At 37.7% G+C, this 52,621-nt stretch overlaps 1 protein-coding gene across 5 annotated transcripts; it reads left to right on the top strand.

Annotated features, from left to right (window-relative positions):
• Window positions 1–11,224: 11,224 nt before the first annotated feature.
• On the top strand, window positions 11,225–51,140 carry plekhg2 (pleckstrin homology domain containing, family G (with RhoGef domain) member 2). 5 transcript variants are annotated; one of them, XM_046862918.1, is made up of 22 exons: window positions 11,225–11,635; window positions 13,420–13,446; window positions 14,968–15,026; window positions 21,532–21,609; window positions 24,748–25,142; window positions 30,197–30,297; window positions 36,108–36,174; window positions 37,760–37,806; window positions 38,953–39,103; window positions 39,326–39,457; window positions 40,741–40,923; window positions 41,018–41,110; window positions 41,717–41,803; window positions 42,390–42,423; window positions 42,709–42,801; window positions 42,983–43,081; window positions 43,548–43,586; window positions 44,696–44,709; window positions 44,808–45,053; window positions 45,254–46,700; window positions 46,794–47,853; window positions 48,613–51,140. In XM_046862918.1, the coding sequence occupies exons 4-22, from the start codon at window positions 21,561–21,563 to the stop codon at window positions 50,456–50,458; spliced, it is 6,183 nt and encodes a 2,060-aa protein (XP_046718874.1). In that variant the 5' UTR covers window positions 11,225–11,635; window positions 13,420–13,446; window positions 14,968–15,026; window positions 21,532–21,560; the 3' UTR covers window positions 50,459–51,140. The 5 variants fall into 5 exon arrangements, with proteins under 5 accessions (XP_046718874.1, XP_046718875.1, XP_046718873.1 ...); XM_046862919.1 differs by lacking the exon at window positions 13,420–13,446; XM_046862917.1 differs by lacking the exons at window positions 13,420–13,446; window positions 14,968–15,026.
• The last annotated feature ends 1,481 nt before the right edge of the window (window positions 51,141–52,621 follow it).

Below are 52,621 nucleotides of genomic sequence, written 5' to 3'. Positions count from 1 at the left end.
GTCTCTGTGCCTATAAATGGGAAGTCTGGTGGCATTTTGGAAGGACAGTCTGCACTGAAAAAGGCAAAAGAAAGTAAGACTGCACAGACCACAGGGTCACTGTGTGCATGCTTATTAAAAGCAATTTCAAAGGATAGAAAAATGCCATGAAGTGGAAAAATAGTTCAGATAACAGGAGAATGTTAGGTGGCTAGACTTCTTTTTTTCCATTTTCTTTTTTTCCTTTTTTCTGATGCTGACTGCCTCACTCTCTTCATCAGTTACATATAAACAAACTACTTTGTATTTATCTTGAAGACAAATACTTTTTATGAGTCAAGATTCATATTTTTATAGAGTTTATATTTCTAGTCAGAGCACAAATCTGATTTAAAATATTTAAATATAAAGGATCAGGACTTCTGAAGTCCCTCTGAATTGAAAGCTGAGCTCTGGCCACATGTCATATTTCAGTTTCAAGTAGGTCCAATAACTTGAGTGGAGAATATTGGTTTGGAAAATAGATGAATTCACATTTACACATGGATACCTTGTAAACACATTGTCAGAGAATAATGAGAATAATTAACTTATTAAAATAAAATGAAATTAGCTATAAAATGAAGTGTATGCTAAATGCTTTCAGACCACAGGCATATTTTTTCTGGCGCATCTTGAGCCCAGGATGTCAGCCAGGTGAATTGTGGGTGGTAACCTTTAGGTAAGCCAAACACGTGTGTGGCAAACTTTACGAGCTGTATTTCAGCTGTATTTATGACACAGGAAAGATGCCATTTTTAAACGAGCAGATCTTTGTTGACAAGGAGTGGCTACAGTTTTGATGTCAGATATGAGGTCATGGAGATTTTTTTTCAGGTCATCTTCCCATTTCTTTTCTCTTTATCCTCCTTCCCTCATTCCAATCCCTCTCTCCTTTGCCTCCCTACTCACCCATAAAAAATAATGCCCCATTGTATTTTTGCAAGATAGAATCAGAAGGAAAGAATGTTTGGTGGCGATTCAAAAATGTAAATAGCATTTGGAATTGGTCGGGAAAACAAAAAAAAAACGGCAGTTGTACGTCAACTGCGCAAAAAAAAAAAAAAAAAAGAATAGAGCCATGTTCTCTAATTTTTCATTCCTAAGTGGGCTGTGAATTGATTTGTTACATAACAGCAGGCTGAGATCAGACAAGCACCATTAACAACTGTTCTGCGTTCAGCATATCGTGACTTCAGATTTGTGCAGCTCTGAGGCTAAAGGTGCTCTGTAATTTACCAGCACTGATTATAAGTTCTGGCAAGAATTCCCTGTACATACCTGTGTCTAGGTGGCCATGCCTTTTTTGTTGCTGTCTTAGCTTTAGGGTGAAATGCTATGGTGTAAAATAATAACGCACAGTGCCAAAAACAAAACACAGGACACCGGGACAATCAGGGTGCTTTTTTTTATTTCATTTGGAAGCCTTGTATAACATAGAAAACATACCACATGGCCCAAATAGACCCAGATGGAATGCTTTTGTTTGGCGTTTAATTGTTTAAACTCTTATTACCATGTTTGGTGATTGCGGTTCAACTGGGCCATATCAGTATCCGTGAGATTTGGTTACAAATCAGTAAGAAATGTTTGGTATCACAATAACATAACATATACATGTAACCTACTGTATATGTTTAATTTATTTCCATGGAGTTGGACACTCACTGTTGCCAACACTGTTGGCATAAATGTACTTTAAAGCAGACAACTTTATCACAGGCTACAAACCTGTAATGTGCAGCACACAAAATCAGATTACCCTAACATATACTCTTTTGTGGGATTTTCGAGATTGGATATATTAACTAGAAAGAAAAATGGCGAGACTTACTACTTTCCCACTTACTCATTATGCCTTCCAGGAAGTGGGGTGATAAAGATTTAGGGAATGTCAGATTTTTACACAGTCTTCGACCCCTGCTGTGTTTGATTAGTGGCTACAAAATTAAACACATGCTGTAAGTGTGTTTGTGTGTGTGAGAGAGAGCAAAAGAGAGAAAGAGAGGAAGAGTTTAGAAGAAATATGTTATTAATTATTATATTTGACCTTTTTTGCAACACAAGGTGGAAGCCAGGAAAAGTGAAAGAAAAGAGAAAGCAAGAATGTGCATGCTACAACTTTGAGAACAATCGAAGAGATAAGTAAAAATAGGATCCTTGTGCACTCTCTACACTTAACAACAGTAAATGATGAAAAAACAAAGGGTTATTCTGTGAACTCTAATATCTATAAAGTCCTGTGCATTACATTATAGATGATGTATTATAGGTTATTACAGATTATAGATTAATTATATAAGTATCATTACTCCTCTTTTCTTTAAATCTTGCACATGTCAGAGGATAGCAGATAGGAGCTTGTCAGATATGTCTCATAAAATATTTTGTTCGCTAATAACTTTTCTACTGATTAAATAAACATCTATCTCTAAAGTGGAAACACATAGAAGTAGACTGTATATAATGATGGTAATGATAATATTTATACAACTATTGGTCAGCAACTTTCCATGAATAAATCCATTTAAACACTTTTTAGTGTTAGACATTTAGTTGATTTTACTTTTCCATTTAAGAACCTTGAAAAGCAAGTGAATGAAATAAAAAGATTTTTTTTTATATATTTGATCCGCAAATGTTTTGTCATGTTATGTATTGTGACATGTGTGAATGGTCTACATAAAATTTAATAAGCAAAAAAACTATGGTTTTGAGTAATGAGTCATAAATTTCATCTAAATGTATAGTTGTTTATACCAGCAAAGTGTAATCGGCTTTCTGCCTCTGAAAGTCAGCAGTGTCTTTATTTCTGGAAAACCGTTTGGGCTAAAATTGTGCTAGTATAACACAACCACCCTTCTTCTTTGTGTAAAAGACTTTGTGTAAAAGACTTGTGTGCATTTGTCTGGCTCTTTTCTTCTCCATAACTGCTCAAATATTCCAGGCATCCATTTACAAGCACAGAAACCAAGTGGACCCAAATCAAAGCTGCTGCCACCAGCTGTGGCAACAGATTCCATCCTGAAAAACTCTGCCCTATTTCTCTGCTGCCACAGGAACAGGTGGAGGGCCTGGCACTGCATTTTACCAAGCACTAGACTCCATTAGGATCAACTGCAAAGTCACAGACAGCAAATGGTCCCACAAGCTATGTGCAAGATGGACAGAGACAGGATGCAAACTTTCTGTTTACTTCCCCAAAGGCTCGTTTCCTGCTGGCCAATTGGTCACTGAACGCAAAGTCAATGAATTACTGTATGCTTACCCATCATGTATCACAGTCCTTGACATGGCTAAAAAATAAAAGGCCCCTTCCGCTTTAGTCATAGATCAGAGTGTAAAGTCTGACCTAAATTCTACGCTGGAACACTAGTTTGTATAGAGTTTTACTTGCATGACCTATCGAGTAACTAGCATTGCATCGAAGGTGAATATATAACAACACTTTGTTGCACTGCAAGTTTTATGTAATTTGCAATCAATAGTGAATCAAGATGAATGTTTATTTACCATCTTATTGAAAGCTACAGTAATTTAGGTTTGTATTTTCCATATGCCAATTTTTTTCTTCAAACAGTGTACTCTATGTATAGGCAGGTCCATAAATCCTTGGGCATTGACAAAGTTATTGATATTCAAGCTGTTTACCACAGCAGATCAGTAAACTATGTGAAATTACAACGTTGACTAACATTACATACAGTTAATGTTGTAATACAGATAAACAACCCATCAAAACACACTTATCAGTGAGATAGTATTAAGTGTGACCAAATCAACTATTTGGTACATTCTTAAAAAAAAGAATGCTCTTGTGATCTCAGGAACACCAACAGGCCTGAAAGACCAGAGAAAACAATTATGGTGAAACGTAGAGGAATTCTTTATCTGGTAAAGACAAATCTCTTCATAACACTTGGCCAAATCAAGCACACTCTGCAGGAGGTAGGTATTTCTGTGTCAAAGTCAACAATCAAGAGAAGTCTTCACAAGAGTAAATACCACAAGATGTAAACCAGTATAAGCCTCAACAACAGGAAGACTAGATTAAAGTGAACCAAAAAAATCTGAGAGAAAGCCTGTACAGTTCTGGAACAAAATCCTATTGACAACTGAAGGATGGAACTGCTTGTGATCTTAAAAATATCACCACATCTTATGGTAAGGGCATATGTTGTAAAAAAGTAATGGTTCCTTTAATTATTGTGACTGCTGACAAAGGCAGGAGGATGTACAGAGTTTTATTATCTCCCCAGGATTAAGCAAATGCAAGCCAAACTCATTGGACAGTCCATCACACTGCAGATGGACAACGACCTGAAGCATACTTTTAAAAATGTACTTTAGGCAAAGGATTGGAATGTTCTCCAATAGCAATGACCTGAATTCAACTAAGCATATGCTGAGGACAAAACTGTAGGCAAAAAACAATAAGATAAAAAAATAAGAAGAAAATAAGATGTAAACTAAAGGCCTGGTACACCATCTCTAAGAATATTTTTCTTGATTATTCTTTCATTGTCTGATTTCTCTGTCACTTGTTTGTATTTTGTTGTTGTTGCTGATTTGCTTTCTATTATTGTTAAGGTTTAAATGAATATAGTTAAGCATTGTAACACTGAAAGAAAATAACCTAGCAATACTGTGTTCCATGGTTGCAAATCTTGATCGGTGTACCAGTGTTTAATTGCTGGAGGGTAGTAAATCATCTACCTAATTTATTTTCCTTTGTGTAATCTACCACATTCTCAAGTTAAATTCTCAAAACCAGTAAACTGCTCAACACAATTTTTCATACACACCCTGTTGGCCAGATTTTGGTAAATCTTAATTAATTAATTAAAGATTGGTATTTTTAAGAATCCGATTATTAATTGCAAGTAGACACAACATTTGTTGAAAATAACCATTGAAAGATGGTTCTCATATAAAAATGCTCTCTAATGTATTCTGATCCTTTCTGGCCCATGTGCAGCTTCGAGTAACGTGTGCTTGTACAGCTGTGTTATTGCATCATTGCTCATCCACAAAAAAATCCCTTATAGACCAAATATATAGACATGCGCAATGTCTGATAATATGTTTCTCAAGCTTCCAAAATTAATTCTTTCTTGACAACAAGGTCCTGATGCCCACAAACGTTTGTAATTGGTCTCCACATTCAGAGGCCTCACTATGGCTTCACATGTGTATTCCATCCCTCTTGTTGTAAATATGAACCACCAGTCATCTGAAAGAAACCTGGAGCTTAAATAGAGGCAGTCAAGTTATTTTTATGTCCTACTAACTTATATTTAAGTATGAATAAACCTATAAGGTTATTTTACTTTGGAGCTCTGGTATCTTTGTGCTGTCACGTGTCATGATTTGAATAGATGGGGGTAACTGCAGTTGGCAGGCGTGAGGTGGCTGGTGCCAGTCACCACTGTCTCAAGCTGTTTTAACAACTCAAGGTTAGAGCCAGTGACTTCTGTAATTAGAGTAACCCAAGTCTGTGCCTTCAGCTCATGCCTGTTGAAATGTGGGTAGTGCAAAGTGAAACCCAGGCCAACTTGTCTCAATATATCTAGGTCACTGAACACAAAGTCTAATTTATGGGCTTTCTCCAGAAGAATTTCAGCAGTCCTCAAAGCTGGCAGTAATAATTTTGCACAACTTACCCATTCCATAAGTACAACAGCTCACAAAACTATATTTTTTATTTATTTATTTAATTTTAATTCATTCACACAACCGGCTCTGGAAAAGGAGAAGCTTCATGGCTGTCCAAGAATGAAGAATACATGCCTGGCAAAATATTCAGGAACTTTTCCAGCTTTCCCTGCTGGAGACCTCTGAAATCTATCTACCAGTCATACCCCAAACTGCTTAGGCAATCATCAGTGTGGAAGAAAATACTATACAACTCCTGTTTGGCCTTCATCGTCTTACTTGTGCTGAATGCAGGTTTTTTTTTTTTTTTTGCACACTCCTGTTGCGAGTTGTCTTTTGGAACAAAAACTCTCCAGTGCACACTCTGCACATACACAGTCCAAGTTCCCATTTTAAATCTTGGTGCTTGGTGCACAACAGGGAGGTTTCCTCAGCTTTATAGTCTACTGTATGCATCATAGCCGTGAATGCCTTCAGGGACCTGTGACTACTTTTACGAGTCCTGACACAAAATGAAATTAGATGAAGTATACCTAAGCTATCAATCTGAAATTAGCTAAATAAATCAAAATTAAGCATGATTCATCCTGGTCATTCCAATAAAATAAAAACGATTCCAAACAATGAAAGCAAGGCTTTGTGCTACAGTTATAAAATAAGTCATAAAACACATTCCAAGAAACTTCATGGAGAGAGAAATTATTTGATAATAGTCACCTCTTAATATAATAGCTGCCTTTGGGGATAATCACACTAACAGAATGTGCGATGAGGAGTAAAAGTTTTTCTCTCTTTTTGTGTCAAAACTGTTGATCTACAGCTGAAAGTAAGCATTCTTCACAATTGTGCCATGACCCTGTGCAACAAAAAAAACAATGGGCCCCCTGTTTGTTTGTGTAGAATTTGACTGTGTGACTGGAATGTCCTTCACCCCCACCACCTTTTTAACTCTCCTAGATACTTCTATGAGAAAATGACCATTTATGTGTATATTTGTGCTTCTTTTTCTTAAAAAGACTATAAAATATCTTTGAGCAAAAATAATATTTCTGATTCTAAATGTTTTGATTTATTAATCTATCTAATCTATTAATCAGAGCATTTAGACTCAGAAATGTTTTCGCACACAGATATTTTATAGGCTTTAAATTTAGTATGAATGTTAATTGTATGTACGTTTACGATTCCTAAATTTTCCCTTAGTTAGTGTAAACATGAAAAGTCTTTCCTTTAATCTCTTTAGTCATCTAATGTACCTGAACATCTGTTTGGTCTAAAGACAGGATGATTTCATTATCTTACTTTTTGGTTCTGGTACTGTCTGAAATTTCCTGACTCAGAGCTGGAATTGTGTTGAAGTTAACTGCTACTGCTTACATTTAATACCAGTGAAATACAAGTTCACACAACACTGGGGATTTTCCTGAGTGAACTACAGAGCAGTTCCATACAGAGATGTGACACAATATGAAGTCATCCACTTCTGGTTATACTAGAGTCAAACCAGATGCTGCCTTACTGAGTAACATTTCAAAAATAGTATGTCACTTACTCTCACCTACATGGCATAAAGTGACATCATAGCAGTTCATCTAATATTCCATAAGATGAACAAACCCATTTTAAGCCACGCATTTGTGCACATTTCAAGCTTGAAGTAGTCTTGTTCTATTGGCAGATAACGCTTCATTTGTTAACATTTTTTTCTAGATAAAAGAATAATGGCAATAGAAAAAACTCTAGAAATAGAAAAAAAAGCTTTGATAACTACTAATAATGCCCAGAAATATTTTAAATATTAATATTTTAAAGATCTTATATTGTATTTATTGTAATAATATATCAAGTCATATTGGATCACCTTCACTAGATCCAAATTTTTCATAAAAATGTTTTGGCTTTTGAGACTGCTTAGTATGACTGCATGATGCTTTGGCTAACACACAAAACTCACTTGTAGTTAATCATTTTAACTCACTAAACTTATCGTTTTCCTGTTTTATCTTGGTCAAAAGACACAGAAATTTGTGTTTTGTATGATAACTCTTGTATGTAAATGAAGGTTATGAGCATTAAATGTTACTCTAAATGTATAAATAATCTGCATAATGTAAATATTTTCATAAATTCAAACTTTAGCCATGCTGGAAAGTGCAATTTATGTCTCCTTGGGCTGTGTTTAATACTAGTTAAATACAAAAGTGGTTTTCTTGGCTAAATGACCACTGAGCCACTTATTGCTTCATAAGCAAATGAAATAGCTGCTTGGGGCCTCACAGCTAGCAGAGGTCTGTGTTTAGGACAGGTAAAAAATATAGGCTTATAATAATTGTACAGTAACACATCTTATTTCCAACATAATTTATAGTGCTTTATGTTACATGCATGCCATAAGACCTAGAACAAGTAAGTGTTGTTGCATTTTATGAGATGTTGAATGAAGTCCCAGTTTCAAGGAAAAGGTAAGGTAAGCTCCATGCATAACCTTAATATTGCTCTATGGACAATTCCAACATTATGAATGTGACAACAAACCTCATAGTAGCTAACAGGATGACTCACAGTCGAGACAAGTTTATGATCAATTAGTCAATCTAGACCAGTGGTTCTTAACCTGGGTTCGATCGAACCCCAGGGGTTCGGTGAGTCAGTCTCAGGGGTTCGGCGGAGGTCAGGACACACACCCGACTCATATGATTTGAGAGTGGCACTTGCCAAGGTGAAGCCACGCATTTCTGAACTGGTCTCTGAAAGGCAACAGCAGAAGTCACACTGATTTGCAGTAAATATTCATTATTATGTTTTTGTTTTTGTGTGAAAATCGTTTTAATGGTTTTGTTCTTTGAGCACAATGATTTTGATGCACGGTTCATTTTGTGCACCAGTAAAATATATACCTATGTTTTGAATTTGAAAAAAATCATATTTTATTTTTTCAATTAAGAAGGGTTCGGAGGATGCGCATATAAAACTGGTGGGGGTCAGTACCTCCAACAAGGTTAAGAACCACTGATCTAGACACATTATCATTACAGCTTTTGAGAACAATGCAGACAAATATAAAAAATTGATGTACCGATTTCCATGTTTTAAACACAGCGGTTTAACAGCATTATGGATATGACCAACATTTTTTGGAAAATATAAAACATAAAACATAACAGAGACATAAAAGAGACTTGAATGATCACAGGAATTATGTGTTAAATCCTTCTACAGTTCATCCAAAGAAGTTAAATACTGTAAAATCTGACCAATTTAAATGTGGGTTTATTTCCTCTGTGCTTACAATTTTATGTCTCCATAGCAAAGTTTGACACTTACATGGACTTGAACCAATCAATTTATTCTCTGGTGTGTGAAGATAGCACAGGGACTGCCAGCACAGTGATTAAATAAAATCTTAGGTTTTAATATTCCAATATAAAGCATCAAATGAAGCACTAAGAATTCCAGATTGCATTTCTTGGCCATCAGCAATCCCATTGGCGTAATAATTTTTTGATTATCAATTGTCAAGTAAGCAGTTTAAAGAGTTATGGAGGCCTAATGATACTGGATAAGCATGATTGCCTTAGATAACTGGTGTCAGTGTGGGAAAACAAAGACATAATGAACTTGGGAATAAAGCCAATAAATAAAAACCTTGATTTTAATTTGTTTGTGTTTGTCTGTTTTGTAACTCCATTAGAAACTTCCTCTTTGGTCCACAGTGAACAGTAACGAAAAATTCTTACTTCATCACTGTACTTAAGTACAATTTTCAAGTATATTTACTTTTTCAGAGAATTTTCATTTTAGGACATTTTTGCACAAATTCTAATATCTTTCTTTTTACTTTTCACATTTCAGAAACACACGTTGCTCGTCACTACTTTCAAATGAAGAATTATCATAATCTGTTAACTAAGAACCTGTTACAGGACATAATCTCATTGTGCATTGTGTAATCTCATAACTATGATTTGCAGGAGAATGGAACACTGAATTGCATTGCACTGAACTATTTAAAATATTGCCTTTTCATAGATTATATGATCTGTATATTATGTTCATAGTACATATATATTCATCTGTATATTATTTTCATAGTACATATATATTCATCTGTATATTATGTTCATAGTACATATATATAAATCTGCAGATTTATATATATGTACTATGAACATAATATACAGATGAATATATATGTACTATGAAAATAATATACATGTATATTATGTATATAGTACATATATATTCATCTGTATATTATGTTCATAGTACATATATATTCATCTGTATATTATGTTCATAGTACGTATATAAATCTGTATATTATGTTCATAGTACATATATATTCATCTGTATATTATTTTCATAGTACATATATATTCATCTGTATATTATGTTTATAGTACATATATATAAATCTGCAGATTTATATATATGTACTATGAACATAATATACAGATGAATATATATGTACTATGAAAATAATATACATGTATATTATGTATATAGTACATATATATTCATCTGTATATTATGTTCATAGTACATATATATTCATCTGTATATTATGTTCATAGTACGTATATAAATTTGTATATTATGTTCATAGTACATATATATTCATCTGTATATTATGTTCATAGTACATATATATATTCATCTGTATGTTATGTACATAGTACGTATATAAATCTGTATATTATGTTCATAGAACATATATATAAATCTGCAGATGTATATATATGTACTATGAAAATAATATACATGTACTATCTACATATTATGTTCATAGTACATATATATTCATCTGTATTTTATACTCATAGTACATATATACTTATCTGTGTATTATGCTCATAGTACATACACATCTGTAAATTACTGTTTATAGTCCTATAATACGATTTAATTTAATTAATGTAAATCTTGTAAACACTGTATATCCTGCACTTGCTGCTATTGCACTTCTGGTTAGACCCAAACTGCATTTCGTTGCCTTGTACTTGTACATGTGTAATGACAAAAAAGTTGAATCTAATCTAATCTAATTACTACTTTTATATTTGATGCACCTCAAAAAGCAAGTGCTTTTGAGTTTTTACTCAAGTAGAAAATATTACTTATACTTTCACTGGAGTCATATTTAAACATGGTATTTGTACTTTCACACAGCATTGGCGTCCACCGATGCTTGGTTTGCATCACGTTGCGTTTCAGATGCATTACTGAAATGCTCAGTGAACCACAGACAGCTACAGTTGCAGCCCCTGGCGAAACCTCAGCAGATTATAAAAACCCATCTAATTATATGGCCTGCACATTAGTTCAACTTCCTTGATTTATGCAAGATGTGCACGCACGAGATCACAATATCATATCAGATCTGTTGATCCCTATAATGCATTCGTCCACCCCCCAAAAGAGCTGTTCCTGCCCATTATTACGTCCTTATGAATGTTTCAGCGGTTTAACCTTATTCCCACTGACTCCCAGTAATACCGTTGTTCCTGTTGGAAGCTCGAGAGTCTCCAGAGCGCTTTCTTCTTTTTAATAGAACAGAGGTGCTCTGAACTCCTCAAACCCGGCACATAGTTCACTATAAAACTGCACAGAGGGGGAAAAGGTAAATATGCGCCTATAGGTAAGACTTTACCCTCCAGCTTCTCGTGTCCTCGTCACCGACAGAATAACAGCTGGAGTGACGTGTGACCGTGTTAGTGGGCGTTCAGTGAGTGGTTCAGTAACGGGAGCTGGAACCCCGAGCAGTGTGGATCTGCCTCTCTGTCCGGACAGCGCGGCTGTTCGTCTCCTCTCCTGCGCCAATGGTACGCACAGATTCCCACTAATGCGCGCTGACTGGCAAACTGAGCAGATCGACGAAGGGTTTCCCACAAACTAAACATCCCAACTTGGACTCAAATCGACTTCGGGACTTTTGATGACTCGGATTTGCACACCTGTGAAGGTAAGACAGCACCTTCAATAGTGAGCGGCTTCGTGCTAGTTAAATACACATGCACAAGGGAAATAAACTACCTGCTATCTAACCACCATTCCTTATCAAGCAACTAGTGTGCTTACATTTATGAGCAGATATAGATCCCTTTGTTTCAGTGAAAGCTAGTGATCGTATTGTATTAGGGGTGAGTTGCTTGATCAGGTTGTTCTATAATTATAAAATGTATTCAGCTACTGAACCTATGGATGTGGCTATGAATCAACTCTCCAGTCAATTTGGTCCAACCGTTTACATTGCAGAATAATAAAACGGTTTAAGCCAGTAAAGAAAAGCAGTTCTGCTTTTCACGTTCTATCAGCTCAGGATAAAACCTTCTGTACACATCAGCAATACTGCAGTCTACTAAATAGTATGGTATGGAGGCAAGCAGCTTATTGTAACTATTTCATCATTTAAAATATTTGTTATGAACTGTACAACTGCTTCAACATATATCAGGTGAAATTAATCAGAATTTTCATCTTAGATTGATGTTCAACTGTATTATATGTACCCTAAAATCACAAACCTGTTCCTTTGACTTGAAACCAAATTAATGAACATTAATCTAAGGTTGTATGTAGACAATATGCATATGCACAAGCACTTTCCTATCCGTCTGATTTCTTAGCTTTGTCGTAGAGCTCAGTCTGATGTGAATCTTTTTTTTCTGTGGAGTCAGGGAGGTTTAGTGAAAAGCTCTCAGAAACAGATCTGCTTGTAGATGAATGCAAAGTGGACACAAGGAGCACTGGTCCTGCTCTCCAGCCCCTCTTGCTCAACTTGACTTTATTTTCTTTAGCAACTGGAATGCCAGCTATTCAGAGCTCAGAAATGAAACATGGCCTACTCTATATTCAGATCTATTCAAGCCTGGAAAAAATTGCTTTATTAGCTGCCAGGGATGACAGTCATCAGAGTCAGATTGGTTTTATTGCTCAATTGCTTTCACATGCCACGAACTGGCACAGGATTTGCGCCAGCAAAGGACATTAATCAGAATTTAAAAATCAGAAAAAATAAAAGAATCGACTTTGCACGTGTTGTTATTTACATGCATATAATATATTCTTGGAATAGCAGTACAAGTCTGTGTGGACAACTTATGTGAGAGTTTTTAAATTGTAAATGCTTAAAGTACACCAAACATGAAGCATGCCAGGCTACCACTGAGACAAAGAATTCTGATCACATATGGCTTGGTTTATCTAAATGAATTTTCATGTCAGAGAAATGCTTGCTCCTTGTGCACCTGTGCTAAAGCTTAGCAAACACACAAAGCAGATTGTCTGCCAAATGCTGTCTCTTGGAAAAGCACCCAACTTCTGGTTATTTTCTGTGTAAACACAGTGTGGACCTGTTGGATACATATATGTAGAACTTGGCAAAACATGATAGTCACGAATTCTGGCTTAGCACTTCTGCTAATATCCCTGTCATAGCAAAACAGAGAAATATTTTCCCTGAAAAAGATTCCTGCCTTTTCCCAGCTACTTGTTTATCTTAAACATTGGTGTGTATCACAGGGAAAATCTATTCAGTGGATAGCAAACTTGAGAGTCTTTAGGGAGAAAGGTGAGGTCTTAAGAATTGGAGTCACGGATAAGAAGGGAATGTGCAAACTGAACTCAAAGATGTTTATATTTAGGGCCTTGAATTGGACCTTTACACATTTACTTTGAAAGCACTCATCCCTGACACCTCTGCTGTAGAGAGACTTTTGTAAGTAGCCTGTGCCTTCCTCTTTTCAGGAAAGCAACACCCAGCCTCATGAGCATGTAAGTGGAATAACCTGAATCTTCATTTCCCTGTTTTTTTTCTAAACCACAATAAGAGGAATGATGATGATCTTCCCAGTTCTCTGCACAGCATCCCACAGCATGGCTACAGACTATATACATCTGTAGTGCATCCTGTGCTTTTTGTATCAAGAGGATGATATTTCATTAACACTCTGGCAACTTTCTAGACTGTGTCTCTTCTCTTGTGGCATTTAAAAAACTGGAACAATGTTCTTTGAAGAGCAAATGCCAAAAATGATCTGCAAAGGCTGCAATAAAACAATTGCAGCTAATTTGTTATGATTAGTATTATAGTCCTACGTTATATGAATGCTCAGACTGCCCACCTCTAGTTTTGCATTACAACATGAACTAGAGCAACAATACTGCCTAAATGCTGTAATGTACTGACATGGTAGATAGCCATGTGAGGAAGCAGTGGCGGTACAGCTGCGTTTACGATTCTAAACATGAGGTGGTTCATAAAGACTGTCCGGTGCCTGCTGACTCAGAAATAACACTGTATGCCTTTATAAACTGTTACTGTCTTCTATGAATCTTCCAGCCCACCTCCCTTTTCTGATTATCTGATTACTGGATGCTTTCTCAGGCATCTGACATCCTTTCAGCACATCATCCTGTCTATCCCTTGCATAAATCATTACCACATTTATAGTTTTGTCCTTTTTAATTATCATCCATGGCTTACAATTTTTGCAGACATGCATTTTTCAGGCGCCATGCCTAAATTCTTTTATCTTTTGAAAAATCTCTTTATATATAGACACTGATTACCATTCACCCACCCATGATTAAGTGATAACAGTTCTTACTTTTCTGTCACCATTTATTTGATATTCAGACACTTAAGACTGTATTTACTTTATTCTGGCATGGCTTACTAGCTATAATTAGTCACATGCAGAGACAAAAAGGGATTTTCCCTTGTAAGAAAGTCTCAAGCTGATAGCATTCGCTCTCCAGACATATTTTTTTACAGTCTCATTCTTTACTACAGACGATGACACTTTTATAGGGCCATGGAAATGTCTGGATGTTGCAGCTCTCCTGGTCAAACCCTTTCTCCTAACTGTACACTTTCTAGAGCAGCAAACACACTGACATGAAATTATGATGGCTTACAGACAGGTATGGATTTTCAGCCTGAGCCGCTTATCATTATGTCATTAAGAAGACTTTTCCTTGCCACACGCTGCCTGCAGGAATGCCTTATAGACTTATAGTGCAGATCCTATATCCATTTGTGTTATTTCCTCAATAGGTACTTTTCACAAGCAATAGATTACTAACCCACACAGCTGCTGTGCCTCTTCAGGGAGTTGCCAAGTCTGGTCCATTCTTGCACAACTTTAGAATGTTTGATTTAGAGCATGCCAAATGCATGAAAAATGTACACAATATTAGCTTCATGGAATTATTTTGTACACATAATTCACATAACATATGGGTTGGAGAAGATTACACAAAAAAACTAATTGAATCGGAAATCTTTGCTAGGTGGATAGATGAGGCATCTGCTAACACAAGTGTACAGTCCACATCTGCTGTAATTTAGGGTAAGTATTTACAAGACAAATCATATCAATTTAAGATATGTAGGATATTGATGTTGAAGGAAGTACAGCTATGATAGCATTTGTTACTTGTACCACAACAAACATGAGAGAATTTTTTTATGGACTGTTTGAGGACATTCAAACAAACATTCCAGTTCCTTTAACACTGGTGTTTGAGGACCATATATGAGATGGTTATGCTCTTTACTGCCGTTTGCTGTGTATATTTGGGCATCTACTTCAACCAAACACTTTTCGTTGTTGCTGTCCAGACTACAAGAGAGGGCCTTTGTTTTTGTCGAGAATGAGGAAAAGTCCGTAGAGTCTGGTGCCATGGGCCGATGAATGGTGGTACAGGGGGGTTGAGTCCACTGGGAAATATGAAGGTCAGCTAGAAAAGAAACAATGACATCCCCTCTTTGTCTGAATGTGGACAATAGTACAGGCAGGCTGGTGCTGATGTCTCTCCTCTGTAGTGTCTTCGCTGTTTATTTTTGTGTTTGGGTACATTGGGTGGCCTTCCACAGTAAGCTGGACAAATATTGAAAGTCAGAGGACTGTAAAACCTCGTACTTTCACACACTTCCACACACTTCCACAAACACATACAGTGGCCACAATGTTGCCCTTTTGTTTGTAAAAATGCAAGTGTGTAGCACATGCCACAAAGCATTTTATATACTTTGTAAACTTTTCTGGCCACAAGCTTCAGAATCTTGATGCTCAAAATCTAATTATCTCTATGGTCATGTTTGTACACTCTTATGCTCCTGCTTTCAGTCAGAAATGAAACTTTTGATCACTGTAGCACAATGAGCAACATATAGACTGTGGTATATACTAAACTGATCATTTTAGGAGGGGGAGGGGATGGACGCTAGTGATTCCGTGGAGGACATGCCCCATAGCCAGTTCAGTGCAAGGAGCTGCTGGAGGTATTGACTCGTGCTGTTGCCAAGCTGGATATCGCCTGGATATCGCCTGGCCAGCCAATAAGCAGCCAATAAGCAATCTTGAGCAAGCTGGATGTACGTTTTGGCTTTGGTTATGGAACAAGAAGTAGAAACTTTCTTGAGCAAGCAGGCCATCAAGATGGTCCTTCCATTCAACAGAGAGTCTGGGTTCTACAGCTGGTACTTCATAGTTACCAAAAAGAATGGGGCTGTGTCTCATTTAGACTCTTTAATGAAACTCAGGTTCTAGATGCTCACTTTGAAACAGGTCATATCCCAAATCAGGTCTGAGGACTGGTTTGTCATGATGGATCTGAAGGACGTGTATTTTCATGTATACATTCTCCTTCACACAGGAAGTTTCTAAGGTTTGCTTCTGGGGCTGAAGCGTACCAATATCGGGTCCTTCCGTTTGACCTCGCACTCTCACCCCACACCTTCACAAAGTGTGTGGATCCGGCTCTGGCTCCGCTGAGACTCCGGGGCATCCGCAAAACTGAACTATATCACCGTTTGGCTGATATTGCTTGATCAGAGCACTTGGCGACCCAGCATTGAGATGTCGTTCTCGCCCATATGAAGGAATTGGGGTTAAGACTGAACGCAAGAAAAATGTAATTTCTATACATGTGACCACTAGAGTGGCGGCTCAGGGACAGAGGGTTCTCCTGAAAGGGCAACCCACTCTGCACAATCAAGGTCATGAGGTGAGCCTTACTGGCCTTAGACATGTTAAAGGGTCCTGTGTTGGGGGCTCCTTGTCGTTGCGTAACGTTAACAACGGATGCCTCCCTCAAGGGTTGAGGGGTGGTCATGAGTGGCCGCTACGCCCAAGGTCTATGGAAAGGGCCCCATCTTTAATGGCACATCAACTACCTGGATATGCTGGCTGTGTTTCTAGCGTTGAAGCATTTTCTCTCAGACCTAAGGGACCATCATGTGCTGCTCCTTATGGACAACACGTGAATGAAGACGGGAATGGAGGCTCCACTTGGTGGTGGAGCAAATATGGAGAAGATTTTACACAGCACAAGTGGACCTGTTTGCGAATCAAGAGACGTTGGCCCGGCCCCCTTTGGTTCTCCCTTACTCACCCAGCCCCTCTTGGGTACAGGCATAGCCAAGGTTTCGCCAGTACACTTTTTTTTTCCCCGGTAGTGCTGCTCCCGGGAGTTTTTGAGAGAGTTGCTGGGATGGAGTCCTTCTCCTCCTGGTAGTCCCGTGCTGGCCAGGCCGGCCATGGTTTGCCAACCTAATAAACCTTCTTGAACACACTCCCTGGAAGAAATTTCTTTCAGGAGGGACCTTCTCTCAATAGGTGGTACTTTGCTTTACCCCCACACCAAGCTGTGGAGGCTGTGGCTGTGGCCCCTGGGGGGGCACAGCTCTTAGCCACTGGTTCTTCGGCCGAGGTCATAGAGACAATTCTCCAATTCAGAGCTTCCTCTACGAGGAGGTTGTATGCCGCAAAGTGGTGCCTGTTCACGACATTGTGCAGAGGACACCAGTTTACGTGTCCGCTGTTGCGGCTTATTACGCTCCGTTTGCCGAGCAGTTGCTAGGGAAAAACCCAGTAGTGACACATTTCTTCCAAGGCCTGAGGCCTCAGGTGTGATCCAGAGTGTCTGTGTGGGACCTGGCTGTTGTTCTGGAGGCCTTGTCTAAGCCTTTCTTCGAACCCCTGCTCAAAGTGCCCTTGAGATTCTTAACAGTCAAGACTACTGGCCATCTCTACTGGCCATCTCGTCTCTATAGAGATTTGGGGACCTTTATGCCCCTTTTTTTTAGTCCTTTCTGTCTGGAGTTTACCTCAGGCATGGCTGTTGCCTTCCTCTACCCAGACCAGGGTATATTCCCAAGGGTCCCTCGGCTGTACCACAACCAAGAGAATCTTAACTGAGTGTTGCTGGTGTGAGCACTTGACACAAACATCCACAGAGTTGCCATGTGGAGAAAGTCGGACAAGCTGTTTGTCTGCTGTGGTAAGTATGAGAGTGTGATAAACAAACCCTCAGCAGGTGGATAGTTGATGCTATCCACTCCTCTTGTGAGTCCTCTGGTCTCCCCACTCCTTTCATTGGCAAAGCTCACTCCACCCAGGGCCTGGTCCTCTGAGGTATCTCTCCAAGACATTTGCAACACTGCGGGCTGGTCCACCACGCTGACCTTCATCAGGTCCCACAGCCGTGACCTTAGTGCCACTCCTGGCCCCTCAGTCCTTTAACCTAGCTGTGCCCATCCACACTAGGTAGGGATTGCCTGGTGGTATTGGACACTCGTTCCCAAAGTGTTGTTGACGCAGTTCGAGTTCCTGAAATGGAACACACTTATATGTAACCCTGGTTTCCTGAGGAAATGAGACGCTGCGTCTCCAGGTCACACTCCCTTCCTTCACTTTCGAAGCTAGCGCCATTTCCACGGCATGTGTTTTTATACCTTCCTGGTCGTGACATCACCCCACCCTGGTTAAGAGCATGAACAGGCGGAGGCATTCCCAAAGCGTTGTTGACACAGTGTCTTCTTCCCTCAGGTTACCAGGGTTACATATGTAACCTAGAGATGTTTTCTAGCGTGACTGAAGGCATAGTGTAGGGTTCATTCCGGGATAATTAAAAATAAACAAAAACTGTCACGTTAAGCCTACGTAACCACGTTAAAGCCTACTTCATGATTAAATACCGTCTCCACACCTATAATATAATAATGAACAAAAAGACTAAGCAAAATAAATTGCAATTTCAAACAAACAAATCTTACTTTGAAACTTTTAGGAACATATTTGCAGCATCTGTCTGCTTTTGTATTTGATTACATTACATTTTGCAATTACAAAATAAGATGCTTTGTGCTAAAATTTGACCTTGTAATCGAACTTTATTGCCATGACCAATGTTAAATTCCAGAGCCAAGGGAGAGAAACATCCATCTGTTGTCCTGTTTTGAAGGGCCCCTTTTTGGTAATGCATTTTCATCACTTCAGTAAGAAACAACCCTACAAATGGCTATTATGGGTGGGAAGTTTTTTTGAGTGACCTCAGTGTTTCATCACTTGAGAATAGACATGGTCACTGAATTAAAAAAGTCCCTATCATTCTGTTTTAAAGAGTTATTAAAAAATGTTGTCTAAAATAGTCAGTGGTGAGTAAATGAAAATATCCTGCTGAAGGGCTATGGGAAAAGGTCTGTGGCTGGTTGTCTGCCATGTCAGTCACACTGGCTCTTTCTGTTCTTGGCCACATTTAATAGCAAAACATACCAGATTCTTTAGCAAATGCTGGAGCCTAGGCTTGTGAAACTAGTATGTGTGAGACATGCACTCACAAGTCTTCATTCAGTTTCCAGTGAAAAACTAAAATGTGTATAATGAGTAACATGAGCAAAATTTTTAATGGGTTTTTTTGTTTCTTTTTCTTTTTTTAAAATTAAAACCACAAGCTATGCTGGAGGTTGTTTGAATCTTTCGATTTACACTGTAATGACCTCACTATTATGTGATTGTGAATGCGCTATGAGGCGAGACACTCTGCCTACTCATGACATATGCCATGTCTACACATGGTTCTGAAGCAGCAAGAGGCAGCTGAGACACACTATATTAGGTAGTAATGCCTGTACTTAGTCATTTCTAAGTGATACAACTCTCAAAACCTAGACCTTTAAACCAAGACTTCTTAGTGTGTCCGCAATCACTCAGAAAAAAAAAATCCCTGCTTTCCCTTCCTTACATGCACGTACACATAGACATACACACAGCTGTGCTCCCATATGTCAGCGGGAGTGTGTGTTTCTCTGTTTGTCAGAAGCAGTACTCAGAGAGCATGCAGATGCACCTGAAAGCATGCCATGAGGGATCGACTGTTACATGTGAAATTATAGGGTGTAAAAATCTTCTTCTCCTGCATTTTTCATCATGACAGCATTTTGCCTGAGGAGCGTGTTAGACCTCTCTGAGCATGCACTTTGACACATAGGACATAGCTCTACATTACGAGGCACCGAGTAGTTTGTAAGTGTCGCTCTAACATCTGGGTCAGTTAACCAGATGTTGGTCCATTTCCACTCAGCCTCAAAATACCCCCAGTCCCCAGAGGAGGCACTTACCCTTTATTAAAACCTTTATAATGGTAAATGGGGGAAACACAGATTTACCTCTTGCTGCAACTCTGGTTCTGGAATTTAAAAACAAGCTCTGGAGCCAAAATAGTTTACATTGGGGTTCAACCACAGAGCCTCGTAGCGATCCGAGTCCTTCATGCTCAGAGTTAAAGGAAAAGCGAGATGCCTTTTAATAAATAAGGTTCTAAAAGACCCAGGGTGCTGAGAAACAAACCAAAAGACACTACAGGGCATTGTGCCAGAGCAATTTGGAAATCGCGATGTTTGCAAAAGTTCTAAACATAAAAAATTTGAAGGCAAACAGCAGTGCTTCAATAGCAGGAGTTATACAGTCACTAGCAAAGTCTGTTTGGAGTATAGCGACTGTGAGATTATACACACCTCTTTATTGACATACATAAATCAAATCTCAGAAAAGGATGGTGTTAACTATTTGGTTGTAATGCAAAAAGCCAGCGGGAATGCCAAACCTCTAACCTCCCTGTTTGAATTATGAGGATCTTTTCGAAAGCTCTATTTAGGTAACATTGGGAACTTGGACCTCCTGCTGGTGGTGTTCTGTGACAGAGGGCACGATGGGAGTAAAGGCCAAGAGCAGGTGTCACTTAAGAGATGGTCTATCGTAACCCCATAAATAAACCCTAGAGCTTCTCAGACAGTCGGTCGTGTTATTTCCTCTCAGCAGAACACAAGTTCCTGTTGGATTTACAGGACAAATGCTCAACACATTGCATGAGCAAGAGAAGAGCACATTCTTGTGTTCACGCCAACCATTACATATGTTAGGCTTTCTCCTCTTCTAAGGGAGATAGAGGATCAGAAAGGCAACGAAAGCCTCTACAAGTCTCTCCCACCCCCTGTTTCCCAAACAACTTCTATTGGATTTTAGCACTTTAATTGCTTTGGCTCAGAACGAAGGTATTTTTCCCTCATTGATTTTTTTGTATCCAAAGACTTCCTCTTTGAGTGAAAGAAACGGAAAGCAGTGCACCGCTGATAAAGAGGGCGGGTTTGCCTTTTGCTTTTCTCTGACTATACTGAAAAAAGGAAGCATTGTGGAGAGAAAATCCTATTCTAAGTTAATCAGTGAGAACAACCATGTTGATTTCTCTGACCTGTTGAGTTCATCAGGTTTGCTTACAAAAACACACTGGAACAAAGAGCAGTTGTAAATGACACAGTCCAATATTTCTGTTGGCCTTTGCGGTAAGAAATAGTCAACTGTCAGTTCTGTACCACTTCTAAGCTTTCATTTTGAATAAGTTCTTGACATGCACCAGACTGGGGCGTTGACAGTTTCAGGGCTCAGAAAGCCATTTGTTGACTGACTGAAAGAATTTCTTTCAGCTTAAAATGATGTTAGAAAAAAGTACACATCAAAGCTCATTTTCTAAATTTTTTTACAATTTAATAATCAAAAAACTTGTCTTTTGCAGGTTTGCTCTTCCTGTGCCACATTCACACCATGCCTGAGGGGGCGGGCCGGGACAGCCAGAAGAAGTCGAGTAATCAAGGTCAGAATCCATAAAATGTGACTTCCATAAGAAAACCGTTCAGACAAAGGAGTGGATAATTTGTGATGGCTACACAAATAAAAATTATCTACCTCTGTTTAGTAATATTATTAAAATAAGAAAAATTAACTATAATCAGAATCAGACAGGGTTTAATTGCAAAGTGTGCTTACACGCTCAAAAGATTTTTTGGTCACAGAAGATTCTAGGTATATTTACATTTACATTTATGACTTTTAGGCATATGAGGATTTTAGTATTTTTAGATTGTAGTCTCCCTCTTTAGAATATTACATGGCAATATTATGAAATATTCCGGCAGTTGCAATTGTTTAGGACTGCTCCTTTCTCACTGGTAGGTAGAAAAGATTAGACTTGTATATTTACATTTGATTAACACTGTCTTCATTTATATATCCATCAGTCACCAGCAAAACGTCCAACCCTTTCATTTGCCTACTGGAAAGTACCCATTCCTTGTGTGTGTCATGCAGTGGTGTTTTAGAAAAGCAGCATAAAGACACCAGTTTATCCAAAGCTGACAGCAACTTGAGAAACGATTTGCAATAAGCTTTCTCCATAAAAATATATTATTGTTGCACAATGAATAATGCTAGTCAGTACAAACATGACATAAAAAGGTGCGGTATCAATTGCTTGGGTTGTTGTGAGCACATCTGACTGGTGATGTGCATCACACACAAACTCAGGTTTTTTTAACCACATCCTTATTAGCAGGTGCAGAGTGTTACATTTCTACGTCTTTGCAAAAATGTTTTAACAAAGGAAGTAACACAATTCATGATGGTAAACACCACTAGGGCAGCCTGACTGTGAGCCTTTAAACAGTAGACTTATTACAATATTTACACTAAATCTAATAAAAAAATGGCAAAATAAGGCAAAATAACCTGCTTTCTAAATTTAAGTGAATGAAACGCAAATTAAGGTGAATTTATATTAATATGCTGTTTCACTGATATCATAAGCATGCATTATGTGCTTAAACACAGCTTTTAGGAAATTGCAACTTGCATATCGGGTTGTTTTCTGATTCTGCAAGGCAGAATGCTACTGTGTTAGAGAGGAAGAAAGGGGTGTGGTTTTGACACATTTGAGTCTCTAGCTGTCACTGCTCTTCCTTGAACTGCTTTTCCTGGGCAAGTGCTGTTAAACAAACAGTTAACTGTAATGAGGGCTGGCTTGGCACCACAGTACTACATAAATATAATCAACTGTAATTTAAAAACTTGACTACTGCGCCTTGGATTAGTGCTCTACCATCTGCCCGTTACTAAAAAGATAAAAAACATTTTTATATTTATTGTTACTCTTGTTAGCTAATCAGAGGTGATCATCATCAATTGCCTTCTCTGTATATAATATGTGGCCGTGCACAGCAAGAATCAGGTACGTTCTCTTTCATTTTAAGTACTTTTATAAAGTGGCTATTTAATCCCTGAATCCAGGCCAAATAGATTTTTACTAGCCATCAATGAAATGGTTAGATTTGAGAAAGTTGTACAAGACATTTTTATAAATTACAGTCATGCTTTAAAAATGGTTTTATGCTTGGACTGAAATGTCTTAAAAGTACATCTGTAGACACATATAATGAAAGCAGTAGTAATTTTTATCTATAAAACAGTAGGTCACATGGGTGTTATGAATTACAAAGGCCAATTTAATATATATTTCCCATTTGAATGTTCTGAACAAAGCTATAAGCAAGTAAATCTATAGAGCGAGAATGCTTGGAAGCTAACCAGTTCAAACATTTTATTGGAATATTTTACAGCAAATTTGTTGCTCGTGTTAAACTAGTTTCCATATTATTAAATGTAATTATGAAGCATAACCTATCCTTCCTCTCTCTTTCTTTCTATCTTTCTTTCACACTTTCACTCTCTCTTTCTCTCTCTCTCTTTCATTTCCTCTTGTTTTTACTCTCTTTTATTTTGTAGCTAAGATGAATTCCTAAAGAGCCACATCAAATCCTTTGCCTGTAAAATGAAATAATGATTTAGTTTGTGTGTGTCTCTGTTCCAGAAGATGCATCCGCTTTACATTATCTCACGTCATGCACTTGTCAAACAGAATTTATGTTAAGCTTTGAAATAGTTTGGCCCTGCATTCTTTTTTTTCACTCAATATAAAAACCTTGGAACAGGCCTACTTTTGTACTCATTTGACCTTGCACTGACCAGCTGATGAGGTGACCAGTCTACGGTTTATGCAATGATATATGCTTAACTATGCTTAGCATTACTTACTTATTTGCCTTTTGCTTTTCTCCCTTTTCACATTCCCTCATTTGGTTACTACAGCTATATTGCTATTGATTTTGGAAAACAGCCAGCAAAAGATAAACACTCGCTTTTCCGGCTTTTTATGAGGAAGTCTAAATCATATTCGGACAATTGATATTGCCAAAAGTGCTTAGAAAACTTGGGACCATGGAAGTCTTTGTGAGCGGTTCCAGTGATTAGTTAGATGATTAGTAGACAGACTTGGCCAATGAGCCAGCATGGTTTCTAACTGTTGACTGCTGGGTCACAGAAAATGGAGGACTGTACGTCTCACTTGGCTTCTGTTCCTTAAAAGGGCCACCATTGTAGAGGCCATGCCTTTACATTCTCCTTCTAAACAATACCTATCTTTTTTCTACAGTGGCTTGTTTTTGCTCTCTATGAGGACCAGACTGCTTTATGCACACTAGTATAATACTTTTTTTTTTCAGTTTGAACAATACCATGGTATATAAGATATACTGGCTGACACAGGATGCATTCTGTTTGACTAAATCACATGTTTATAAGTTTGATCATCCAAGAAATTGAGGGCAGGAAGTTGTGATTGCTGTTTCCTGTCTTTTCATAGTGCGGTTGCAGCATTGTGGAGCAAATCTGTGTGAGTGACAAGCTCATGCTGCATTGTGAATGATGTGCTTTTGCTCAGTCACTAGTAGGTTTTAGGAAAAGAGTTTGAAAACTTAATGGTACTCATACGTATTAAGGGCAAGAGAAAAAGAGAAAGTTATGTAGTAGTAGTCATCAATCTGACTTTGCATCTAAGATTAATTCACTTTCTCTTTGTGGCTCATATAGTGTGTTTTTATTTTTTTCTCTGTGTGTGTAGGTGCTAAGCGGCCTTCATCTGTCTCCTCTTTGAGTGGGATCGTGAGCCGGATGGCCTCCTCAGGTGGCACCTCTCGTGGGAGCTGCACCTCCGTCAACACTGTTTGTTCTGACAGCGATCGGGGAGCGAGTCTCAGCTCTTCCACCTCCTCCGCCTCATTGCAAGATGGCCACTCATCCTCCTCCTCATCTTCACTGCCCTCAGGAGCTGTTCCATCCTACAAGTCACTACCCCAGCGCAATGGCTCTGACATAAGTCTGGACCTCACGCCGTTGTCAGGCTCAGCCCCCTCTCCATCCACGACCATGCCAAAACTTTCACGTCTGCAACGTGTGTTGCTGGAGATCGTTGAGACAGAGCAGGCCTATGTGAGGGATCTAAAGAGTATAGTTGAGGTATGCTTTCTAATTCACAACATCGTCACACACTTCTAAATTTGAATTCTTTGAAGTACAACATTAATACAAGGCATATGTGTTCATTCAGATCGCATAAGATGCTCTTGTTAGAGCTGTATACTGTCAGTAGGCCTTTTCTTTCTTTTTCACTTATACATCATGCCTGAGGCATTTTAACTCAGTTATAAGAATCCAGGCTAATACAAAGGCCTTTATCTTTACATTAATCCTATCATGTTTCCTTCAGATGTAATATAAACTGGTTGTGTAGGTGATAAAAGAAAAAAGCTGGCCGTTTCACTGTGCCAGTGGCCATTTCCTCATGACCACCGCAAGATGCTATAGCACCATTCATCACACTCTCAGGTAAAGTGGTCGGAGGACATGGCAGTGGATAAAAGAAACAGTACATTTAATCTGCTACTTCAAAAGCACATTTGGGATGTTCCTCACTGGGGTCAGCGGGCGAGGACCATGAGGAGGTTGTTGTTCATAGCTGGCATCGCACACACACACACACACACACACACACACACACACACACACACACACACACACACAGAAACACCAATCAGATGGTGGTGAATAATATAACAGACTCTTTGTAGAATCTCTCACCACATTGGTCATATAGTACATGGAGTCAAACCACTGACCTTGGGAGAAGGTTGTCAGGCTTCTATCAAGAGTGATGAAATAAAGGGAGCATGCACTGTTAGAATTTTTTTTTCTATTACTCCCAAGGCAGGGGTAATACCTGCTTCTAAATCTATGTACAGGTGCACAAGATGGCTGCCATTTGCTTACTGCATTCATTCGATGCTGTAATTCTGCACAACACAACACATGCATGTGGTGCAATACACAAGTGCAAGATGCCACTTCTCATTTCTCATGAATTTCAAGAGAACTACACTCTTTGTTGTTTCAAGGAGATGTGTGACCTGAAATGCCATCATGTTTGTTCAGGAAGCACTGTTTTCTGCCATTTCTTTACAGGGTACACATTGTTCTTTTTTTTTTTTTCTTTTTATAGTTTTATTGATTTATTTTTAACAACAACAACAGAGTTGATCAGTCAACACACACAGCATGCATTCAAGCATATTAATAACAATATAACTACAATGTATTGTTAATATGAGAAAGTGACCATCGAAAGGCAAAGACGAAAAAGAACATAAGTCAGGGCTAGGGTCTTGTTTGTTCAAGTAAATCTGACAAAGCAGCCCATATTCGCCAGAATAAATTGGATTTGTTTTGATGTAAGTTTTTCCAAAGGACACATTATTCTTATCTCCAGCCATCTTCACTGTACACCTTTTTGTGCAAAATCAGAGGAAGTGGTCAATAAAAGTATTCTGGTGCTGCCAAGGTATGTTTTATTCTGACCTGATCCTTAGTAGACAAAGCTGTTAAAGTTCCAGATGTACAGAGGGAATGCAGGGTAATTATGCAAAAATGTGTTGAGCTCTTGTGCACACATTAGGAACCACCGCTGTTCTGCTAATCTCTTTATACTGATGCATATACAACCTTGGAGGAACTCTGAGGAAAAGTTCTTCCAAGGTTGTATATGCATCAGTATAAAGATATTCTATCAAGAATCTCTTTATAGAGATTCTTGATTGAATCTCTATAAAGAGATTCTTGATAGAAGAATCTCTTTATATGAGCGGAGCATCAGTAATTATATGAGCGGAGCATTCAGTAATTCACAGACACATTTTGGTTTTCAATTCAAGTCAAGTCAAGTGAAGTCTAGAAGTCATCTAAATCAGTGGTCCCCAACCTTTTTTGCGCTACGGACCAGATTAATGTTGGGCAATATTTTCACGGACCGGTCTCTAAGGAGTGGCAGATGTGTTGGTTTTTGTTAATTTTGCTAGCTTGGGGGTTTGAATTTAGTGGTAATGTATTATGTTATTGGCCAGAGCAGCCCCTTTAAAAAAGTAGCGGATGGAGGTAAGACATGTGACCGAGGCATCATGACATGCATCAAGAGTGAGTCATAGACAGATGTGGCGGAGAGAATCCGGTAAATAAAATAAAACCCAAAATAAAACATTGTTCAGAATCAGATTATAAATAAAATGGAAATAATGTAAGTTATTTATTCTTTCTGTTCGGCCAATTGACCCAATTGACAGTTACTTTTATTGACTATATAATACATTTCAATGTTGCTTCTTAGGAGTTTATCACTTCTTAAAGAAGTTGCACCTTCTCTGAATACGAAGCCATTATATATATATATATATATATATATATATATATATATATATATATATATATATATATATATACACATTTTTTTTCATTAATTCATTAATTCATTAATTCATTAATTTTTTTTATCTGCAATCCTTTTCCTTTTCTTGTGTTGCAGTTGATCTCAAGTACACAGTGAAAAAGGGATTAGTGTTTATCTTGATGCAGGTTGCAGAATGTGCCACTATGTCCTATTACTAATGGGAAGTTTTGAAGTCAGCTCCTTTAAAAAAAAGTGATAATTAACTGTGACCTGTTCAGTGAAGATAAAAGGCCATAAATTATTTGCTGAAAGAGATTTCTAGTGGAGGAGTACTGCTATTTTATCAGTCTGAAGCCTTGAAATGGGGTGTGATTATTGGATGATGTCAGAACGCTTGTTCTGGCATTTGCACATATCATGTCTCAAAGCCGAGCTGAGCCTCTATTAGCAGAAGTTGTCTGGTTTTAATAGAAATTAAGTGAACAGTGATGCCTATCTTACTTGAAAGAAGGGCCAACCTTTTTTTCCTGCCCTCTCCCACATATGTGCACTGTGCTTCATATGCAGAAAGTTTTTGTTTCTTTGTTTGCTAGTGAATCCTTTAGTATTAATCTGCATGATTGTAGATGTGTGATTTGTGGGACGTTTGGGGTAACTGACTGAGTGAAGCCCCGTTTTCAATTTCAAGGACAGGAAATGGGGGATGGGGTCTTGGCTCTATCCCTGTTTCTAGAGCACAAGCGAAGGGGCCCACTTACAGAAGGGGACAACCTTCTATAATCTATGACCTACTTTCTCAGACAAAGGAGAATATGTGCAACTCCTGTAACTCTCAGCCTATACCCCTTGTCCGTCCTACTCTGATTCTTATTCCTTTGTTTGTCTTTTAATGAAAGTATCCCCTTTGAAGTTTCTTTTCCTTGTTCTTCATTCCAACCCTCTGTGGTTTTTCTCCCCAAATCTGATTCTCAGGTTTCTCTGTCTCCTGCTTTGCACTTTTCCCAGTCTCACTGTCATATACCCCTTCACTCAGTAGCCCCCCTCATCACCTAAATCCCCCCACCACCGCCACACATATATACACACACACACACACACACACACACACACACACACACACACACACAGAGCTCGTAGGCAGCACAGCAGCTGGGGAGTTTTTCTCTAACCTTTGACAGGCTGTAAATCAGCATAATAACAGTGGCCTACTCTGGCTTTGCTGTATGTGCTGATGAATGTGTCAGACTCCTCATTTTGCACCTCATTTTGACCTACCATGTCCTGTTTGCCTGCCCCAACACCCTAGTGACTCTGGAAACAAACAGAAGACAAGAAAAAGAACCTAGTTTAGCAGTGCAAGAATGTAGCAGTTGTATGGACAAAGTGAGGAGGGGGCAACAGAGCTCATTTCTTGACCATAATGTCTTTCATGCCTCATAATGTTTGTTTGTTTAGAGCTATTTATTGCACCAGACCAGTCTGGGGCATTTTTTTTGTGAGATTTGATTTTAGTGTTTGTTTTGCTTGGTGGCAAATCTATAGTGACTTTTCTCATGGTAGATTACATCAGCAATTAGTGTTCATTTTTTTTTATGTGTCAGATGTTGTTTGCTCTAAAAAGCTGGACAATTAAAGAGATAATGAGGCCAAACTGTGAGCACTGATAATGGGCTAACTAGCAAAACATGTACGTAAGTTACCTCGGATCCAGACAAAAGAAATGTGCTTTGTAAGGTATAATTTGTCTGAAAACGATACTGCAGATATAGTATTTATAAATGACACTGGTTTGATTGCAGCATGTGTTTTCCACATCAAGTTTATAAAATAAATGGATCACAAGCACATTATAATTAAACATTTCTCCTTGCGCTGCACATTTTTTGTATGTTCCCATCTCCCAAACCAACTGTCCCAACTCATCAGCTTTCCTGATGAGAGCTAAATTGTGTGTTAGAGCAGAGAGAAAAGTAAAGCAGTCCACTGAAAATGTAAGACCTTATTAGCTTCAGGTATTAGCTCATAGCACAATCGTCTATTGAATGGAAAAGACCTAAAGCCAAAGGACATCATACCACTTGGGCACACTTTCTTTTATTTGTGCTTTTTACTTGCTATTTGGAGTTCTTGAGTTAATAAAATTGTCTATGTTTGTATAATTTGGACCCTGTTAGCTGATCAGCTCAGTTTATAGTAGAGGCCTAATAGGATTGGAAAAAACCTGTTTTCCTGATGTGCTTCATTCCATCTGCATGTCAGTGATTACTGAAAAGACTAATTTTCTCATGAGATCATATGATTGTTTTATTTCCCAGGTCAGCGGCACAAGGGTGCAGAAAGATAAGATAAATAACGATAAATCTTATAAAAGGGAGGGTCTTTTACCATCCAATTAAATGCATTTTTCATGTTCTTGATGCGTTCATATCGTAGGTTTTAGGGGCTTAAAGTCAGCCTTTATACTTATGAAAACAACTTTGAAGAAATTAAACTGTGACAATGATTAGTCTTTGTTGGGTTGCTTGAAGGTGACAGGACTTTGCTGCTGTGGAAAGATTTTGTGATTTTGTGAAGACACCATACCATGTGCATGTGCAACTGATTTATGTCTAATTGCTTATAATGGAAATAATATAAATGGAAGTGAATTATAGGTAATTACAGGCAAATAAAATGTCATACAGCTCATGAGTTTTTGATAAACTATTGCCATAGCGCTGGAAACATATTCTCCACAGCTGAAATAATGCCTCAAGGTTTCATTGCATTCTTTGTTCCTGCTTTGTTTTTCTCTCAGGACTATCTGGGGTGCATCATTGACTGTGGAGACCTTCCCCTCAAACCTGAGGAGGTCAGCACACTGTTCTGCAACATAGAAGACATCTATGAGTTCAACAGGTGAGCATTGTTATGCTCTGCTTTCTCTCACTTTCTCTGTCCCCTCTTTTCCCTCTTTTTGCTCCTCTATGTTTTGTAGTCATGTCTAGGTCAGAGGTAGATTTGGTCAGACGGTGCTGCTTGGGTGGTTCTTCTATCTTTTTAACATGACTCACACATAGATTGACCCAGACTGTAGACAATTGCAGTGAAAAAGACAATGTCCAGGCTGCAGCTAAGAGATATGTGGTTAAGTTTTTGAGTCTCTCCAGAAGACTCTTAAACTCAGCCTTAATTGCTACCCTGCACTGCTCTTAACAAGCCCTAGTTGTACCTTTTTTCTTTTTTCTTTTTTTTTACAAGGACAAAAAAGCAGCATATGGTTCATCACATCGTGGGTCCATACAAGGAATTTTTTGTAAACTTTTTTTGACCTAAAATAATATTTATAGAGCTCTCATATATCGTACTTTGCTTGTTTTGCATCATTTCAAATTTATTCTTGGGCCAAAACTAATGAACAATCTTAAATGACCTAGATATGTATCTGCAATTACTGGGTAGCAGGTCAGCTGAAGGATAGATTACTTCTAATGTACTGCTAATATGGATCACTTCTCTGCTGGGAAAACTGGCAAAATATGAAGATTTTAATGGTCTTAATAACAATCATTGTTGATTAAATAATTAGTGTTCAGGAAATGAGCAAAAATTAAACAAATACTGTAGATCTCCCCCTGCTTTTTCAGTCCTACCTCCCACAGTTGTTATCAGGTGCAGCCACGGAAAATTTGGTACACCAGTGACCTGTGTTTTTTTTAAATCATGATCATGATTTTTACTTTTGTGTACAAGAAGACTATACAAGTGACTTCCTTATTTCTAGTTTTTCCCAAAACAGTTCACAGTGTAGTGAACAGTGTAGTGAGAATAAATGAGCAAATGGTGGCACAAGATTAAGAGTGCATTTGTTTGTATTTTTTGCTGACAAATTTTCTGGCCAATTATTTGTTCTCAATATTTGCCATTTTGTTTGCCCTGGAGCAGTAGCAAGTAGTAGAGTGATTGTAAAAGGGTGTTAGGATTGCATAGGATTTTTTAAAAGGTGCTGCAGCTTGAGAAAGTTTTAATCACCGGAAATATATTTCCACATATGGTGATGCCATTTTAATGATAATATAAACAGAACTACTTTTTGGAGTAAAAACAGAAAAATAACTTCCCACATCTTAACCAGAGAACCAGAGAGTCTCTAGAATAATCTATTTTAACTTCCAAGGTAATGCTGGAATACAAGTAGAAACTGTTTAAAACCAGCCAGTATATTTTCTTTAATAAGTTCAAGCAAAGTTAATTAATTTATTGTTGTAGTGTGTTCAAGAAAAACAACAAAAAAAAGAAAAAAGGCTGTTTTTTATTATTTTTTTTTATTTAAATGATTAAACAGAATATACACTGACTGATAATTTTTTTGCATGTATTTTCTGTTTCTTTGTATCCATTGTGGGTATTGTCAAAGAGGTAATAGTAGTTTTTGTTTATAGGTAATTATTATTTTGGCCTTCAGTCTAAACTCCTTTCATCGGGTGTTTCCCTTGCACCAGTCACCATCTGTCACATGCATCCTGCTACAGTTTGAATGTAATGTTTAAGATAATTGTAATATATTTCTAGGACTCATCTTTATGCTTCTTACTTTTCATCACCCCAAGACCTCTCCTGCTGAGGGCCTGCGTTTTCAAATCTCACTCTATCATGTCCACTCCAGGCCTTTCTCATTACAGGACCTCCTCTGACATTACTAAATGATGAAGTCTACCATGATCCTTTTTTTCCAGCAACCCCCTTGGGAAATATTTTTTGCTATGTGGTAACAGAAAATCTTACAAAACTCCTGAAGGTATTTGCAGCATATTGTATGGTAATATCTATAAAATGCAGGGTGTCAGAGCCAGGTTTTTGTTCCCTCCTCAGGCACTTTTTGTGGCTTTCTCTTAAATTTGATTTGCGTGTAAAGGAATGAGAGCTAATCACAGTTCCGCTGCAGCAAAGACTTGTTCCTCATTCTTCTTCCATAATTGTTTAGAGTGGAAGGCCGATCTTGTTTTTTTCCCACAGTTTATATTTGATTTCACTGACACTTCTTTGTCTTATTCATTTCATCCTCTCATTTCTATGGAATGAGGTCCCTGTTTTCACTCACAATGCTATTGTATCTTTTTCTTGGCACTAGTCAGTGCATACAGATGTCATGTTACCTGGAGCCAGCAGCCAGGCTCTGAGGTAGCACTCTACTGCACTGTAGTGAATATTTTACACATGGCCTGTCAGGGAGCAAAGGCAGGGGAGTGGTGCATGCTGGGGCGGCAAACAGCCTGCGGTCTCTTCCCACGCTCATTGTATCTGTTACATTACAGCACCTTATTCAAGTGAAATTCTAGAGTGTGGTTTAAGTCTTCAATAGGAGACTTTAGGAGTGCAAGTTATATTCACTACCTTTTCAATTCCTGAACTCAAGATAGAGAAAATAAAAAGGTAGTGATAAAAATATTTTTCTCAGTGATTTCCCTGGGTTTTTGGCACTTATTCATCAAATGGCATTGTTGGTGCACCGTTATAGTTAAAACATTTCACACAATGAACTACATGCTAAAAGTCTCTTTTCACAAATATTTTCGTAACCCTATGAATTGTTGACAGTGGCGTTATTTGTCTGAAGCCAATATGCATTTGTAGAGATTTATTAAACTTTTCATTATTCACTTTGCATCACTTTTGTTAACCTCAATGCTAGTATAAGCCTTAGTCTAGTGATGTTTTTTAAATGTAAGGATAATTGTATATCAAGTCACTACATTTTACTAAGTGAATGAATAAGTCATATTAATAACTCTCAACATACTGTCTACGTGTGTATCAGGGAAAGAGGCCTAACATAGACATGTGGAACAATGACCACCTTTAAATGAATATTTCACACCCTGGGGGTCAACATGGGGCTTTGATTGGACCCAACAAGGCAGATTCCTCAACCGACTGAAATCTAGACCTCTGTCTGACCTGTCTCCTGTGCTTCTTCATCTGAATCCTTGATCTGTTGCTTGGCTTTGATTTTATGCCAACAGTAACACTTTTGCCAAGTTTGATAAAAGACCAATGTTAAGCGGCATCCTTTGCTTAGGACAGAGTTCCAAAATCCAACATGTACCAGTAGAGTTTTAAATGATTTTGCCAAACACAGAGGTGTCATTTTGGTGTCATTCAACCGTAGAAACCCCTTCTGGAAGCTGCAGTTTGTACATTTTTATGTATTATATTATTATTATGTTTATGTACATATACGTAGAGGTTTGTACATGTTCCTGGGCCCAAGCTTCAGAATCTTCAGTGGTTCTTTGTGTTTGAATCCCTGCACCTTTGTACACCCCTGTATGCACAAGACTGCTTTTCAACACCAGGACACAATAAGCCTTTAAGAGTAAAATATAGTCAGTGGATTAAAAAATGTAATACAGTTTTTGTGAATACAGTGGCACTTAAATGTGATTCATTGTTCACATTGTAAGTCAAACAGTAAGCTGTTCTTGGCCACATTTAGTGATGAAAAGTATGACACTCTCTAGTAAAGCTTGCCTAGCTCGTGAGATTTGGTGTCACTTAAAGAGAAATGATCACTCTAAATGCAGCAATGGAGCCGAAACGAGTGCCTCTAGATGGAATTGTGTCTGCAGTGCAACTTAAGGTTTGACAGTATTATAAAATATATGACCGCAGTGAAAAAAGCTTAAATAAAGTAGGCCTTTTCCCCTGTACATACCACACTAACTGCATTAGCAGACAAATGTTGAGAATGTGTGAAAGAAGCCAGATGACAGTAGGTTGAGTAAAGGAATAGAATAAGAGGCCAAGTTTTAAAAACACTACAGGAAAAGGTTAAGGTGGACATAGAAAGAATGAAGGCAAGGAAGGGAGTTTTTGAATTTAAGGTCCCTAGCAGGTAACTCCCTTTTCCTGATCCTGATTGTTAAAATAGGAGGTAGAAATAGGGATTATCAGCATCTTGATTTTCCAATACTGGCTGTGTTAAATTCCCCAGGTCACTTCTTTTTCACCACATAAGGATTCCATAACAGCACTTTTGGAACACATGTGGTTTCTGCAACCATGATTCATTATACTGTATGCTTTATTAAACATCTCTGACACATTTAAGATCTGATCAGTAGTTGGCTTGCTTTTCCTAATGGTGTTAAAAGTGTATGTAAGTGTTTTGCTATTGACAGCATGGAAAAGTAATAGCAAGCATATAACCTGCATAACTCAAGTCTTTGGTTTAAATGAGTAAATGCTTTTCTCTAATTTTTTGGTGCCAAAAGTTATTACATCGATCCTGGCTACCAGATTTTGAATGCATTCATATGTGATAACAATCCTATACCTATTATTTAGCCTTTTATTATATGGGATTGTATCTTTGTTCTGGGAAAAAAAAAAACATACTGCCAGGCTGCATAAACAATATTGTTTTGTTCTGCCCCTCTATTGTACCCAAGCCTCACAAACCATAAATGGTACTTAGGAAAAAGCCAGCTCCTTGGTCTGCTTTAGAGCAGACAGCCCGCATGAATTCCCCACTACTTTTGTTATAACCAAAATGAAGCCCCCTCATCACAGAGGTCAGCTGCAAAACGTGCTCTGTCTCCAGAGAAGGAGGGAAAGACACTGAAAGCTGGAGTGCAGCGGTTTTCCCCATGAACCTTTCCCCTCGGCCACATGTAGGCGTGATCAGAGAACTTACAGAGCACCGCATTGTTATCATTGGAGCCTTGGAGAGGGTTCCCCACAGACTGACCAGTATAGTAGCATGAGGCCTTTTTTAGTGATGATACATCAATATTTGCTGATGAATGAAGTTATATATGTTTAGTCAGCTAAATTCTCAACAAGCTCTTGTTAGATCTTCAAAAGAATGGTTATAAATTTACACCAAACCCCCTGGAGATCAAATGAAAAATTCCCAGTTTATTTTTTATTTTTTTGTCTGACTCACCATAGTTATTGTTTTACAAAAAAATCTGAAACCTGAAAATCCCTCTAGTGCTTTTCTGTATTATCGACGATGCTGTCCAAGATAATCTATGCCTGCTGGTTTTGATTCAGTCACAATATGAACTGCTCTTTTGCTTTGTTTCTGCTCATTGCCATTTAAAAGATATAAATCATGCATTCTGTGTTCTCAGGAAGCATATTTTATCTACATATGTGTTGCGATAAAGCTGTAGACATCTTAGTTAAGAAAGAAATGTAAACTGACAGTACAGACATGGCATGCACATATTGAGTGTTATTTAGCATTCAGGTCCAGGGCTCTTGTAACAGGAAAATCCAGAGAAGTGGGTTCAATGTCTGTAAGGTCTGCTGTGGGGATCTGGGAGAAATAGGATGGGGGTTAGATTCAGAGCCAAAATAAGATGTATTCCATCTGTGTGCTCTTAAGCGATAGTGGGGTTGAATAGATGGAAAAGAAACAAATGAACGCTATGTGAAAATGGAGACGGGATCGGGGTTTACTGTGGCCAGGATCTTCCTTTTGAAACACCAGTCCCAGATGTCTCCATAGATGGAGAATAACACTGCTCAAACAAAAAACAGTCACAGGAAACCCTAGCTCAGGAAAAATAGTGGGCTTCCATGTTCTCTGGTGTGACACTGCATAGATTTGAAACATTTATCTACACTTGTTTACTTCTAAAATATGTTTGTGTTTGTATGAAAAAATGAAACAGCACTTTGTGAACCATATCATGATGTGAAATTTGCTTTATCAACAGTGAGCTTTTGGAAGATCTGGAGCGCAGCCCTGATGCAGCAGCTATAGCCGAATGCTTTGTGGAGAGGGTAAGTAAGAACAGCGAGGTCATGAACTTTCAGAAAAATATCATTAGTACACAATTATTTGATTGCAAATCTGTAACCTGTCACATGATGTGTGTGTGCTAGAAACAGCTACGATTTTTTTTTATTTCATTCCCACAACAAAGAAGGAAAAAAGAAGTCTATGATTTAAATAGTCTTATAATGTTTTATGTTTCCCTTGAATTGGTGAAACTGCTTATTCAAACGCAGCTTTTTTAAACTTGTTAAAAAAAACAGCTGTGTGAATGTGCCATATGCCTGGCAGAGTAGCAGAAGCACAACAGTGGAATATTGTCTGTGTGGTATTTGTGTGAAAGACAGATGGGCTTTGTGAATGAATCCCAAACATATCAGCAAACTGCTCTGACCTTTGAACATGTGCATGTGTGTCTGTTAAGGGGGGTTTACAGTCACTTTTACTGACACACTCCACACTACAGTGACAGACTAATGACCAGACCTGGGTGGCATTAGTGAACAGACAATGCCATCTTTGTTTTCAGTGAGGGGGTTGAGTATGTCACTGATCTGTTTCTTTAGAAAATATTTTAGAACAAAGCCTCCATAAATAAGTGTTCACTGTTTGCTAAGGTTCTTGACCACCAGACTTTTTGGTTTGCTGATTGGAGTATTTTTTTATTAAGAAGTTTTCAGTTAGTCAGTACATTGAATTAAGCCATTACCCAGCTGAAAAACAAAGGTTTCTGAGCAGGACATCAAATGCTAAATAAAGCACAAATCATATATGCTTAAATGCTTGAATGTCATATCAGTTCTAACACAGTATCCAAACCAGGGTGGCAATATGGCACCATTACATCTTATACCTCAGACCTCTAAGGCCCTTGTTAAGAACCTGAGCCTAGTTTAACATCTATACAGAGAATTGGAAATATTCAAAGGAATAATTCATCACTTTAGGATCAACCCTTTTAAAAAACTATACCCCAGTGCACATACTGGTAGTTGTGGATAATTTAAAGACCTTGTTTGGAGTAATTTGGGCTTTTCTCAGGATCTCAGTGAAAAAATAGTATCAGTTACAGACACCAGTGTTTTTCCAAAACAAAGATTTCCAAAGTGGACACCAGGCTCCAAATTAAGCACAAATCCGACATGTTTACATGCTTGTACAGAAGCCAATATGCAGCCATCAGTTTCAGTTGTGAAACACAGTATTCAAACTAGTTAAGGACATCACGCAATAATGATGCGATGATGAAAATAGTAGTGTATGTGGGTAGCAGTGGTTTACATTTTGATACGTGGCTCCAATCCAGCAGCTGCGTGATTGCGGGTTTGAGTCCTAGATGGATCATAAGAGCTAAAGCTAAAGATCCCCTCCATTATGCTAATTGCTGAACCCTATATGTTGCTGTAATGACTCCTATATATCCATTGCCAATTATCCACCCTTCTGAAAACCTCAGTGTTGTATATGTTTGTATGAGTTATGAGAATTTTGTTGTAGCTAGTTAAGTATGTTGTTTGTATTACTGATATTAAAATAGTTTGACAGTTGTGTTTTCATTTGTGAAATGAATGGTTTTGTTTTTCTCTGGTTTAGAGTGAAGCCTTTGACATTTACACTATTTACTGCATGAACTATCCCAAGTAAGTAGATTTATTCGCAGTATGTCTTTTTGTGCTTTGTTATGCAATGCTTTGGGTATCTTATTTCAGAACACAGCAACTCACTACATGTCGACCATGCAGTTGCTGTCATGGTTTGTATTTACTTCACCATTTAACTCCCATAGAGCAAACCAACATGTGGAGCACAAACTCTATTAAAGACCACACATTATCATAGACCCTCGTCAACTATTGGCTCAGTTATACATCTTATAGCATATTACTTTGTAACCAGGACAAATAATTTGGCAACTACAATGAAACGAATGGGAAAGATGCAAATATGATCTGGATATAATAGACTATATATACTACATATTTAGCTCCTTACCTAAGTGCTAAAGTTCAGTTCTTAGATAATTAAATGAGCATGTTCCTAAGGTGAATTTAAGTGACCAGATTTGGCTGGGAAAAACAGGATAACAACTTTCCCCCCAAAATGTGCTTGAAAGAGAAACTAAAAGTAATTAGACTAAGCTTACATCGTTAAAGTTAAAGTATAGCTTGAAGCCAATAGATCATTTCAGGCTTGCTGTAGTTTGCCACATATCTGTCTTGTCATCCTCTAATATAATCATAAACAGCTATTCATAGAGATAAAATTTTAGCTCTTCTGTCTAATATCATGACTACCAATCATTGTTTCACTGATAGCGACATATAAACTGTTTATACGAATATATTGTATTGGTTGTGTTTCTGTTTTTTCAACTTCATTCCCAAGGCCCACTAAAATGCCTCAGCAGCAGATGTTCTGTACAAGCAGATTCATGACCAGTCATATTTACTTGCTGATATAGACACACAGCCAAATAACACAGGCTCCAGTGCACCGTTTTCACTGTGCTAGGATGTAAGTGTGAAACTGAACCATATGACCCCACTATGCCTCTAGGACCAGCAGTATTTTTTCCTGATGCAGTTTGCAGACACCTTAGAGGCTACATTTTGAGATGCTGGGTGTTTTCATAAACGGTTTAGGTTTGTCATAAGGAAGTTTTACAGAGACGTCAGCTGAATCCATTAGGACAGTGACATCAAATGCCTGGCAGGCGTGCTTCTTATCTAATGTTTCCCAATGGGCCATCCTAACCATGAACGTCTACCTATCTTCTTAAACACCAGCTCAGTGGCCGTCCTCAGGGAATGCATGAAGAACGAAAGCCTGGTGCGCTTCTTCCAGGAGAGGCAGGCCACTCTCTGTCATTCACTGCCCCTAGAGGCCTACCTGCTAAAACCTGTGCAGAGGATCTTGAAGTACCACCTCTTACTGCAGGTCAGTGTATGGATAGAATAAATTTTTTTGAGTTTATGTGCCAGTCTCCTAAAAGTGATGCATTATTTTAATCTGAATTTATTGCCTTAGTTTCTGTGGAAAACTCCCCCACAAATGCTATGAAAAAGAATGAGAAAGCAACAGAATACTAAAAATTTTTTATCTCTTAGGTCTGCATCTAGCAGCTTCAATAGTGTAATTAATGTCTCCCCCTTCTGTCAGGAACTGTCCAAGCACTTTGACAAAAGCGATTCAGGATACGAGGTGGTGGAAGACGCCATCATCACAATGACAGCTGTGGCCTGGTATATTAATGACATGAAGAGGAAACAGGAACATGCAGTACGACTCCAGGTGCAACCAGAAATATTGTATATATTTATACATATATATACTTTAAAAAGTTTGGTCTGGAAAATATTTGTCAGTGACAAGAAACCTTATATAGAAAGGGAAGCATAAAATAGGTGAATCGAGAGAGCATGTGACAAGCTCATGTGATCCTTTTTTTTTTTACTATCTAAAAAACATTGTTAGAAATGGACATGTTCAGATTTAACAAATAAGAAAAAATGGTCCTATGCTTTGCTGCCCTCTAGTGATCATAAATAAATTTCAGTGAAATTATTCATTCAAAATGATAACCTTAATGTACTCTGAGATTCAAAAAGAATACACCATTGTTTTTATTCACATTTTGTAGCACTACACAATTTAAATATACTGTATATCTACGTGCAAACGCAAAATCATACAATGTACGATTAAGGGTCTTTACATGAGAGAAATATGAGTGATACAGTTTCGCTTTTAAACAGAAGTTACTATGTTTCTATAATGAATGCACTGTGACACCTAGCCACACATTATTTAGAAAGAGTAGTGTTTATCTATGTAATCTGTGTTTTCCTCCACTGAACCATGGTTTTCTACTGAAACAGCAGATATTTAAACTGTTATATGATGTTCATTTAAAACATTGTCTGAAGCTCTTGAACCGTATCGACATGATTTTATGCATTGTGCTGCTGTCACTGATTGCATTGATAATTGTGTTTAGAGAAATGCAGGTGCAGGTGTTCCTAGGTGACCAGTGATTTGATAAAGAAATGTAAATCTTGTGGGACTTGCTGTCATTCTTCTGTAGAAATTTCTTCTGGTTCTACAAGTCAAGACAATGACATTTTTATTTTAAAAGTTCTCCAGAAGTTCTTTTCATTTTACAGAGGGAAAAATAACACTAATATAATAATAATAATAATAATAATAATAATAATAATAATAATAATAAATATATAATAATAATTATAATAATAATAATTATTATTATTATTTATATTTTTTATAATTTTAATTTAATTTATAATAAATAATTTATCATAATTCATACATTATAATTAATTTATAATATAAATATTATACATAATAATAATAATTTATTATTATTATTATTATTATTATTATTATTATTATTAGTGGAAATTCATTTCCAGAAATCTTAAATGGTATCTTTGTTTCTGACACACTAATATGCATTAGGTATGAAATTAAGAACATTTTGATATAAATATACACAATTAAGGCTACACTTATTTGCATCGAAGTGGAACCTAAAATATTTTGTCACATCCTGGCAGGAGATTGAAAATCTGTTGCTAAACTGGACCGGTCCTGACCTCAGCGGCTTTGGAGAGCTGGTTCTGGAAGGTTCTTTCCGTGTTCAGAGGGTTAAAAAGGAGAGAGCCTTCTTCCTCTTTGATAAAATGCTGCTAATTGCGAAAAAGCGCATGGAGCATTTTATCTACAGCACACATATTTTTGTGAGTAATGAGTGTTGGTTGCAATGTTTGTATCTGCTGCTTGGAGATGAATATATGTGACTGTTTACATATAATCTGTTTTGGTATGTTCTAGTGTTGCAACTTGCTTCTGGTAGAAACCATGAAGGATCCTCTCTGTTTTAAGGTGTCAGATCAAACAATCCCAAAACAACAGCACATTGTTCAGGTAAGAAATGGAGAATGGGAGATTTTAGAGATATACTGGACAGTATATATTTATATTACAAATTGATGTATAGATTAGATTGTGTGTCTAATATAGTAGATCAGATGAAAGACTTCCATGTTTATTGCACTCTTAGATCAAGGTGTAGTTTATCAATCAAAATGATATAGTGCAAACTAATGCTGATAAAGATTTAGAGCACAGGACCAATATTTCCATCAAAGTGCATTGTGGTTGGATTTTTGCTATTCAAACCAAACAGAAACCACTGATAGTTTGTTAAAGCCGTTGTCTCCTGCGTGATTGGAATGAAAACCTGCACCCAGATTAGCTTCTTTTTGCAGTGGTTGGCCACCTCTGGACTAGAGGATGATTAAACCATGTTGCTCATGCAATATTACATCATTTAACCCTCGTTGAAATGGAAAAAGTAAGCCGAATAAATGTAACGCACAAAATACCTTATAACCCTAATAACCCTAACCCTAACCCTTAGCAGTAAATGACTGAAATGCTATTTACTATCTACTGAAACTCACATATTCGCTGTTTTTACATTCCACATTTCTGAGTCAGTAATGGTGGTCTCCAAATTATGACCTCTAGGCTAAAAACCAAGAGGAAAAGCGACTGTGGCTTCACTACCTCAAGAGGCTAATAGTGGAAAACCATCCCGCATCTCTCCCTCAAAAGGTAACAAATAGTCCAAGACATACATTGTATTCCATAGTGTGTAGATTCACACTTGTATTTGCCGTTTGTGTGGCATACTTTTCTACCTGTTAATTTTCATCCAATCTTGTGGAATGCCCCTCAAAACAAGTTAGTACCTGTAGTATTTCAAAATCACTGTACAAATCTGCACTTTTCTTATAGAGCAGCATCACCTTCAAGCAATATTGTGTTTTCTGAATCCATAAATCTTTAATAAATGTTCTATATACATATGTTTTATCATAGCATAGTAAAAATTCTACATTTGCATTGTTAGATTGAAAATTACATGACTGTCCATTATATGAACCATGCCCCTCTTAATCAGATAATACAATAGCAGTGATAAAAAATGTATGATTCTTGTCAGAAATGTGTTATATAGAATGAATGTCCTTCCCCTTTCAAGAATTTAACAAGAGCTGTGTTATATAAGCAAGTAAAAAAGTTTACACAAACATTATTTCAAACATTGTTCTGAGCTCCTGTATGATAGACATTCGTTTTTGGGACTCTCTTTCTTTTTTGAAGCAAGCTTACAGCCTAATATTGTGTTTCTTTACAGGCAAGGCAGGTCCTTGGTGATAATTTCTGTCAATGTAAGTAATGGAAGCATGTTGGGCTAGAGCTTTGCTTCGTATGAAAAGCACAAGCATGCTCAGCGTACTGTAACAACAGCTGCTTAGGGCATGCCAAGAATGGCAGCTCTGAATGTCTGTATCTCATGCATGCAGACTTTATACACTTTAGTAAATAAGGTTAAAGATGCATGTTGCATTGCTTGTAATATCTGTGTATTGTGTATTTGTGTGTTGTTTGTGTAATATTTGTCTACTTTTTGCGTTCTCGGGTTAATGATCTATTTTATTTTGCTTGACATGCAGCGCCTCAGTATGAACAGGAACCAACCCGAAAACCAGTTCCTTCTCCTAGATTAGATGATGCGCATGGATTTCAGAGAGGAAGAAGACAATCAGGTTTGAAAGCTAGTTTGAAAACTTGCATCGTAACATTTTTTTAAAAAAATGATGTTGTAGTTGGTGAATCATAGATGCTTGAGTCACTTTTATTTTAAAATGGAAAGCTGGAAAGGTGTGTTTTAGTAATCTCACAATTTAATGTATTCTGCACTGCTGCTTTGCTTATGCCATTCTTTAGAACCTCCTGAATTTATCTACACCCCAGAGAAAGCTAAGAAAAGCCTTCCTTTGCTACTGGAAGGGAACCTGCCATATCGCAGAGGGCGCAGACAGTCAGGTAAACCTTACATTAAAACATAAAACAATTTATTATAGAATACTTTTAAGGCATTGGATCCCAACCTTTATTTTCAAGTGACCCCTATTTTACCATTTTCAACATATTTTTAACCCCAGTCAAGCACACTAGCAGACACATTTAATTTAATATGACCATTAGTTGTATACATTTATATAACTGCAAAACAGCAGAATGCAAACAATTAGCTGCAACTAGCCACTTATCATAAGGATTTTTTCCCCAACAACAGGTTTAACTTTTTTCTTAAACCTGAGAAACAGATAACAGCAGCCCATTTGAATCTGTTAATGTAAATATCAAACAAATCTATTTATTTCACTTAAAATATAAGATACATTAATAAAAAATAAATACAAATAAATAAAGAGCGCTCTGGGAAGGTAACATACCGAAGATATCGATGAATTAATGTTACTGATAAATTGGCATTTTGTGCTTCTAGCTCCTGCCAAAGACATAGAGGCAGTATTTCAACAGGGTGGTAAGTGTGTTCCCTGTAATTAATTCCACAAGAAATATATATATACTATACTATATATATATATATATATATATATATATATATATATATATATATATATATATATATATATATAGTCATATATAGTCATATATAGTCATTGTCTATAACTTTTTAATCAATTGTTATAAATATTTTAATTAATTTACATAATGCAAAGTGAGCGAACAGAAAAAAAAAACTAAACCAAATCAATATTTATTATGAATACCCTTCGGCTTTCCAGTCTCACAATTGCACTTAATACACTTGCACAAAGTCTGGGATTTTTCTTCATGGAGGAATTGTTGCCAAAAAGCCATAACCCTGAGATGGAAACATGGCAAAGCAACTACACTATTCATGAAATTTAAGGACAATTTTTTTTTACGTCAAAATATTTTATATTTAACTGTGGCAGGAGGCAATTTGTTTGTTAAAAGGCTGGAGAGTGGTACAATAATGAGTGTCTGCAGGGAATGGTGAAGCATGGTAAAGGTTCCATGCAATTTTTACAGATACTTTTACATCATGCAATACTATCAGGAAGGCATCTGATTGCCAAATTTTATCTGCAGCAGGACAGTGACCCTAAACATACAGCTAATGTCATTAAGAATTATCTTCAGTGGAGAAAAAAATAAGGAGTCCTGGAAGTAATGGTTTGGCCCCCACAGAGCCCTGATCTCAAAATCATCGAGTCTGTCTGGGATTACATGCATTGAGAAAAGGATTCGAGGCAACCTACATACACAGATGTCATTAGTTCTCTAAGATGTTTGGAGCAATCTATTTGCCAGATTCCTGCATGCAGGTGTACCTAGATGAATTAATCATGTTTTTAAAGTGTTTTTCCACACAAAATACTGATCTGATATGGATTTAGCTTTTGTTCGTTTACTTTCCATTTTGTAAGTGATAAGTTATTAAAACTTCTAATTTTTGAAGCCATTTAGAAAGCATTTTTTTTTTTACACCTTCCACATTTGCACAGTGCTGTATTTCAATCTGAGATAGCATTTAACCCAAATAAAAGTTTGGTTCTAATTTTTCTGTGTTCTTTTTTTTCTGTATCATGCGCCGTTTAACAGTAACCTCTTTAAAGGTAAGAGCAGGTTTTTTTTACATAGTAAATGTCTCAAATTTTATAACAATTTAACCTGATAGCACTTCTTGTATGTTTTTGTCTCTGTGGTTTCCTAGGCTGGAAGTGAAGGTGAGCTCTATACACAGGTGGAGAGCTTGGCTTCTTCAGGCAGTGCCAGTACGCTTGCATCATCAGTCATTGAGGTTGGCTCAGGCCAGGATAAATTGTGTCTTGGTCAGGATGAAGATGAGGACATGTCACCTCTCCCTACACCTCCAACGCTCTCCATCACTGAAGAAATCATGCAGTTTATCAATGAGAGCCGTGCACGAGAGGGCATGGCAGAGCTGTCTTCTAATGTGGTAGGAGTATCCAATTGTATTCAATATCAATCTGCAAAAAAAGTCCTATGTTGGAAATCAATGTGAAAAGATTTCACGTTCTTGATACATTTCAACTGAATTTATATTGATTATTATAATGATTATGATGTATATTGATTATTTTGGGCAATTGCTGGCAGTAGGAATTAGCTGTTTTCATACTATTGTTCTGTCCACAGAGTGAGCCCAGATCAGAAGCCTGCATTGAACCAGAGGACTTAATAGAATATCAGAAAACACAAGAAATAAAAGAGAAAGATCAGCTGAATAGTGTTTCCAGTAGACCACCAGATAAGCAACCACTGATTGATAATGAAGCAAACCAGGATGATGATATTGGCCATGACTCAACCACAGCAAAAGATTTTGGCGGAGATACTTCATCATCATTATCCTCTTACTTGCCGAAACAACATGAAAATAGGAGTGAATCACTGGAATCAGAGGTAGTCATGGCAGCACTAGTGCCTGAGCATTTGATGGAGAAGGAAGATGAGGACACTGTTGCCGAAGATAAAATATCACCTCTAACAAATAAAATAGAAGAAATGGTTAGCAAAACTGCTGGTGAGCTGTGTGATAACTCTGCTTCCACACACAAAACTGCTGATAACCCTTTGCTGCCTAAAGGGGAAGTTGAACAAAAGAGCCATCATCAGATAATCGAAAAAATCCGCAGTTACTATGAGGCAGCGGAGGCAGTGGCCGATGATGGGCAAGCTTCACGCAGGAATAGCTTTTCTAACATTCCTGCTGGACTTGTAAAAGACTCTGTTTCACGTTATAATTTCTTTGTTCACCAAGTCAGCTTATGTGATTCTGAGAGTGGGCGTTCAGACTGCAATGAAAATGACCTCACGTCCATATCACCTGCTGAACCTGACAAAGATCTAAAGACTTTTAGTCAGCCTGATGACACCACTGTTGATGCTCTAGCTGAGCATACCAGCCAGAGTAAAACTGAGTTAAAATCTAATAATGATGAACAGATCTGTGATTTTAGACCTTGTATGGAGCTATGGAAAGACAAGGAAAAGATCACCTTAAGTATTCAAGAGAAAGAGAAAGCCTGTAAGGAAAGTAGCTTTGCCAAGGACAAAGAAGTATGTGCAAAAGATTTATTGCCTGCAACTGACAGAAGGACTTCTGTGCTCAATGACCAGCTTGCGCCTGAAGAGGACCACAATGAGAGCACAGACTTTAAAACCTCTGAGCCAAAAGACAAAACTGCCAAAGAAGCTCAGTCGACTGCTGTTCCCAGAGACAAGTCTAACCCTAATGGCAGTTTGGATAGTCTGCCTAGCCAGATTAAAGTGGGACGGTGGTCTCGCCATGGTAAGGCAGTCAGCTGCAGTAGGACACTTTACGAAGGCATTGCAGATGTATCAAGTATAGGATTCTTTGAATCTGCTCCTATGGATCAGTGTTTAGTTGAGAACTCAGATAAAATTCTGAGTAAGGTACAAATGTTAGCACAAATGTATATGGCCAAGTCAAGTAGTATGAAGGTACCATTACATCAGAAAAGAACCCGTGTTACAAAGGCATCATGTAAAGTAAATTCGCCTCCAAAGTCTCAGATACTGCTGAATCAGGCAGAGGAAAACACACAGAATCAACTCTCAGGTAAGACATTATTTTTTATATCTGACATCTCAAACTATGCATAAGTATTAGTTATTTTAATTTTAAGAGCTTTTTTTTTTTTTTATTTGACAGATATTCACATGGAGTCTGTTACTCACTCTACACCTGAGTCATTTGGACATGTGATTGTTAAAGAGCAATTCACTTCAGCCTGTCACCAAGAAAACTATCATGACATTACTGGACAAAAGGAGCAAGTGACTATTTTTGAAGCGAGCGCAACAGAAATAATTTCACTGGAATCCTCCACTATAACTGAGTTTCCATCTGAAAAAGAGGAAGAACACTTGCCCACAAATATGGGAACTCAAAGCTATTTGGAGAGCTCCACAGATCAAGACATTCTTTCAGATGAAAACCAAGACACACCTGCTGTTCAAAGCTCTGGATCACAAGTCAAATATTGTCTTGAGCAGGACCACACTTTGTATTCAATTAAGGAGGACCATTCAATAGTTGATAAAAATCCAACCTCTGACAGGAAAGATGAACATAAATTATTAGTTGTAGACAAACCAGTAATGGACTGCTGTTCTAAATCTAGAAATGATTCAAAGGAAGGTTCCCCCCTAAAAGTAGAAGCCAGTGCTATTAAAGAGAGCCATGGTTTAATGAATACGCCTTGCGAAAACCCACAGTTTACAGAGGAGACAGTGGGTGATAGCCAAATGAGATTATCCATAAATTCAGATTCTACTGATGATCCCATAATTTGCACTAAAGTGGATCTATCATCTGTTAATGTTGTAGATACATCTCTTCCAACAGAATTGTCACAGTACCTTGGGAATGGAGTCTCAGAAACAACATGCGATGGAAATCCCAGAATGTCACCAAATGTACTTGATGTTGATGTATCTCCTCAGTCATGTTCTTCACAACTCCAATATCAATGTTACCCTGAAACAAGCTGCACAAATGTACCACCTCTGCATGGTTTGCGAGAGATGGTAACTCCACAGACTCTGGGAGGCAACAAAAAATTATCAATGTCGAACCATTCCCAAACATCAGCTTTCTGTAAAACTGGCACAAATAATCTAACAAAATCTAACAGCCAAAGAGCCGGCGACTTCCACAATGAGATGGGAAGCAAGATTTCTCCTTGGAGGACAGATATTTCCTCCCAACGGTAATTTATAGAGGTTTTTTTTTTTGAACATTTCACCCTACAATTCCACTCTTAAAAATGCAGGCTGTTTCTTATGCCATATAAAATAAGGAGCATATACACTCTGTAAATCTGATACAAGAGCAATTCAAGTAAAAAAACCAGCATAAAATTAAAGCTATAGAACTTGATATAGTGCAGAATTCTATTACATAATTAATTATGGAGAAAAAGAAGATACATATGCAATATGTTACTGGGAAATGATCACATGAATCGAATGAACGGAAAATACAGTGTTACATAATGTTAAAAGACTGTATGTGCATGAAAAAAGTGTCTCACTCTGTCTTCTGAAGTGGTGCCAAGGGACTAGAAACTAAATCATGCGCATGGAGGAGGCATGTGGGAAAAATACGTGCAAACTCAAAAATAAAATAGGTTTTCAAATGATCAACAAGTACTAACTTAAGTCCATATATAGAATCAAAATTTAAAAACACAATACAGATACAGAATTGTATTATTAAAAAGTATTAAAAAGAGAATAGACTATACGTAGGGTTAGTGTTAGTGTTAGTTCTGACTTCACCAGTCTCTCTTTAAAGAAATAAAAGGGGTCTCATCTCAGCACTTCAATTCTATTTATATAATGATGGACATATGTGTGATAATAATTCGTCTTTCAAAAATTGTATACAATAGATTCAAGTGTGTTGAAAGGAACTTCAGAAAGTCTGCCAGATTGTGATCAGATATTTTGTTCTGCTTTGATTTTAGACTGTCACAAGCACAGACCGCGTCCATGGAACAAGACCAAGACACCACACAACCATGTGGTCATCACTCTTCAAGTAAAAACTCATTATGTAACAAGTCACCCAGTTTTCCTTTACAATTTTATGAAACAAAGCCATCTGTTTTTGGTTTAAGCCTTCGGATGCGCTCGCCCTCCCCTAATATGAGCTATTCAAACTCCCAAACAAATTCTTCTGCCCTTGCCAAATCACTTGCTGCTTCATGTATTAGTCAGTCAATATCTCAAAACATAGCCAAAAGGAATGCCCGCATGCAGGCTATCTCCCCCCCTGCCAATTCCAGTTCATTGCCAACATCGTCTTTGAGACGAAGGTCTCCATCCCCTAAACCTGCTGCTCTGACCTCTAATGTACAGAAAGATTCGAGCACTTCACCCACAAAGGTGACAGAAAGCCAAATTCTAAAATGTTCTCCATCCCCTTCCTGCTCTACTATTTTGCGATCTAGCCCAGCAACTGTACAATCCCCTCCTCCTAACCGCAACGAACATTTTGTCCCCCCTGCTTCACCAGTTACTCATTCAATGGCTGATCAGTCTCTTCATACTGAACTGAATAGCAATAACAACAACAACAATAATGGCCATTGTAGCAATGCTTGGGCAAATAGTAATAAAAAGCCATTATCCTCATCATTATCATCATCACAAATATACAGAGGTCCCCATGAACCACATCGTGAGACCTCACATAACAGAATTGCTCGACCATTCCTGTCCTCTGAGCCTAACTCACGTGTCCAGTCTCCCTCTAACTCACCATCTCTGTTCACACGTATCTGTTCCCCACCACTTGTCCAGAATAGTGCTGGTCCGTTAGTAACCAAACCTCCTAATCCACGCACCCCCAGACAGAGTGGATCCAGCCCTTTCATTCCTTTGTCCTTAGAGTTTTCTCAAACAACTTCCTCTTCCATTTTGTCTCCATGTACAAGTCCACGGGTAACCTCTCCCCCTCCTATTGGCATTCCAACAAATATATGGTGCATTGTAAGCCCTCAGCCAAGGAATCCACTAGTGACACCTTCCTCCCCGACAAAAACAGAAGCAACTTCAAGAGGCTCCAGAATAACTTCACCAGTGTCAGGATCATCTTCATGTTCAACATTCTTCTCTCAGAGCCAGAGAAGAGCAAGAGGAAGCAACTTGTCATTTGACAGCTTGACATGCAGCCCAACAAGTCCATTAAGAAATGAGCATAGGTCGTTTGCAGAGAATGGACAATGGACAATGGATTCAGAGTTGCACTCAGCTAGTCCTCAAATGCGTTCCTGTAATGGTTCCCCTATGTGTGTTAGTCCAGAACCTCAGTATCTGATTAGGGAGAATGCTGGGAAGAGCACTGATGCTGAAAAGCAACTAACACACTTTAACTGGCCACAAGTGCATGAACTGCCACCTGTTTATAACACAGTAGACAATTCTCAGTGTAACCTTTTACCCTCACCATCTAGTCCCGAAACTGAACAGGGGGACTCAGAACTGGGGAAGGGTACATGTCGGAGTAGCCTTATCTGTGCCTATGTGGCTCAAGCCACGTCTGTACCTGAAAAGGACACTTATATTCAGCCCTCAGATGATAGAAAGCAAGTGGACAATGTGCCAACACAGGGGACTAAGACACAATTAAAAACCAGTTATGCCACAACTGTCAATCTGCAGATTGCTGGAAGTGGGAGAATTGCATCCTTTAGTAATGCCCAGGTTAGCTTGACTCAAACTCTTGCACCAGTGACGGAGAGCCAGGGCATGAGAAGGGTCAGCATAAATGGCTGCACACTCTCAATGCAGAACTGCAAAAGGCTCTAAAAACTCATAATAAAATGCCTTCTGCTTCAACCACATTTACCAGGCACTTTACCATGTGTAAAAGGAGACGGATAGATGTTCATGTCCACTTTACTGAGATGACAAATTACGGGTGTTAAGTTTTTTTATTTTTTTTATTTGATTTTTTTGCTCATTGCTAATTCTTTAGCTGCAAAGGGGTGCTTCATTTACAACTCAAGTTTGGATCACTGCCCAACCTGCATTTCTAGTTTCTATTTTAAACAGTGTTATTTTAATATTTTTATATAAATGTAAACTATTCTAATTTCTTTGTAACTTAACCAAAGCCTCTGTGACATTTTTTAGGCTGAAATGTGCAGTTCTCTTATTTATGAGACGGGGATTTTTATGGCACTTAACTCTTTTCTGTATTTTGCACAATTACTTATGTGGTCCAGACATATCAGCAGTTGGAAAAGAAATGTGTATGTACAATTAAGGGAAAGTAGAAGAATGTTTTGTATAAGATAGTGTTAAGCAGACATGACACTGCTTTATTGGAAAGATTTCAGCATTCCAAAATCCATTTATGGACTCAGTCCACCACATCCTTTGAAAGCACCTTAGTGATATCTGTGGTAATGGTAAGATAAAAATATAAAAGAATGTTGCCAGTTCAAAAATCAGTACAAACGTTATTTAAAAAAAAAAAATTATAAAATAATACTGTCCATCCTGTGCAGCATTTCATGATTTGTAGTTCCAAATATATATATATATATAGTTTTAACTATATATTGTAGAATTCTATATCAAACTATGTAATGTGACAACTATGTATAGTTGTCAAAAGTATGACGATGTGAGAATTTGCAGTATTTCATAATATTGTTGTTTCCAATTTAACTGTCAAACCATATGAATACACCCTATAATAATACTTTGTTTCTTCATTATAAAAAAATTGTGTCTGTATTTTTTTTTTAATTGCCATCCATTTAATTGGATATTTCGACATTTTAAAATCAATTTACTGTATACCTACTCACCATCACTAGACCACCTGTACACCTGTACATTTCAGAATCAGAATCTGAAAAAAATCTAAATCAGTAAATGTTTCATTGCCAGGTTCAGCAAAAAGCACTTTTCAGTACTAGGATTTTGTCTTGGCATCAGGTGCAAACATATACACAGATACAAAATGCGTACTAAATAAACTATGATAAATTTAATAATACTGTATACAGAAATTGGCTTTGCATGAGAAGTAGTGCAATTTAGAATGTAAAAGTAAAGGTGAATTCAAATAATTTTTATTTTGTATAGCAATTTTAACAATGAAAATTGTCTCAAAGCAGCTTTATACAGATAAGCAGCTTTATACAGATAAGTGGGGCACTGTTTAGCAAGCTGACTGCAGTGGGGAAGAAACTGTTGTTTCTCTTGTGGCATGAGGAAAGGGGAGGGGAGGGACGGAAAGAGTTTGTTTCCAGGATAAGACGTGTCACAGCTTGGCTGTACGTCCTGGAGACGTACAGCTCCTGGAAGGATGGAAGACTGAAGGCGATTACCTAATCGGCATAGTGGATGACATGCTGCAGCTTGGCCTTGTCCCTGGATGTATCTGCAGCAAACAGACCATAATGGAGGATGTGAGGATATATTCGATGATGGCAATGTAGTTCACCAACATCTTCGCAGGAAGATAAAACTCCCTCTTCAGCTGCCACAGAAAGCTTTGTGCAGTTATCTAATTATTCAATCATGTGGCAGCAGAGCAATGCAGAAAATCATGCAGAGACAGGTCAAGAGCTTTAGTTAATGTTTACATCAAACATCAGAATGGAAAAAAACATGTAATTTCTTCATAGATGTTTGTGCCAAATGGGCTGATTTGAGTACAGTGGAACCTCGGGTTACGAATTTAATTCTTTCCGGTACTTTATTCGTAACCTGAAAAGTTTGTATCCCAATACAAATTTCCCCATAATAATGAACAGAAACTTCGGTAATTCGTTCTGGACAACCAAAAATATTACTTAAATAAAAATAAAGCCAATATTCACTAATATTATTTACTTTTAACATGTTATATTAAAATTATACCACATAAAAACATACAAAAGAGGAAAAGATCTTTACCGGTACTTTCCTTTGAGAAGACTCGCTGCAGGAGACGACGTTGTAGAAGGGGAGGAG

The sequence above is a fragment of the Silurus meridionalis genome, chromosome 12, assembly GCF_014805685.1.
Source record: "Silurus meridionalis isolate SWU-2019-XX chromosome 12, ASM1480568v1, whole genome shotgun sequence".
In the NCBI taxonomy this organism is placed as follows: Eukaryota; Metazoa; Chordata; class Actinopteri; order Siluriformes; family Siluridae; genus Silurus; species Silurus meridionalis.
This window is presented reverse-complemented; position numbering and strand designations above follow the sequence as displayed.

What these genes read in the sequence shown, in the direction of transcription:
- plekhg2 (XM_046862917.1), top strand. Translation starts at nt 21,561, where the DNA reads ATGCCTGAGGGGGCGGGCCGGGACAGCCAGAAGAAGTCGAGTAATCAA. An exon ending in ATCTAAAGAGTATAGTTGAG is followed by an intron (nt 25,143 to 30,196) that starts GTATGCTTTCTA and finishes TTTTTCTCTCAG; the next exon opens with GACTATCTGGGGTGCATCAT. An exon ending in AGTACCACCTCTTACTGCAG is followed by an intron (nt 39,104 to 39,325) that starts GTCAGTGTATGG and finishes CCCTTCTGTCAG; the next exon opens with GAACTGTCCAAGCACTTTGA.